General features: G+C 36.1%; 1 protein-coding gene and 2 long non-coding RNA genes across 3 annotated transcripts in view; 2 read left to right on the top strand and 1 right to left on the bottom strand.

The window, feature by feature from the left end:
- LOC115923152 overlaps positions 1-7,118 on the top strand; it is a 7,650-nt gene extending 532 nt beyond the window's left edge. Inside the window, exons 2-4 of the long non-coding RNA XR_004063823.1 lie at positions 2,346-2,519; positions 4,944-5,009; positions 6,479-7,118. This is a non-coding gene — a long non-coding RNA (uncharacterized LOC115923152). The remainder of the gene's footprint in view (positions 1-2,345; positions 2,520-4,943; positions 5,010-6,478) is intronic.
- A 9,960-nt stretch (positions 7,119-17,078) lies between these two features.
- Positions 17,079-70,798, bottom strand: LOC100889941. The gene is made up of 28 exons (XM_030983432.1): positions 70,309-70,798; positions 65,304-65,385; positions 63,120-63,284; positions 58,766-58,878; positions 54,840-54,983; positions 52,523-52,711; positions 50,928-51,048; positions 49,915-50,033; positions 47,601-48,478; positions 46,111-46,681; positions 45,076-45,676; positions 39,096-39,204; positions 37,225-37,333; positions 35,993-36,178; positions 34,898-35,023; positions 33,888-34,057; positions 31,966-32,189; positions 30,672-30,875; positions 29,866-29,981; positions 28,846-28,914; positions 28,299-28,367; positions 26,819-26,944; positions 26,169-26,307; positions 25,349-25,462; positions 24,134-24,216; positions 21,633-21,700; positions 20,339-20,514; positions 17,079-17,564 (listed from the first exon to the last, which is right to left on the bottom strand). The coding sequence occupies exons 1-28, from the start codon at positions 70,681-70,683 to the stop codon at positions 17,446-17,448; spliced, it is 5,565 nt and encodes a 1,854-aa protein (XP_030839292.1). The 5' UTR covers positions 70,684-70,798; the 3' UTR covers positions 17,079-17,445.
- On the top strand, positions 39,641-42,456 carry LOC115923151. The gene is made up of 2 exons (XR_004063822.1): positions 39,641-40,239; positions 41,869-42,456. It is a non-coding gene; the product is annotated as an uncharacterized LOC115923151 (long non-coding RNA).
- Positions 70,799-72,089: the final 1,291 nt, after the last annotated feature.

The following is a 72,089-nucleotide window of genomic DNA, read 5'->3' as shown; positions in this document are numbered from 1 at the left end:
GCTTATCTGCAAGCAAGAATTTGATACAAGAAATAATCAGTTTGATGATTTTGTGGTAACCGAAAGACTTGGACAAATCTGAAACTCTTTTATTTTACTGGCATACAATTTGGGAAATCTTTTTTCAAAATGTATGTAATAAGTGTAACACGTTTTTTCACACTACAAATGTAAAACGACAACAAAATGAATATTTAGAATTGAGTTCCTGCATGAACATGTAACTTAGGAATGATGGCTCTAGTTGGAAAAATATTTTTAGTTATGAATTTATTGTGCTTTTATCTTTATTTGCCAGGATTTTATGTAGATCTTTTTTGTACTTGTACTGTTTGAAGTAAGTTACAAGTGATATTATTTGGAAAAATAGTAACATTACCTTTAACAAAATCCATTGTTTTATCGAGAATGGCAAGACGTCAGTTTATTGAAAATATATAATTTGATTTCATATTGCATTCGAAATGACTCTAGATTAATTAATAAAAAGGTGAACGCACAACATTTATTTGATGTCAAATATACTAAATTAAAGAGAGCATTTCCGCAATGTTGGTTAGATAGATTAAGTGATGTCAATGATTTTGAAGATGAATATGATATTTCGAATCTTATAGAAATAGAAACAGGGCATAAAGTAAATGTATTTGTTATGAAAGTGAAAGATTACTATCGTTTGCTAAAACGGAAAAAAATAAAAGAGCCAATTGTCATTTATTTTTAGAATTCCTTTCTAGCTTTAAGAATAATGACTTTATTTGAAAGTATGTATTTTCATTGAAAAAAACTTAAAGCAAATTCGAAATAATAAAACTAAACAGTTTTATTTCAAGATGATTCACAGGATTGTTGCCTCAGAAGAAAAATTATATAAATGACAAATTGTGAAAATATAATTGATGCAACACCTGTGGACACGTTGATTCAACGTTTCACTTCATGTCATATTGCAAGGATGTGATTATGTTTTGGAAAATAATATGTAATTTGATATTCCAGCTATTCCAATACTACAAATAAACCAAATGATATAAGTTGTATAGGTAAGAACATAGGAAACAAGAAATATACTCTCCTGAATAATTTTAGATTGTGTGCAATATGCAATTCAGAAATGTTACGTTAAAAAGATTATCAATGGTTATATTATTTTATACCCGCATGCTTTTTTTCCTGTCAAGTCGTTACTAAGATTGAATGTGTTAGCAAAGAAGATAATACTAAGCTGAAATAATTGTTAAATATACTTAAATATTCAGCCAATATCATTTTTCAATCAATGAGTAATTAAAGTAAATATCTTTTGAAATTATGGATATAAAGACCTCGCTTGAGCAAAGGGAAAGAATTCAAAAGCTAGTGAATGTAATAATAATAATCTTTTTAAGTCCACTCCAAATTTTATTAAACCGAAATGAAAATTCTTTTTGCCCAATTGATCGTGAGCCCGGCAGCCACTAAGCAGCGCCAGATCAACGTTGCTCTATCCCTTATTGTTGAACGCCAAACAAGGTAGCAGCAACTCCCGTCTTTTAACGTCTTTTGGTATGACGCGGCCGGGGTTCGAACCCACGACCTCCCGGTTGTGAGGCGGACGCTCTACTGACTGCGCCAACACACAAGTTCTTCCCTATTACTTCATTTATTGTTTTAGTTTTCTAACATATTTTTGTCGCTGGTGATGGTATTTTGGTTCTTGTAGTTTTTTTTTAAAGTCTTAATGTGTGATCACAATCATGTATATTACCAACCGTGTATAACACCCATACATTATCTAAATTCTTAGGACCCCACTTAAATTTGACAATTTTATCTCTGACATAATTTTTACCTCTTAAATTTCAGCATCAAACCAAATATCCCACCCCCTACCCATAATCAGTTATCAAGTCAAAAGTCAAATACTATAGAAGGTGGGTGGATATGAACATAAACGAGAGGAAACATAATGTTGAATTCACTTTTCTCCCGGGGATGACGTATAGACCCTCATTTTGGTTATAATGAATAAATTAAAGGCGTGGAGTGGCTCTGCTCAAACGATCGCTAAAACATATCAATTGATTTTGTCAAAAACCCTTTTCAGTTCCTTATTCATTAACCCTGTGTCCCCAGCATACTTAACATTTGCACGTTGACACGTATGACTGTACTTTTGAGCACATATTGAAATATCTTTAACAGAATAATGTCATTTACGTCAGGTTTTCGTGATTTTTCACTATAAAAAAATGACATGTTCTAAACATATAGAATGATCAAAGCCTGGAAAATGACAACTTTGAAGAATTATTCGTGAGGCTTACAGTTGGAGCTCATTACAATCATTTTCCCTTTCGTTTAAGCTGAGCTCATCATGGCATCGAAGACCATTACCGCCCTGCTCCTTCTCGTCGCTCTCATAGCCGCGGCGAGTGCGCAGGCTGTAAACTCTGAGAATGAAGGTGGCAACGCGTTAGGCATGGCCATGGAGGCTCTCACAAGTGATGATGATGTCATGGTGAATGAAGATGGTTCTGGTAAGCAATGACATTTGGAATTCACAATTCATTATAAATTCATAAGACTGGGTGAAAGAATGATTTGTTTTTAATGTGCGACGAAATGCTTTTATTGATTGTTCCTATTTCTTTCGGAGATAATAATTAGGGAAGACATTTCTGAACATTTTATTCGCTTTACACACTGCAAAAACAAGGGTGTTAATTTTAACACTTTCCCGGTATCAGCTGGTGTTATTTAACACCAGGGTTCGGAATTAAACAATTCAATTCCACTCTTGGTGTTAATATTTGACAACTCCTACTGGTGTAGATTAACATCAATATCTGGAATCATAACAAATTCAGTTCCACTTTTGGTGTTTATATTCTTGTTGATCCTTAGGTATTTTTCTATGGGTTTCTAATGGTCCCACATTCCATATTCCCTATTATCGACCATTGTCGACCAGGGTAGAAGAACCAGTGATAAACTGATAATTCATAAGGCCCAAAATAAAAACTTGTTGTATTGCCCTTTGGGTGCCAAAACATGGGTCGGTCGGTCGGATTATTTTTTTTTTGTCGCCCTCTTTGGGCCGATATTTTCAGATTTGATTTTCTTTTTCTTTTTCCCGCCCTCTTTTGGCTGATATTTCTCAGTTTTTAATGCTTTAATACATGTGCTTCAGCATCATCATTCCATTGATATTTTCACCTCATAATTATCCATGGTTTACACAAGTGAGAATTTTGGAATAATTTGATTTTATGCATTTCAATCCCATTTAAACAAACAAAATACATGTACATAATTATATTTGTATTCATTAACTTAAAAAAGAAATCTAAAAAACGGTTTAATTTTTTTTTTTTTTTTAAATGCCGACCGTAGATTTTCAGATTTTTGGGTCGGTCGCAAAGGGCAATACAACAAGTTTTTATTCTAGGCCTAATCGATGTTGGCAACTGTCCACCAATAGGTAATTCTAATCTCCATTGCATTAACTCCATCACACATATCATTTGAAGTAAATTCAAGATTAACATTTAAGTGATACAGGCTGGTAAACGAATATGTAATAAACATGCATGTTGTTTCTTGGTTAGTAATCATATAATCAATATATCTATTGCTAAAACGTTCATGTAATTGTAACAAGATCGGACAAAATCTATTGGTCAATAATTGTCAAAGGAAAATACAAATCACAAAATTGATATGTAGGGCCTCCACGGAAAACAGTATTTAACTACTGATGGAGCCACCCTACTAAATAAAAACTAATAAATAAATAAATAAATTGTAATAATTTGCTTAACAAATCGTGATAAATGTATTTTTTCTGTGAACACGTGTAAAGTAATCATTAAGCGCGCGTACACTTTGTGAAAACTTATTCGACCAATCAACCGCCTTAAACGAAATCACGTGATGATACTTTCAACACTGAGCATAAAACTACACAATGTTACTTACCACCCAGTAATTATTATTGCATGCTTAAATCTGACCGGTGTTAAACATAACACCACCGTAGACAACACACCTTTATAATCAACACCATACTGGTGTAAGAATTTCTACACCCTGGTTTTTACAGTGCAATTTTAATACTCTCACTTCTGATACTTTATTCCCGTTCAGCCATAATCGACTACAACAATTCCTTTTTCATTCATGCTTATATACGGAATGAATTCTATTTAATTTAATTGTGTATAGGATGGTGATTGGCACTTCCCCATGTCCGCTATGAATTGAGAGCATATTACAATGTGATTCAGTTATTTTCTACAATTGGATTTAGCAATCTTTTTACAACCCTTATTTGGACTTCTTTCTATGTCGTGGCCTCGTGCCACTAGGGGCGGATCCAGCCGGCAGGGAGGGAGGCATAATGGTTCCAGTACTGTTTTCTTATTTTCACTCGCATGGACCACTACCAGCACGATCGTAGCACGTTCGACGTCACTACCAAACTACCAAACTTATTTGGCCGGGCTCCTCCTCCTCCCCCCCCCCCCCCCCCTCCCAACCCCTCCGCCACTACGTGGCACAAAGGTTTGAGATCAATTGCAAATTTGAAATAACGATTCTGATTGGTCGGTAGTCAGCCTTGTTGGTCAACAATGCATGCAACGTTGATCTTGATTGGCTATTACCATTTTGCAATTGATTGCATACAATTTGTGTCACGGGACCCACATCTTAACTACATGTCATCTTTAATGTAACAACTCATTTTGTCCCATGATTTCACAACTGGTATAAAGATATCATGACATCAAATCATTAATTAAACCAATAGCATCCGTGAAATTTAGTCAGTGAAAGGCATGATTAAAAATGATTGAATTACCAAAGAGAATGTTTGCATTTGCTGTAAGTTATCATTCTTTTTTAAAGGTGAAAACACATTTGTATCACATTTCGACTTTGTCTTCAATTATTTTCAACAGATGAATGCAAAACTGGGCAGCAGGGCTGCGGCTCCCTCCATCGCGGCCCCCAATTGGCTAAATAATGTAAGTTTTAAAGATACATATGTCCCTTTTGCAGCCAACCTCAAATTATGTAGAACTTTGCAGGAATTATGAATATATCATGTATGTCCTATCTGTGAAATTTAAACGTTAGCAGTGTCCTAATATTCAAATTATGCAAGGAAACCCGTTTACTTGCTAGACTTCACTGTCAGACACTATTGTCAGTATTGAGTGACTGACTGGCTTTTTTCTTCTTTGGTAATAACATACATAAAATGAGCTGTAAAAGATTTGTCTACATCAATAACCCACTTCTTGTAATGGCCAAAATCAAACTGATTGAATCTTTGCGCAGCATAAAACGTACGACCATGCGGTACAATGGTCTGAAAATCAAGAATATTACTTATATTGGCTCTATAGCTCCTAAGTCGACTTGACAACTAATAGTCGTTATTTTCCCACTTAAAGACATTTTCAAGCCCCCTTTTTTTAAGGGGAGTTCTAAATTAGTATTATCTTTCAAATGCCATTGGAATTTAACCTTTTCATTTTTTGGGGGCCTGCAAATGGGACATAGTACCTTTGACACTCATGATGTTCTTGTAATGACTCCAAGTACTCACGAGCGATAGAAATCAATAAAAAAATTGCAATGAGACAAAAGTTGTGTTGGTATTATGGCGATGCTAGTTTTTAATGTGAATCTCATTGATGGAGTTATCATTTTGAAGCCGTGTACGTTTTATTTTTATAAGGCCCAACAAATTTGCTAGATTTTTTTCGTGATTAGTTGATAAAGAAATATAAAGTTTTTATGATATTTTGCTCTTTGTTTATATTGAACAAGTGGGAGATGTTAAATAGTTTACATTCTATAGGCCCTGGCAATTGTCTCGTGCGACAACCATGCACGTGTAAACCATAATGGTCGCTGTGCATGGACCCATTGGTATTCGTAGGTAATGTTGGTGTGTTGGACTCTGTCAGGCATACTGTGTCTCGTATCATTCAATTGACGTTCTTTCAAACAATAAATTATATACTAAAAAATGATCGAGAAGCATGGTCGGAACCACTAGCATGGGCATATGGTGGGAGTATGGAAGCTAGTGCCCCTGTGGCATAAATGTCGAGGGATTTTAGCAATTACACCCCCCCCCCCCCTCTTGCCAAAACATATACAATGATTAAGAAAGTAATTCCTTTTGTTTTTTCGAGCGTTAAAGCATGAATTTTCTTTCCCAATTCGCTCACTCAGTTCGCTCGAAGTGTAATTTACACTTAATGTTTCACTAAAAAAAAAACAATCACAAAATAATGTTAAGTAGGCCTACTTCGAGACCTAATGATGAATGCTTCTTCAAAAAAAAAGGAAAATGGTTATTTTAAATAATGTTATCAATGAATCACTACGATGTGAATAATTTCTCGATTACCAATGAGTATGGAGTGGAGACATGAATGCCGTGACACGATAACCAATAAACATTTTCCTAATCTTACAGGACCGGGTCCGTGGCGGCATCACTATTGGAGATCCAAAGCAAACACTTGCACACGCACCTGGGACTAAATGGACGTAACTCAACTTCATCTGACATTGCAATTCAAATTCATAATTCTTCTTTTTGTCATTAATAGATGACAACTTGTTTGATTACGTTTATTATCATTGTTCACAATCTCTTATCTCTCATACATATTGCTCTAGGGTATGACTATTCGAATTCCAACAAATGTAATCGTTGTGTCACCATTATGCTTTTTTTTAATCTTGTGAAAATAGAGATACAAACTGTCATAATATCATGCGACTATAATTATACTGAAACCTAACATTAATATTGTTTGTATCTTATTGGAGGTATTTACTGAGGAGACATGATATTATTTTGTAGTTTTCGACCCACAAAGGAAGGGCTATAAAGAGTCAATACATCATACGTTCAATGTAGATCTGTTAACTGCACCAGGCCTTGCTGGGTGGGGGGGGGGGGCGTCTAACTTCATCAAATCTATCTATATTTGTGGGATAAAAGCTAATCAATGAATTTCATTCGTTAAAAGGCATTTATATGAGAAATATTATCCAGTGTCATGCAATGCCTAATTCTCCCTGAATAAAATCAAGTAATATGACATCTATCAGCTGAAATGTCCCGTGTCTATATTGACATTGTTCCGTCTGATTCCTCTCTATCTTTCTATCTCTTTAGATTGAACTTCATAGCTTTCTCTCTAATATTTCTCTCTCCTTCCCTAAGGCTTCTCCTCTTTCTCTTTCTCTCACGTTCGCCTATATTTTTTTTTACATACTATTGTTTTAATTTTACATGTATATCGATTATTTACATTTTTATTTGCATTTCTTCATCCATCCAGGAAGTCGAAATAGAAGGAGAGAGAAAGAGAGGAAGGGAGAAAGAAGGGAGGGAGAAAGAAGAGAGAGGGAGAAAGAGAGAGATAAAGAAAGAAACTTAATAACTTAAAAAAATAAAAACTTAAAAAATAGAATGTGGAGAAGGTGAAGAGGAAAAATATATAAGAGAGCGAGGGAAAAATACAGAGATCGGTTAAACGAGGGGAAGTGGAAGCAGAAATTAATTTTACATGTATATCGATTATCTACATTTTTATTTCTATTTCTTCATCCATCCAGGAGGTCAAAATAGACGAAGAGAGAAAGAGAGGAGGAAGAAAGAAGAGAGAGGATGAAAGAGAGAGATAAAGAAAGAAACTTAAGAACTCAAATCTAAAACTTAAAAAATAGAATGTGGAGAAGATGAAGAGGAAAAATATATGAGAGAGCGAGGGGAAATACAGAGATCGGTTAAACGAGGGGAAGTGGAAGCAGAGAGAGAGAGAGAGAGAGAGAGAGAGAGAGAGAGAGAGAGAGACTGAGAAGAAAAAGACAAAGAGCAAGTGTGCGGATGAGTGTACTTCTGACTTAGAGTTGGGGGAGCAATGTAAGATTGAGCGGGGAGATTAATAGAGAGAGAGAGAGAGAGAGAGAGAGAGAGAGAGAGAGAGAGAGAGAGAGAGAGAGAGAGAGAGAGAGAAAAGAGAAAAAATGCATGTTAATGTACATAGCCTACAATATGTAAAACAATATTGAAATATGATGCAATAATTTATCAAATAATGAAATTTCATACAAAAATTACAAGTGCAAATAAAAGGGATAGTTGAGTTCTTGTTTCAGACCGCAAATGCTTCAAAGTGCATGGTTATTGCTCTTATTCTTATTTATGATTCTTATTCAAGATAATTTTAGACCCCAAAATGTGTGAAATGTTTCAACGCGCGATTAGGCCTGTTGTATTGCCCTATAGGTGCCAAAACATGGGTCGGTCGGCCGGAATTTTTTTTTTTTTACTCCCTCCTTGGGTTGATATTTTTTAGTTTTGAAAAAAAAAACGGTTAAAAAAAATGCCGACCGTAGATTTCAAGATTTTTGGGTCGGTCGCAAAGGGCAATGCAACCTGAAAAGAGCGAGACCCGTAGAATTGTATATATTTGTGGAATGGTGAGGAGAGATGTTTGGGAAGATCTGAGGATTCTGTTTGGAACATATAGGGTAAGTAATTCCGTTAAATAAGTAGGAGCTAATACTTTGAGGCACTTAAAGGTTAAAACAAGGATCTTCAACTCAATTCTAGCGCGGAAAGGTAACCCAGTGTAGTTTTTCAGAATAGGCAAGATATGTTCACTTGAACGAGATCTCACGTTAACAAGCCGTGCTGCAGAATTTCGGATTCGATTCAGCTGATTTTCAGGTAGATTGTAGAAAAGAGCATTACAATTATCGATAGGACACATTACGAGACAATAGTCGTTCTGTCGGTTTCTCATCTAAGTAACACCTAATTTGTCCTATTTTATATCAGGAAGGAGGCTGCACCGCAACCTTACATACTTGATCAGTCAGAAATAAATGTTTTTCACATATAACACCTAAATTTTGAACGGTTTCTGACAGGCGCGGATCCAGGGTTTCTTAGTGGGGTTAGTGAGCACTAATTATTTATTTTTTTGCCCCCGGAAATTTGGAAATCGCGCCCGCCGATATTTCGGTCAACACCCCCCCCCCCCCCCCCCCCCATGAGCAAAAAAAAGAGAGATAAATTTCGGTCATATTTTTTTTTGGGGGGGGATGCCCCGTCTTTTTTCTTCTTTTGGTGGCCAGGGAGGGGGCCAAGGCCCGCTCGCCCCCTGGATCCGCGCCTGGTTTGTTATGGTTGTAAAAACTTGTCTCAGGTTCTAAACAAAATCCTGAATTTAGCTAATGGAGACTTTGCGCTCTGTGTGGGGCTTAAGGGAGGGGAAATTAATGACTGAAGAAGAACAAATTATGTAAAAATGGACATAGTAGCTGAACTAGTCTCCTATGAGCATTCTGCATACACACATTGACCGGTTTATGGTCAAGTTTCAAGATCATACTGCATATACTACCTCTGAAAAAACATAAAACGAAGAAATAATCAAAATGTCAGGAAACTGTGAGAACATTTTATTTTCAGTAAACATACGTAAAAATAGAGAATACATGTATTCAAGTAAAAGTAATAGTTAATAAAAGACATTATTGTGATGTAAACGTTTTGTATGCACATCATACCAAACAGAAGTTATGTGCCAGTATTATGTATATTGCTCTTCCATTCTTAAATCATTGAGAATGGGTTGAGGTAGACTATCAGAGGAAAGACAATTTTTTTTGTTTTGATGTCGACTTTGGTAGGTAAAAGCTAATCTTGAGCTCTGGTATGGGCATCTATGTCGAGAGAAAATGGCTATAATCCATTCTGGATCGTTTATACTGCAGTAGATTGATTTTTTTTTTAAACCAGTAAAATAAAAACAACTTCATAATAACTTGCTGCAAATCGTCTTCAATAAAAACCACAACTCTCATGTGCACATAGTGACCTGAAAATACATGGCGTCGGGCTGGTCGGGCTACTTACCTCGATTTCCTTATCTTTCAATGTTCATTACTCAGCCCATATAAATTTTCTACCAAAATCATTTGGCACATGTTATTTATTTGTAATCTTGAATATTCAGTGTAAGTTTGGTGGATTCTGTGAGAATTTTTGTCCTATCGTTACCAGAACTCAAGCCTATCTTTAACCTTTCAGAGTTCCATCTTGTTTTCAATATTTCATTGTAACCCTGAAACTTAACCTATACTTTATAGTATCTCCACCTTGAAAAGTATGGCTGATACTTCACTCAAAGATGTTGAACTTATTTCTCATCCGAGTCTATGTACTGCAGATAAATACACAAATACATGTACCGCATCATGTTACAAGTCTAGCCAATGTGGAAACAAAATAGTTAATTTCATTCCCATAATTACTTTTCAATATACTACTATCATATATTTCTTTAATTACAAAGCCTGCTTATCCACTTGTTCAAATCAATTGACTTGAATTTGTGTATGCATTAACCTGTCTAATAGTTTTATTACTTTTATTTGTCTTAAAATTAAAGCACCTCAAACAAAAGGAGTAAGACTAACTCTGACAACCACAATGGTTTTACATTCAGATTGATGTCCTTTCTTCTGCATTTTCTGGATAATGTTTATATTTTATTTGCTTTTGAAATGTATGTAATGAAAGAGATTTCTACTAGCACATTTCTTTCCTGCATGAGCCAGTACAAAAGTTTATTTACTTTCATCTCATGTATTTCAAATCGTTTTTCTTAAAAGCACCTCCAAAAATAGTAAGGCAACAAAGCAGGCCCTCTGACAACCACAATGGTTTTACATTCAGATTGATGTCCTTTTTTCTGCATTTTCTGGATAATATTTATATTTTATTTGCTTTTGAAATGTATGTAATTAAAGAGATTTCTACTAGCACATTTCTTTCCTGCATGAGCCAGTACAATAGTTTATTTACTTTCATCTCATGTATTTCAAATCGTTTTTCTTAAAAGCACCTCCAAAAATAGTAAGGCAACAAAGCCAGGCCCTCTACGACTTCAATGATCTTACAATCAGAATGCACTCATATGATACCTCATTAAATATATGCACATCCACAAGGCACACAGCAAAAATGTGTCCAACTCAAAAAATTACATTCATGTCAATCGTATTGATTATATGATATATGTCTTCATAAATAATTGTTAGAAATATATGTACAACAAAGTGCTAAACTAAGTGAGCAAACACAATTAAGAAATCAATAACCTCATTGTTGGATTATTTTACTTGAGTGCAAGGGGAAAACAGACAATATGAATTCCAGGGAACCTATGGCCTGAATGTGTATGCTAGGGACTGCATGGCTAATTGTATATGGGAAGTACCTCCTGATTTGTGATATAAAGTTATTTCTTTAAAAATGCAGTCTTGATCATAATCTGACAAATCTCTGTATAAGGAGTTTAAAAAGAAAATTGAAGAATATCTACTTTCATCCTATCAATACATAATACATTACATGAATGAAGTTTCACAAACGAATTTTTTTTATTTTATTTTATTCGTCCACAATGTGGAAATATGCTTTCCACCAGCATTACAATAATACGATAAATACAATAATACAAAATTGTTTAAGCCATCCAAAATTGTTAAACTTGATTAGATGATTAAAAATATCTTTGAAATAGCTTTATGATAACAGTTTATAAATTCAAATAATTATGATCATCATTGCTATTGTTATTATTATTAATATTATTATTATTATTATTATTATTATTAATATTATTATTAAAACATATCTCTTAACAAGTTGGTTGAACATGTGGATAGAGTTTGGTACGAAGGCGGAAGCGTGCTCGGTTTGTGCGTGGGACGTTTAATCGAATTCCAGAACGGTTGAAAGAATACTGGGTGTTGAGAGGGTGACTTTGATCTTTGATGATTACATACATGCACACATGTGAAGAAAATATATAAATATAAATAATTGTAGCTGCAAACACATAACAGCAATATGAGAGTAGGAACGTGAACAACATGCTTATCATGTTACACATTGTATACCATTGAAAAACATTGAGAAATGAATTAAAAGATGTCCATGATTGAAAAACTGTGTCAAAATTTAAGGTTTCCATATTTTCTTCCATCACAAATTTGAATAAATGAATGAATGAATACAATTTACACGTCCAGTAAAGAATTTAAAAAAAAGGGAAATTCATAAATTGAAAACAAGCTTGCAACATGATTCAAAATAGACAAGTTTGTTTCTTGTACAAACAAAAACGCTTTAATTTGGGAAGAAGATTGTATGACTAGACAATTCTCGCTACCCTAAATAGGTACGAAAATCTCGAAATTCGCGAGACGAGGTAATTTTCACTCTCTCGGGTCGTCACTACAACTTCCGGTATAGAGTCCCATCCCGCTGGCGCTAGCGCCTGTGTTCGCTGTGCAGAGTTTTCACGCACTCTAAAATCGATGCCAATCAGTGTAATTTGTACAGATTATAATATGCAATGGAAAGCTTCGGGCAGAATTAGTGACTTTAGCACAAAAGGCCGTTAAACTCTACCGTGAAAGAGAGGGTTGTGATCACGAACGCCTGCACAGGAAGCTGTAATGTCGAAAAGCTATCCCATAATGCAATGCGCGTTTTCAGGATTTTCCCCGGATCTCGGCAGAATCGCTATTTGGGGTAGCGAGAATTGCAGCAGATTTGTTCAGTACAAATATATATATATATATATATATATATACGAAATGAAATAAACAGTAGTAAACAGAAGTAAAAAGCAATAATAACATCATTCAACCCGTTTAAATTTCTTCAAAAGTTCTTATAAAGGTATACTTGTTTGAAATAAAGTGCTTTAAATAAAACAGTCATGTACTGCATCTTGCATCATCAGCTGCACAACTTCCTAATATAAACAGAAGAAAGTACTATGAATACGATAATACTACAACAAAGATAGTAAGCAAATAATTACCGGTGGTGAAGGTGATGGGACAAACCATCACTTCCGAGGCGATCTGGATGTAGCTATCTTTCTTAAGCCAAGCTGAGGATAGATAGCGTATATATTCAGATCGCCAAGGAAGGGATAGTTTTCCACCACCTTAAACCAAAAGGTGATTATTTGCTTTAAATTCCACATCTGAAACAATTTAACTACGGTACAGAAAGAAATTAAGGACGTGTATTCATCTACATGAATGACACCTCGGCCCAAATTCACACAAAAAAAGTTTAAGTTTTAACCCAACCCCTCCTGGGTGCGTGCATGTGTGTTCTTAATTTTTGTTTTTGTTTAGTGCGCTATACTATACTATAAGATAGTACACAGTGCAACACACTTTTATTCAAGATAGTACACAGTGCAACGCACTTTTATCAATGATAGTACACAGTGCAACACACTTTCATTTCACATATACTCCAAATAGTGAATATGCGCCTTGTTTAACTCTATGGATCAAAGCTATTAAATTGAGAGATCAGCGAAACACAAAATACCGCAGGGTGATTGATGGGCTAAACTATTTTTCATCACATGATTTACTTTTGACGAATCGTAAGAAGGAGATAACAAAGAAGATAGTACTTTAAGATAGTACTATAACAAAGAGATTACCAGGGATATACAAAAAAATGAATGTTTATGAGTTCAATAGTGCATATATTTTAATGAGTTGAAAGATTAACATCCTATTCAACGCGGCGTCAGCCAAGTTGAATAGAAAATTAATATTTCAACAAATGAAAAACATTCATTATTTGTTTTAACATCCAAGTGGAATGTTAACCTTTTAACGAATTATGCTTTCCTCCTTCAATTAATAATAAATTAAATGTGGAGTCAGGTCTTCTTGATTACATTCAGATTGCCTTCGCATCAGATGCGCGCAGCTAAGACAATGAAAACAATTGGATAAGCGCAGGGCAAAACCAAAAATGCAGGCTGAATAGTACAATAACTGCACTGCGATTATAGCCCAAAATGTACGCTCGTTCAATAGATTATCTATTGAATGTCATGTGACCAACAATCCTCCAATCAAAAGACAAGGATCTACATAGGTGTTATATAAAGTTTTATAACAAAGACGATAGTACTATAACAGAGAAGATAGTACTTTAAGTAGGAAGTAGTATTATAACAAAGATAGTACTAACTACTATCACAAGAAATATAGAACTATAGAGAAGAAAACACTATAAAATCTATTGAATACTGAAATATGGTGCAAGAATATTGTTTCACACAATAGAACATGGTAAAGAAGATTATTGCCAAATTGTTTCATACCCCGAGAAGAAAACCATATTGCTATCAATCTACTCCACCCCTAAAATATAGGAAATTGATAATTACAAATCTGTAATATTCTAGTCTTGACACATGCAAGTGCAAAATAAGCTGCCATAAGCGTGAAACATGTTATGAATATCAGAGGTATAAATATAAAGTTGTTATAAATGTTTTAGTCTATGTTTTCACTAATAATATAATATAGCTTTTTGTTGGTGAGTGAGAATTTACTTTTTGAAAATTAAAACCTTTTTCTTGTTTTCACCTGTAATTCATTATATTATTGCTTTTGAAATCAATAAACTACATCATGACAGGACCTTTTGTAATATGTGATATATAATAGCTGTAAATTATTACCATCACACGTCAAGATTCAGAAACAGAATCAAAACTATCAATGAAAAAATCATTTATAATGTATGAATTTTTTACAAAAAATCTTCAGTATTGCTATGATACCTTGACCTTCTACAATGGAGGAGGCTTTCTCTCATTATCATTCATGTTGGTGTTAAATAATACACTGTGAACAGTGATATACAGCAGCACTGTAAAGAATATATAGTAGACTTAGTAAAATAGAAGCTGCATAGACATTGCTAAATTGTATCAATACAATGATAATATAGAAATATACAAAAACATACTATGAAAATAGGTACACCCAGTACCATAGCGCTTGCGTAAGTCATCCAGTCAGTATTTTTATATGAAGAATAATTTGTTAAAAGTACAAATACCTGAGAAATATAATATACATACCGGTACACATAGAAGGCTGTATAGATAGCCTCATGGTATAAGTAAGAAAATACAATTTCATAGTTCACCAGCTTTCAAATAAACTATATAAAATATGTAGGCTGGTTTCGTCCCTGGATTATTCTGTTGAGGCACATTTTCATATACCGGTAAGTAGGAATGTAGGGAGGCTGGTTGTGCCTTATTTTATATTTCTTTCTTTGTTTGTTTTACCTGACTGCTAAGAAAGCATGTATATGCTTGTAAGTAATCAACCAGGGGAGCAACGGTTTGAAGTCCTCTCTGAGGACCTGGTAATGATGATTAATGCCTTACCAAAGGGCACTATAGCTCATCGACTTGGTTTCAAACCTGGGACCTCCCAGTTTTGAGACCACTAAGCCATAGTGCCTCCTCTTGATAGCTAGTTCAGTTTGTACATTTTATACGGTTATTCAGCCTCACCTCACTGAAACAAAAGGCCATTTTCGTAATGTAATCAAACTAAATGCACAAATCTTTGTTAAGTGCCCCGTTACAAATTAGGTCATTCTCCTCTTACAAATAATTGTATTTCAATTTGTCAGAATGTGAATTGCATACATGTATTGCAAATACTTAGATAGGACAAGCCATAATGTTTGTCTTACTTAGCAACAATTAATGTATGCAATTTGCATTCTGACTATTGAAACATATTATCCGTAACAGGTGAATGACAACATTTGTAATGAGGTACTTAAAGGGATCCGGTAACTTTGTCTCAGATTCTGAAAAAAAATCCAGGATTTAGCTTGTGCTGCAATGAGAATTATAAACCACTAGGTCAGTCAGGAACCCCATGACTTTTACAAGCTGATCGCCTGTCTGATTATCAAGATATTTATAATTGGAAATCAAAATTTGAAAACCGTTTACTAAACGGTTTTCATAACACTACAGTCTATTGGGGAAAACGAGTATGGTAAAACCGGTCACTCAAAGATTTTTACTTTTTTGAGGCACTTCTTGATCATTTTGAAGCGCAATTTTTTTAAGGCTTCAATATTACACCATATCACAGACACTGATAACACGTAGGGCCGTGCATCTCAGATTTAACATTGTTAAACGATCCCTTTAACCCTTTGCCTACTGGAACCGGGCGGTCTCTGTATTAAGCCTATGGGAATAAGATAATCCAGTAGTCAACAGGTTAACAAAGATTTGTGCATTAAATGTGATTACATTATGAAAATGGCCTATTCTGTGGGACTACATGTATAGAGACATTCCCTTCTCCTTTAAAATATCCTAGCACCTCATTTGAGAATCGCAATTTTGGAAATTATTTCATCCATAAGATATCAAGTACTGAATAAATCCGCCATAACAAAAGAAATGTACCTGCATAGATAAAGAGTTAATTAGTAAGAATGGTCACAAAATTCTCAAAGATGTGAACATTCCATAGCAAGCTGTTCAAAGCTTTTCATAGTACATGATTCAAAGAAAACGTTTACTTTTTAACCTCTTCAAAACTTTCTGATTATTGTGCATTTATTAGCTTGAACATACATCTAGCTTTGCAAGTTGGCACCACATAATCATAAATTAGGCTACTATTAATTATAAATTAAACCCTACATGTAGATAAAATAATTTTAGCCAATCATGGGCACTGATCACTCCAAACTGAAAAACTAGAATTTGTAAAAATATATTACTCAGAGTGATGAAGAACATAAATCCTGAAGAATCCAATACCAATACTTCACTTATCATACAACACCCGTCAACTGACATCAAATAAATTTAGTAGAATAGTACAAAAATAAATCCTATAAATTTGATTTTCAATATGTAAAATCCTCCTAATTCCTCTATTCCTCATGAACATGAAAGGAATTGAAATAATTTGAAATTTCATCAGACATTTCAAGTATTTCCATCATCAAACTTGAAAGGCACCATTGGTAGTTTCTCTGATGAACTTCAAAATAATTGACACACTCACACCATTCTTCACTTTAAGTATAATATATTGACATGCAATGTACCAAACAAACCTATCAACTTCAATAGACTGGTGATCATATACTCCAATAGGACAGTATCCTCCCAGGCCCTAATGTTTATTTAGAATATGGTTCCAGTCTCTCCCCATGGTAGACTGGTGATCATCTCTAACAAAAAGCACCATCCTACCTGTCCTGTAGTGTCGTCAAAAATATGGTTCCATTCTCTCCCCATCTAAGACTGGTGATCATCTATTCAATAAATATCACGCCCTTGCGACCCATAGTTTGGTTAAAAAGATGGTTCCTGTGTCTCCTATGCAGACCGGTAATTATCTCTTTAAAAAAAAAACATCCCTTCTACATGTCGCCAACTGCTAATTAAGAGATGATTCCAGTCTCTCCCCTATAGCAGACTGGTGATCATCTCTTATCTTAGGAATCCATCCGTCATGCTACCTCTGTCCTTTAAAAGATAGTTCCAGTCTTTCCTCTGTCTCAATGTTTTCTTGATAAGATGCAGTCTTCTGATCTAGTAATACTTTGCTCAATGAATGGCTCTGTGCAGAACCTCCTAGAAAAGAAAAAGAAAAAATAATATATTACATCTTTTGGCAAATAATATAACTTCTTGTGTGAACCAAATGCAATTTTAAAACATACCAAATTCAATATTTTAAATTGCATAATTATAGAAAAAAATAATTCAATTTGGATAGTCATCCATCACAGTAATATACGATTAATAATAGTTAAACAATTGAAATAATTATCCTTCAAAGTTCACTTCTTCACTATATGACCAGTTTCAATTTTATTTTGACAATTTGAAGAAATAACAATTAAACCTGCATAGTGAAGAAGTGAACGCTCAAGGATTTTTGTTTCAATTGTTTTAATCGTTATATCAAAATATATCTACCGGTATATTATATACATATATATATATATATATAATGAATAAAATTGCATTTGGTACTAAGTTAAACTATTTTGGAAAGAAATATTTGAAAATAAATCTGGATTTACAGCTGTATAGTGCTTTACAGATTTCATAATTCTGTTGCAATGCTTAATGGAAGATAATCTTGCGAATAAATGTAGAAACTGCAATATTTTGGCTCCTAAGTAAAAAAAAAAAAAAAAAAATGCTTTTGTGTTCAGGGACTTCTCTTTTAGGATTTAGTGTTGTATATTAAAGGTGAAATTCAAAGAAAATCACAAATATGTCAACTAATGTATCACTAGAAACTGGTAAGCTAACAGATGGCCACCGTACAACTTTTAGGTCAACTACATATCCAGTGATTTATAAAAATACAAATACAACCACCTCCATAGCAGCTGGGATATACGAGAGATTCGCCGGAAAATAACAATGTTTTAATGACGTCACTATATGGACCATTACTGCCCAAGCAGACGACATCCCATCAAGAATGAACATAATTGCAAAGCTATTATTTGTCAAATTATAATGAGTTTAGTGTATATAAATGTAATGACATGTCAAACCATTCAAAAGGGGATATGACCCGATTCTGATAACTAAAATCTTTTGCTTGTAAATACACAGGATAGGGGTTAATTAACAATCAAAGAAACCAGACTTTCTAATTGAAAACCCCCCAGAATGATATTAAGGACGGCATTTGTTCCCTCTTGAAATGCCGAACATACCGCGGTGTGTGCAGCTGAATATACAATGGCGTCTTATTTTGTTTACAAGCGACAGATTCCTTTATTTTTGTATCGCTGCATTTGTCATCAAAATAAAACCATGCAAGGGGTTTAGAGTGAGGCAATGTATTATACATTTAGCCTGAGGGTAGTGAAGTAAGAGAAAGAACTCAAGAGAAGATGAAAACACAGGCACTGAAAATGTGTGAGATGTCATGGGACATCGTCTGCTTGTGCAAATCATGTCCATACTGTGATCTCACACATCTCAGCAGCGTTCGGAGAGCTCTTCAGGTGGTATGCCGGGGCTGTATTTAAGCGTTTTGTAATTTATAATAATCATTACTTTGAATGTTTCCAAGCATTGAATTTTGATAACCTTGTCGAATCAAAGTTTCAACTTTGCAATAATGAAAATAAAGTTAGTTTTTAAAATCAATGAATATCTACTTTAAAGATAAAGTTGAGTTTTGGTCATGCGATTGCATTGTGAAAGAAAAGGTGTGGAATGGATCAGGAAAAGTTGATCATGTAGCATGTAAGTATTGGTGTGTACTGCAAGGTTTCTGGAGTCATCAAAATCAAAATAAATTTGGCCCAATCTTGGTTAAGTAACAAGCACTGTACACAGAAAGATGTATATGTGACTACACAAATGGTGTCGGGCCTACTTATGTTGATTTCCTTATCTTTCTATGCTCATTACTCAGCCAGTATACATGTTCTACCAAAATTGTTTGGCACATGTCATTCATTTGTAATCTTGAACATTCAGTGTAAGTTTTGTTTGATTCTGTGAGAATTCATTTTCTTTTTTTTACCAGAGCTCAAGTTTATCTTTAAAGTTTGATTAGTTTAAACAGTGGTATCTACCGGTATTAGTGGTTTGGGTTTTTTTACCAGAGGTTTTTTCTTCAATTTACCAAAGCTTCTTATTTGAGATTTTCAGAGCTCGATCACTCACCGCTTCTGTTATCGGTAGCCTATCAGAGCGGGGGTAATATTGGAGTGCCTTGAGCACCCTGTGTGGTGGATATGTGCACTATGAAAATATCCACTATTATTATCATTATTATTATAACCAACTGGGCCTGTGAAGCTAAGATGCGCATGAACATTACTGCAACATCCTTAGTTATGTAAACTTTTTCTACCATTCCTGTACATTTGAGGGTTCCCAAAATGGCATAACCAGTTCATTGCATCATTTTAAAGGGATTGTTTAACAATGTTAAATCTGAGATGCACGGCCCTATGTGTTATCAGTGTCTGTGATATGGTGTAATATTGAAGCCCTAACAAATCGTAACAAATCTGCGCTTCAAAATGATCAAGAAGTGCCTTAAAAAGTAAAAATATTTGAGTGACCGGTTTTACCATACTCGTTTTCCCCATAGACTGTAGTGTTATGAAAACCGTTAGGCAAGCACAAAATTTGGTTTTGATTTCCAATCATAAATATCTTGATAATCAGACAGGCAATCGGCCTGTAAAGGTCATAGGGTTCCTGACTGACCTAAAGGTTTATAACTATCATTGCAGCATGAGCTAAATCCTGGGTTTTGTTTCAGAATCTGAGACAAAGTTACCGGATCCCTTTAATACAAGGAGATAAGTAACTATCCATGTGAACAACCCCACACTGACTGGACAGGTACATGTACTTACCCACTGCCTTGACTCCACTGTGTTTCTGCTCAATCTCACTAAGGGCTCTCAGACACTCAATGTAGTTACCACGACAGGTCTGGTCAGCGCAGGCTACAGGGAAGCGTTCATCCGTGCACGGTGTTTCGTAGCTATTCCCAACACAGTGAGAAACTAGGTCAAAACCATATGGGTTCCTGATGAGAAAGGGAGAGAAAGTTGTATAATGATAATGACCAGACTGCCAACGAGGGGGTGTTTCACAAAGATCCGTAGTTGAACTAATCTCTAAGTTGGACTGAACAATTATGGAAAGCTGTTAGCATCTCTACAAATATTTCTTATAAGTTATTTTAAAAGGCATAAAATGTTGATTCAAATCAATGATGTGGAATTCATAAAAAGTCTAAAATACTTGATTTTTCGCTACAAATGGCTCTTCATAATTTATACCGGTAAGTCCAACTTAGAGTCAAGTTCGACTTAGGATCTTTGTACGGTGAAACACCCCCTCGTTGGCAGTGTGGCGCAATCAGATCGTCGGTCCGACTATGATGACTTTTGTCATGCGCGTGGATTTGAATCATTATGAATCATTAAATTGTTCATAACCACAATGTTTTGACTCTTCGACATCAAAATACATCTGCTTTTACCAAGGAAATGACATTGCCATGATGAATACATTTCACTTCAACAGTGCTCATAAAATTGTTTGGAGTGAAAATTGATGATGGTTGAATTGCATTTTTGAATCTGCTTGAAAAATATAGGCCTACTAGAAGTTTCCAGGACACCATCTTTCTAAAGATTGTTAGATATCCACTAGTAATGACAAATTCACCTGGTCATTCGCCTTCTGTAGAGGTTAGTAGAAAAAAAAAAAGAAGGTTATCGCCATAATATTCATCCATGAAAGATATCGTCGCCTGGCTGGCAGAAGGGCGTTAGCTCGAATTTCAGGTCAAAAATGAAACGTTAAGCAGAAGGGCATTAGCACTAAATCATCTCAAACTTTTATAAAACCGACTTATTTCCACACAAAAAATGTGGCTGTGTTCTACTAAAACATTTCTATTAGTCTTTTAAGTTTTAAACCAATTTTCGGGACGGAAAGCAGTTTAAATATAAAACAAATCTTTAAAAGCGAGTAATTTGAAAAATAGTTTTTGAGTCGCTTGCGCGCTAACGCACTTCTGCCAGCCGGCCGACGATATATGTAATTCTGTGATTGTGCCTAATCTTGATAACCTAAACATAGAATTTGAAATATCTTTGGCGGAATTTTCCCCCCTAAAAAACATTATCTTCTCACCTTCCATTAAAATTACAGTGTCCAAAGTCATCTACAGTCCTTCTGTAGTTCAGCAGCATGGCCATTATCTACAATACATCACAAAATAGAATTACAAGAAAAATGTTCTTTAAATTATGCCGAGTATACGGCATCTGCAAGAATCTTCAGTATTGAAGGAGGCAGATTATCTTGAAGAAGAAGAAGAAGAAGTGAATTATTCTTACTTCAAAAAAATATCTAGACTGATATTATACTGGTAGTTGCCTTGATCCCTGACAGGTGGTGGGGAGGGGGGGGGGGGGTAATATCACTGAGGGAGAAGCAGCTCTCACCATATATATTTTTTTTTTTTTTTTTTGGGGGGGAGGTCTTAGACCTCCCTGTAAGGTCACTGACAGGTGGTTATCTCATTAAATCAGCTCTCATAACAAAAACATAAGAAAAAGGGGATCATGGGGGACCAACAGGCATCGATTATGCATTGTTTGCTATATAGAGGGCGCAAGTAGCTATACGTAGTACAGTGGGGCTTTAATACCAAGCATTAAAATATTTATGATCAATATATGTGTAAAGGAAGATGTATATCAGCATATTACATACATGGTTCTATGTTTATCACCCATTACCACTCCCATGTCTCAGTGAAAATGAAAACACACTCTAGACATGTATAGTGTCTTAAATATCAAGACTCAAAGGGAGGGTTTCTCAGTCTACATTTTGATTGGGTGCGATTCTTAAAGTGGTATTCAAGAAAGCGGACTACCTTTAGTCCATGGTTCAATCCATCGACTAAGTATGGAATGCAAAGTGTCCATATGAATATGTTTTTGAATAATTTAATCTGTCACTAAATTAAAATAAAATTTAATAACATAAATAATAAACAACAATATAACTAAGAAATAATTATGTTATCATGGTAATTTAGGAACATATAAAATTATTCAAAAATATATCTATATGGACACTTGGCATACTTAGTCGGAGGATTAAACCATGGACTAAATTTAGTCTGCTTTCGAGAATACCACCCATTATGTTTATTTCAGGTTTTCCTTTTCTTGACCCGATTCCCTGAAGAGTACAGGTATAGTGTGTGTGGTCATGTATGTACAAGTGAATAACAATACATGAGAGCTAGGAATGAATGAACACAAAGCTGCATGGTGTCATGTGACTCCTATTGTTTGAGTATTACTAGGAGAGACACAAAAGACTGGCTTAAGTAACTCCCTGGATGAGGAAGCTTGGGCATTGACAGTAAGAAAGTCAATCACTTTCCCATACTGTATACATGATGAAAAACACAACCTAAGCTCAAGCCTTAAGTAGATCAAGGGATTAGGTCTTAGCAAAATTTGAAGCACTGACCACAATTGGTAAGATCTGAGTTTGAATGTAATTTATGCACATAATACCCTCAAGATAGTACAGAGCTATAATGGCAGCTCATTTATAAGAACTTGTTAAGTTATAGGATTAAGTGACCTTTAAACCTCCATGTTGTCAACAAAGAACAATGGAGGCCAGTTTAGCACGCCCCTTGGACTTGACTTAGAATGGACACTCTTTATTAAAAGCTGGATTATACAGAGGGTATCACAAAGAACACATCCCTACTTTGCGTGCTCATGATTAAGAAGAGTGCCTGAGTGTATATTACTAGTTATTTTACTTCAGTGAAAGTTCATGGTGATAATGTATAATGTAAGAGGATTATAGAGCAGAGAAGGGCTTTGGAAGTACATGGAACTGTTCTTGCGCATACGATGCACTTCTCTTACACCCATTCCTAAAAATAGTGCATCATATAATATGCAAAATAGTACCCTTTGATAAATCCTGTCCCAGCTATAGTGACAAAATCAGGATAGAAATTATATACACGTCGACATGCAATCGCAAACTTACTACCGGTAAATCACTAACTGGCAGTACTGATCAAACTGACATAAGTACATTTTTAAGTACAGGGCAAATGGGAGGGGAGCATGCAAAATACGTCATAGAGCTGCCAATTTGTGTTTGATTGATTGTTGTATGCTCAAGACCTGTTCCTTTCAATTTCTGCTTCTACCAAAACAAACTCAATAGAGTGGTGAAGTGTCACGTCATCAAAAATCTATTTTTAGAATTTCTCAATTTTGTCTTCATTTTCCGAAAGAGCATCAAAAATAATGTCTAAATGTCAAAAACCAATTGAATATGTTATGTATTACTATCGGCTGAGATATGACCATCTGAATAAATAAGTTTCCTGTAGGAACTCAGTGTTATTTGCTTTGGTTCATAACATTACGAGCCAGAGCATTTGGACATGATTTTTTATCCTCTTTCGGAAAATGAAGACAAGATCGAGAAATTCCAAAATAGATTTTTATGATGTCTCAGTTTCGGTACTCTATATGAGGGTGAACTTCCCCTTTAAGTGTGAAAAATGTCCTTTAAACTGAGCTGCATCATGATAGGTCCGTTCATACATGGAATTAGATAACATTTGTTTCACTTATTACCTGATAGGCTGCAGGAGCTACTTTATCAAGAGTCATCTGTTTGGTGTCATAGTCAATGTACTCCAACTGTCCTCCTGCAAATACTACATATCATAAGAGAGAGATAGAGAGGGAAGGAGGGAGGGAGGGAGGGAGGGAGAGAGAGAGAGAGAGAGAGAGAGAGAGAGAGGGGAGAGATAGAGAGAGGGAGGGATAGAAAGAGAGAGAAAGAGTAGAGAGAGAGAGAGAGAGAGACAGACAGAGATAGAGACAAAGAGAGAAAGAGACAGAGATAGAGACAAAGAGAGAGAGAGACAGAGATACAGTGTAGAGTAGAGAAAGAAATAGAGGGAGAGGGGAGAGATAGAGGGAGAGAGGGAGAGATAGAGGGAGAGAGGGAGAGATGAAAATTGCATACATTAATTGTTGCTAGGGAGGACAAGCATTATGGCTTGTCCTATAATGACTATTGAAATAAAATTATACATAACAGGTGAATTTAACAATTTGTAACAAGACACTTAACAAATATTTGTGCATTAAAATTGATTACATTACGTCTATCAAAGGCATCATTTAACAATGTTAAGTCTTATATTGCATGGCCCTACGTGTTATCAGTGTTTTGGTGTAATATTGAAGCCCTACAAAAATTGCGCTCCCAAATAGACTGTAGTGTTATAACAATCGTTCGGAAAACAGTTTTTGAAATCTCGATTTCCAATCATAAACATCTTGATAATCAGACAGGCAATCGGTTTGTAAAAGTCATGGGATTCCTGACTGACCTAAAGGTTTATAATTATGATTGCAGCATGAGCTAAATCCATGATTTTGTTTAGAATCTGAGACAAAGATACCCAATCTGAATCACAGTCCTACTACGGTATAGTAATGAAAACAGATCCCACAAATCACAGTATAAATTCATTTGCAAGTACAAGGTATTTTTATTACAAAACTTTGAACATCCATGTAACTTGACATAAAACCAATTTTCTATCACATGTCTCGTCGGTTTGAAGTTCTAATAGGGCATAGCTATCAGCTCGAGACAGTCTTCAGATATACTGAAATCTAGGAAGTGGTCAGCGCCAGGAGCATCACGATGTGGCGGACATGTGCGCTATACATGTAAAAGAAGCCACCATTATTATTATGATTAATATTCATGTGGGGGCTATATAGCTTGGACTTTGAAATTTGAAATATCAGCAATGAAAAAAAAAAACTTACATATGTTCCATGGAGCCATATCACTGTATAGTGGTAGTCTCAAGAACTGATTGTAGAAGTTTTCTTTGATTTGTGGGAGGAGTCCCAGCCTCAACAGAGCTATCAAGGAGATACCTGTAATATAGATACAAAGACATTTCATAATAATAATTATCAAGGAGATACCTGTAATACAGGTTCCATAGTACATTTGTGCCTAATTATCAAACATTTAGATACAAACAGAGTATATTTATCTGTATATTAAAAACATTAATAACTTTTTTTTAAAAACATGTTTCATGATATGAACATTTAGCAAATATACTCAATAATGGAGTGGAACATCGAATTGTCTGTTACACTGGTAGGTAAGCTCCAATTAGTCTCAACTTAGTACTGGAAGCTCCAGTACCAAGGGGTAAATGATTGTCACAAAATAAAGCTATAAAATGTTCAGGGAAATGGTTTAGGTTATACAATATTATAAAGTTACATTGACCCGAATATAATAATAATAATAATAATAATAGGCATTTCTATAGCGATGTCTATCTAGAAATTTTATTCTGAGGCGCATTAATTATTACCCTGGCTTAAGCCTAGCTGCCATTACAGCGCGCCGGCGTTTCAAGGCATTAATTCCTGCCAGGTATCCATTTACATCACCTGGGTCGTGTGTGGCAAATGAAGATTGATGCCTTGCCAAAGGATATTAGTGCCATATCGGGGATCTAACCAGGACCTTTGAATTTCAAGTCAAGTGCTTAAACCACTCGACTACGACGCATAGTGATGTACAGTGGATTATAATGAATGGATTTGAATGAAGGGGACTCACCTTTAACCTCTTGGTAAGGAATCTTGAAACCATCGTGAGCTCTGACAAGATAGACCTCATAGTGCGTAGCATTGGATTCACAATGAAGGGAGTACTTGCGCTTGTGTCCATCCAAAACGTACATGAAATGATGATCCACCTTCAATGACAACATCAAACATTTATCATGAAAATACAGATTAAAAGCACAAAATATAGTATTGTTCCTCAATGAAATGATAATCTACCCTCAAATAACATTTATCATGAAAATACAGATTAACAAACCAAGAGCCACTTTGAATATCAAAACCTCAAATATATACATTACTTAACGAGAATTAATTCAAAGATCGAACAAATAAACAGGTTCTCTCTGTGATAGCTAGGCACATGTTTTTTGCATTGCTGTATAATAAATACCTTTTTTTGACTAAAACACAAAGGCCTGCTTTATCATCTCTTATAACTTACAGTAACAAAGAGGAGAAAGGGAATAACTGAATAAGTGAAATTAAATGGCCTAACTTGTATAAATGGTAGCTTACTTCCTTAGCTTTCTGGGGCTAATGTGATTGTTCTGTAGGTAATTGTCAAGGATTGGGGGTGGGGGAGTGGGGTGGGAGTAGGGGTGGGGGAGTGGGGGAGGGGGGTTATGTCCAATCTCTTACCATGACATTTAGCTGTCTGACGTCCATCCTAACCATGCTCCATCCCCGCTGAGATCCGTCTGGGTTGGGTTGAGGGTGGATCACACTAGCTGATAAATTCACCTTTCCGGCTTGCAATTCAATGTTCTATGGAAATTAAAGATCACAGAAAGGTTGTAATAATAATAATAATATTCCACTTTTAAATAGCGCTTAGTACAATGGGTGGTAATCCGGTAACACGTACTAAGTTAAGCCTGGCTTAACTCAGTCCACACTTTTATGGAGTGCCTGTTGCCAACTCATTTATCCTGTACAGATTATTTTATTCCTGCAATGAAAACAAATTATTTCTGCAATGTAATGGGAAGAAAAATTTAATATGAGTATGAAGTGAATTTCAACAAAGTCTTTGGTAGATTATCTTTGTCATGAATATTGAAGGAGGAAGATGATACCTAGCATTCCATAGAAGTGTGAACTAAAATTCTTGTTTAGTCTGGACTTAGTCCCGGCTTAACTTATGAGAATACCACCCAAAGTCTCTAAGCGCTTTACAGATATACTATAGATATACTACAGATAGCCTATTGCTTCATAAATTTACTTTATGTACATGCACATTTACAATGTAAGGGTAATAATAATTACAAATGTAAAGCACGTAGAAACATAGTATCTAGTACTACACAAACAGGACTATTATCCTTTTTACAGTTCTCAGGCATATTGATACACTTCTACAATTGGAGGTAATCTTGCTACACATACTTATCGCAGGCAAATGTACTGCAAGTTGGTTGGTTGATTTCTTTGTTTTTCCTGACTGATAAAAAGCATGTATATACTTGTAAGTAAGAAACCAGGGGACCGACGGCTTTAAGGATTAAGGATTAAGGATTAATGCCTTACCAAAGGGAACTAGCGCATCAAATTGGTTTTGAACCCAGGACCTCCTGGTGACGAGACCACCCGGTGCTCTAGCAACTAGCCATTGCCCCTCACTCCAAGTGAAGTCAATTGTCTATCATAAAATATGGAGGTTGCAACTGTTGCCTCCAAATTGAATTATTGTAGCACCGTGTACGTGGGTAATCTATTGCATGAAAACATTTGCAACTTGACTTTGCTCTCAAAAGAAGCCCCAAAATCAGAATAATGCTCATTATGGAAATGTGGTACACTAGCTGTACACAGAAGAAGTATAATAACATTTGGCATGAAAGTTACATGCAAATTCAGTTACATTCAATTACATTCAATTACATTCAAATACATCCAATTACATTCAAATACATCCAATTACATTCAAATACATCCAATTACATTCAAATACATCCAATTACATTCAAATACATCCAATTACATTCAAATACATCCAATTACATTCAAATACATCCAATTACATTCAAATACATCCAATTACATTCAAATACATCCAATTACATTCAAATACATTCAATTAATTTCAACCAATGATATATAAACTTTACTTAATTACCTCTTTCAAAAGCCTGAGCTCAAAATTTTTGAATAAAGGTAGAGGATGGCTGCTGGCTTGGAAACTGTCCTGTATTAATCAAAGTAAGAAAGAGAGAAACAAAAGATATAACTCATAACCATGAATGTAATCTTACTAACTATGCTACATTCACATGAACATATCAACTACATGTAAATGTAAAAGGTTCTAAAATAGTTCTCCTTTATACCATCTAGTATGTCCCCAGGGTGGTCAACAACCAGCCAGTCAAACAAGTCAAATTACACCTTGGAAGGACTATGAATTGATATATTTCAATCATAAATATCTTGATAATCAGACAGGCGATCGGTTTGTAAAAGTCATGGTGTTCCTGACTGACCTAAAGGTATATATATCATTGCAGCATGAGCTAAATCCAGGATGTTTTTTCAGAATCTGAGACAAAGTTACTGGATTCCTTTAAACCTGATGTATCCCAAGTGTACCAGTATTCCTCAAATGTCATCAATATTACAGCATATATGAAGTAAGAAGTATGGATGTAATGCAACAATATACTAACCATACTTTCGGTTTCCTTGAAATTACAGAGGATCTCTGGGTAGAGGGTAGATATTGCCAAGGAGAACATCTGTGCAAATAGGAATAAAAGGAAACATTTAAAGGACAATCGAACCATTATAATAAGTTCATTCTTTTATATGAAATCAGAAATATAAGACACATATAATGGCGAAAGTTTCGTAGGACCAATAACAAGAACGTTATGAATGTTTGAAATATGAGATCGCTACAGCTATGTGAATCTCAAATTGGCAATTTTGTCAGTGGAATGTGACTTTAGAGACGGTTTACTCTCCCGTTTGATATGATATCACTAATTTCAGTTTTTCTCTCAAGTGACTTCACCTTCAGTCACCACTCAAAATATATCATGGAGATCATATTACTACAGGTCCTCTAAACGGAAAAGACCATCCTGAGTCATACATTTTTGACAAATTGAAATTTTTAGTAATTTTGTGTGTTGGAACAATGGGGAAGTTGTCACAGAGACATTACCGATTCAGCCACTTTGAAGAGCCCATATACCCATAGTGATTGCAAATTTCAAAAATTAACAAAATTCTTATTTTTTGTCCAATTTCATTCAAACTTACACTAGTCTACTTCACTGATTTTTCTCCTTTCTTCTAGAGAAGTTTGCTATCAAGGTTTGATTTTGCTTTAATAGCTTGAACTTGGCCCAAGGAAAATCTGGAGGCAATTTAAATATTACTAGCTTCCTTCTCAGAATACATTTGCTCAACAATCATTTGGAAAAATCCATTTATTCATTCCTTATTTCCACTGCAAAACTTGGCTGCTTATATGGATAGATCTCGCAAATGCACTTCAATAATGAACATTTGGGCATATATTTCTGCTTTTTTGTGAATTTAGGTTGAAGATTTGCCATCTTGACCTCTGAAGGCAATATTTAAACAATACTGAATGGATATTTTGCACCTAAAACACTTGAAACGCAATTTTACCACTACCGGTCTATATCTTTAAGAAATAGGGACAAACCACAACACACCTGAGCAGAAGGCATCTGGAAGAAGGTCGTAACTCCAGTCGATACGATATCACCAAACATGAATTTCAGTACAGACGGCTTGTTCATAGTCATTAGTGTAAACAGCTGATCCATACCTGCATGCATACAACATTTATAAAAGTTCACATTCATCTGAGCAGAGCAGTTATTTTGTTCTTACATGAAATGGGCAATTGGATATACACGTAGTAGGTGAAAATAGGTAAATAGGTGAAATACATACATGTATAAAACCTCAATTTGCAAAGCAAAAATTTCTTGTAACTGGTACAATATTAAGAGAGAGTTCATCAGGATGGTTGTAATATTGATTTTAGAGTTCTTTTGTCACATCCAAAAAACGACAACCGCTGGTGATCGGAATATTTGCAGCTTAGTTCAGTCTGCCAATTCGTGTCAAATTTGCGTCAATTAGCGTAAAAGGAGACAGAGGGTGACAGAGGAAGAAGGACAATAGAACAAAGTGGGGAGAGAAGGGAACAAGTCAGAAAAAGGGGATATACATTATATATATAGAAAAGGAGAATTACTATAGAGTGGTGAAGTGTGTCGTCATCATAACATTACGAGCCAGAGCAATAAACACTGAGTTCCTATAGGACATCTTTTTATTCATATGGTCATAAGTCAGCCAATATTCAATATATTCAATTGGTTTTCGACATTCGGACATTATTTTTTATGCTCTTTTGGAAAATGAAGAAAAAATTGAGAAATTCTAAAAATAGATTTTTATGATGTCACAGCTTCGGTACTCTATTATTATCATTTTTAAAGAGGCTTACCAATATACTGATAGCGCATGAAATCCGGACTTGATACCAGATTGCTGGTAAAGGACATCTCAACGCCCATCCTGGTAACGACAGCATTACTGATGTGCCTCGTATCCAAATCATCTTGCCGTCTCTCAGCCTCTCTCTGTGACCCCGCTACCAGGATGAAAGTACTATTGGGATACTTGGTTGCTAAGGATACGCTCAGTCCATCTGGAAGTGAAGAAAAGAATGGCAATTTTTTCAGTAAGAACATGTATATACTTCTGGGGCCCGTTTCACAAAGCCGTTTTTCAATGACAAATGACTAAAATCATTGACAAATCTGCTGATAACCTATCAGAAGCAAGTATTTCAGTACAAAAACTGTCATTTGTCACTGATGACAAGTTTTGTGAAACACCCCCCTGGAGTGCAAAGATTGATAGCTACTCAGATAAATGTGTCCTAGCACGCCATAATAATAACATCCCACATTTATATAGCGCTCCGCTCAATACATCAATGATGTCTCAAAGCATATACATAATTATATACAGGGATGCCAGTTAGAATTGATGAGAGGGCCTGAAAATCACCTAGGTCATTGGATTCAGGCTTGCCCACACACAATGTTATGCACATTCTTTACTCCCTGAGGAGCATTCCAGCCCGGGGGCCATTCTACATACGCCCACAATGCTGAGCAAACTAAAGTTCCCATCCTACTAGGTACCCATCTAACACCTGGGTGGAGGGTGGCAAATGTAGATTAATGTCTTGCCAAAGAACATTAATGCTGGGCTGGGACTTGAACCCCATACCTTGTGATCTACAGTCGGGTGACTTATCCACTAGACCACAACACCTCTACCATGTGATAAATCAGATAGTAGTGAGCAACAAATAAACCTCAGGAATCAGTTATTTTTGGACTGTACCTTATTGGGCACTGACTAATCTAATAATTGGTTATTCAACTATTTCTTTAAGTTTCAGATAATATAAATATTTCTGCTGAAATAACTGACAACATGTAACTGTTGAACAAATTACCTGTAAGTAGATATACCATAGTGTGTACAAAACTACAACATACATGTATCAAGCCTTATATATCAATCATCATAAACATAAAACACTAACTGCATAAACAAAATTAATACAAAGGGCAAAGAGAATATTAAAAGACACTAAAATTCCTTCATTCCTTCATGCACAAAAATTCAGGTATATTGTTTGCACAGAACCCTTTCTTTCATTTATCGCTCTTTCTTTCTTGACCTTTTCCTCTAAACGAGAGTCATCCAAAATTATATGTCACCTTGTCCTGTCCCATATTCCATGAAAGAGAATGGTCTCATATCCAGCTGTTCCATCGTGGTCTCCACAAGGGCCCTCCTATCATCAGCACGAGGTATATGCTGGTCTGGGTTGGTGCTATCGATGATGGGGCTGTACAGGAGTCTACCTCTCTGCCATAGGATGGTTAAGGGACACATGTTACTGTAAACAGCCAACTGCAGGTACTCTCTAAATAAGAGTTTTCTGGAAGAAGAAGAATCAAATGATAACATAATAAATCATTTATTAACTATCAATGGAATTCAATTCTGCATGTTTTACAGTGATTTGAACATGAATGTTGTTTTCTGGAGGGAACTAAAATCTTAAAAGAGTTCCATCATCTCAATCGCACAAGAAATACCGGGGTCGCCAGGTTCCTTTGTGGGCTCTAGGCAATGAGGTAACTCGCTGACTTCTCAAATTCTCCAATGCCCATAGACTTATAAAGGTACTATATGTCCCTTTTGCAGCCAACATCAAATTCTGTAGAACTTTGCAGGAATTATGAATATGCCATGTATGTCCTATCTGTCAAATTTAAACGTTAGCAGTGTCTTAATATTCCAATTATGAAAGGAAACCTGTTCACTTTCTAGACTTCCCTGTCAGACACTGTTAAGTGACTGACTGACATATTTTTTCTTTGGTAATAACATGTACATAAAATGAGCTGTAACAGGTACATGAGCATTTGCCTACATCAATAACCCACTACTTGTAATGGCCAAATTTGAATGATTGAATCTTTGTGCAGCACAAAAAGTACAACCATTCAATACAAGGGTCTGAAAATCAGACTATTACTTAGGTGATTGCAATCACTTATGTTGATTTGATGACTAATAGTCATTATTTTCCCACAAAAAAAATTGTCAAACCCTTTCGTTTTGAGGGAAGTTCTGTATATTATTGTCTTTCACATGCTGTTGGAATTTAACCTTTTCATTTTTTTGACCTGCAAGTGGGACATAGTACCTTTAATACATGTACATGGACCACCTGGTTCCGGTTGGTAATGGGTTAAGATCTTAGTAATATGCTCATGGAATGGAAATATAAATATATGTAAACTCAGTTTGAAATCCATCTCATGTTTCTTGGGATGATGTGATGAGTATTACAGTAGCTATAATAGTATAGTATCCTAAAAAAGAATCAACATTTTTAGGATCATCTACCTATAAGTTTCTGTAACTTTTTTGATGATCGAACCACTTCGTAATTTCCTTAAGTGTATTTTCCATTTTATTTGTTTATGTATGTCAATTTGCAAGAAATATTTTATTGTATTCTTTGCCTTTATATGTTTTTATGAAAGTGGTGAATAAATTCAATTCAATTCAATTCAATTCAATTCAATTCAATTCAATTCAATTCAATTCAACACTCCCAAGGATCATAGTACAGACACCAAACTCACATTCTGTCCAGCAGTTAAATGTAAATCCTAGACAGTGTATCCTCGATGAGAACATCCCCCCCAAACACACCCTTTATCCCTACCCATCATAATATCTTGAGTACACCTACTCTGAGCAAGTTAATACTTCATCTCTATGTGCCATATCCTGAGACGTTGGACCATGGAGTGCCACAACTCTCTATCCCATATTCTATGAAGTAATTCATTCTCCCCGAGATCAATTCCACATTCAGAAATCCCACTCATTAAGCTGCTGATCAACAGAATCCTCCTTCTATCCCTACTCCTCCTCCACTCGATTCTTCCAGTCAGTGCAAGATTTTCCAAACCATTCTTCATATAACATGGCCCAAGAAGCTCAGCTGTCGACCTCTTATATTATTCAGAAGCTTTCGTCTTGTTCCTGCCATGGCAAATACCTCATTATTACAAACTCTTTCTGTCCATGAAATTCTTAGCATAGTTAACACTATTACCTTTCATTAGGGTGGAGTCCAAGAGATAACAGTGACTGGAGTCTGATGGCCCTGCCCACTTTCTGAATGGGGAAATCCCCTGCAGCAGCTGAACTGAGAGGAGCTAAGCTGATTGGTTTAGAGGCATCTTGTTTGAACCATGCGGTAAATCCACTGCAATCCATCGTCACCTGATGGACAGAGAATGAGATGAAGAGGTTGTTTGGTGGGCGTGGTTTCAGGGGGGTGTTTCATAAAGCTGTGCGTAAAGTTACGCATGACTAATTTACGAACGACTTGAATATGAAGAGCTTAATGAGATTCTCAAATCATTTCAATTGCATAAGCTAAAGTTGAAATATGCAGATGTAGATTAACCTCATCATTATTAACAAAACATTTTAATGCAAAGTGTATTTTTGGCTACAATTTAATTGAAAATATAAGAAATACAGTCACACTTTGTTAAAATGTCAGGAAAGACTTTAGGCATCCCATTTGGCTCTTCATATTCAAATCATTTGTAAAGGCATTTGTAACTTTACGCACAGCTTTATGAACCCTCCCCCCAGGTGCATTGCTTTGCACCGATAGGACAAATGGTTTTTACAAGCTCCTACGTACATGACAGAGCAGACACTTCTGTGACATACGCACATGTATAAAGATATGGACTAGTGACAAAATCATCATCACCATAATTGCCATCACCTGTCGTCATCATCACTGTCATCATCAACATGTCTTATCATCGCCATAATCAATATAATCATTATCAACATCTTCATCCTCAACATAATCAACGTAGCAAAAGGGAGCGTTTTGGTTAAACAATTAGTCGCTGTTTTCATGAAGTGACGGTAGTGAAAAAAAATTGCATTCACTTTGCGTTACGATTTTCCTCACTACCGTCACTTCGTGAAAACAAGGACGAATTGTCAGAATTAAATAAATGTTGCAAACAATGTAACCCTTTCTTGGGGTGGGAAAACCTATCTTCTGTAAAGAAAAAAATAAGAAAAAATTGTTACCTGTCTATAAAAAGCATGTATGTCGACTCTGACTAGTCTAGCATGGTTTTGGAGGTAGACTTTGTTGAGTACTGTAATGCTGTAGTCTAAGATACCAGCTTCTTCTAAAGATGCACTCAAGAAGCCCTGTACACAACAAACAAACATGGAGAAAAGACAAGAAAATGCTTATTCACAATTGAGTTTCAACAGCCCCTTGCTTTGTAACAAACCAAGTAAATGGATAAAAAAGACATATTATTATTATTTTGTTTTTATTTTACTATCAATATCATTACTATTATTATTATCATTATTAATATTATTACTACATTACTATATTACATTATTTTATATTCCACATACTAAGAATCTTGCTCTACGATTGGTCAAAAGTAAATCACGTGATGAAAGATAGTTCGCCCCAAAAGCAAAAAGTTTGTTACACTGTGTAGATAGTACTACTATCTACACAGTGCAACGCACTTTCACTGAAGATAGAGGTACTATCTACACTACATTCTTAAACTTATATTCATTCAACTAACCCATTGCCTACTTGAACTGGGTTGCTCCTGTATTAAGTCTATTAGAATGAGAGAATACAGTAGCCAACAGGTTAACATCCTAAATTCTAGAACCCAAGATACAGTACAGTATAAGCAGACATTTTCTTGTACATATATTTTCGTGAATGACAGGCTAAGCGACATTTTTTAGAGTCGTTACTTTAGCGAATAGCACACAGCATAATTAATGAATGGGCATGACGTATACACAAACTTTTGCCACGCCAACACACACACACATACACACACAGACTCGGCCCATGTAAGTACACACACGTTTGTTCAGTACAAGGATTACGTGAGTGCGTTGAGCATTCTGGGCAATGTACGCGTGGGGTGGGAAGCGACAGAATTAAGAACATCGTTAAGGCAATTAGCTAGCTAGGCAAATCAAGATTCAAGAGGTTCAATTATGCTGATATTTTCGCGCTCCGGAATGATGAGGTGGCAATATTTTCGTGTGTTCATAAATTCACGATAAAATGCAATTCGCGAAATTTGCAAAAAATAAAACCACCGCGAAAATAACCGCTTATTCCAAAGTCACCTTGTATAGAGGTACTGTAGATGTGCCCTTGCCAGTGGAATGCAGTAAGACTTGAAGAGAGGCTAAGGTAACGGGATGAGGCACTTCAATGAATGTCGTTTGAGAGAGGGCGAGCATGTGACCAAGGTATGATGGGAAGGAACGCCCGTACGTGAAGAGCTTCTGGAATGTTGCTAGGCCAAGAACCTAGAGAGGAAGATATACAGACAGACAGAGGCAGAGGCAGAGAGAGAGCGAGATTGAGTGAGTGAGTGAGTTAAAAAAAAAATAATAATAATGTCTCGGTTATCTATTTACGTAGTATGAAACCAAATCTTACATTTCCACAAAAATTTATCTAGAAGTCTATGAACTCAACAATGTTGGAAATTCTCTCTGGGAAATTCTCCCTTCCATGACAAAACAGCATAACTGTTGGCTCAGTGAGTAGAGCATCCGCCTCACAACCGGGAGGTCGTGGGTTCGAACCCCGGCCGCATCATACGTTAAAAGACGGGAGTTGCTGCTACCTTGTTTGGCGTTCAACAATAAGGGGATAGAGCAACGTCGATCTGGCGCTGCTCAGTTGCTGCCGGGCTCACGATCACTTGGGCAAAAAGAATTTCCATTTTCGGTTTAATAAAATTTGGAGTGGACTAAAAGATTATTATTATTTTTATTTTTTGGAAAATTGACTTATTTAGTGTGGGTGAAGCATAACATCAAGTTACACATTTGAAACTAAAATTTAAGGTTGAAAAAACACTTTAATTACCTATTTTGATAAGTCAACACTGGATAAAAAACATTAAAACACTTTTAATAGTAAAATGAATTGCATGTTTCTTCCTATATCTCAGAAACACTAAAATGTCAGTTATGCTGTTTTGATGTGGAAAGGCAGAACTGCTTGCGTTGTGTCCCGTAAGGCATGTCTTTTGTTTATTCTTACATTTTTAGTGTTGAATTTTATGTATTTTTAAAACTTGCTTGAAAAATGTGACAATGCAGCCATTGGCTGCTAATCATATTTTGTTTTATACCATGAATGAATAAAAAAATATATAAATTTGCATTATTTCATCCAAGAATAAAAAAAATATCTTGATACAAGTTTGTATATATTACATGTTTTACAATATGAACAATTCTTTGATTTTAAAGTGACTCAAATTAATTTCAATGCAAGAACTGGGAGTACAGACTGAGCTTCAATAATGAAATAGGGATTATGGAATATTTGACGCTCTTACTTGGAATCTGAAGTACTCCATCTGTTGGTAGAGATTAAATACAATCCTGTCTGTGAGCTCAGTCTGTGTAATTATGTTGTTTGTCAGCTGAAGGGACTCTTGAAGCTTTCTGTTCAAATAAGTATAAAAAAAATAGAAATAAAAAACAAGCACTCACTCGCTATCCCCCTCTCACTCACTCACTCACTCACTCAGTCACTCACTCACTAACTCACTTCATCAGTCAGTCAGTCACTCACTCACTCACTCACTCACTCAGTCACTCATTCACTAACTCACTCACTCACTAACTCACTTCATCAGTCAGTCAGTCAGTCACTCACTCACTCACTAACTCACTTCATCAGTCACTCACTCACTCACTCACTCACTAACTCACTTCATCAGTCAGTCAGTCAGTCACTCACTCACTCACTAACTCACTTCATCAGTCACTCACTCACTCACTCACTCACTAACTCACTTCATCAGTCAGTCAGTCACTCACTCACTCACTCACTCACTCAGTCACTCATTCACTAACTCACTCACTCACTAACTCACTTCATCAGTCAGTCACTCACTCACTCACTCACTCACTAACTCACTTCATCAGTCACTCACTCACTCACTCACTCACTAACTCACTTCATCAGTCAGTCAGTCACTCACTCACTCACTCACTTCATCAGTCAGTCACTCACTCACTCACTCACTCACTAACTCACTTCATCAGTCAGTCAGTCAGTCACTCACTCACTAACTCACTTCATCAGTCACTCACTCACTCACTCACTCACTAACTCACTTCATCAGTCAGTCAGTCACTCACTCACTCACTCACTAACTCACTTCATCAGTCAGTCAGTCACTCAGTCACTCACTCACTCACTCAGTCACTCATTCACTAACTCACTAACTCACTTCATCAGTCAGTCACTCACTCACTCACTCACTCACTAACTCACTTCATCAGTCACTCACTCACTCACTCACTCACTAACTCACTTCATCAGTCAGTCAGTCACTCACTCACTCACTCACTTCATCAGTCAGTCACTCACTCACTCACTCACTCACTAACTCACTTCATCAGTCAGTCAGTCACTCACTCACTCACTAACTCACTTCATCAGTCAGTCAGTCACTCACTCACTCACTCACTAACTCACTTCATCAGTCACTCAGTCACTCACTCACTCACTAACTCACTTCATCAGTCAGTCAGTCACTCACTCACTCACTCACTAACTCACTTCATCAGTCACTCACTCACTCACTCACTCACTAACTCACTTCATCAGTCAGTCAGTCACTCACTCACTCACTCACTTCATCAGTCAGTCACTCACTCACTATCACTCACTAACTAACTCACTCACTCACTTACTCACTTCTGTCTCAGTCTCTGTCTCTGCATGTCTTTGTCTCTCTGTCGATCTCTCTCTCTCTCTCTCTCCCTCTCTCTCTCTCTTTCTCCATCAAAAACATTAAATTCTGTAGTCTTTACTTTAATAATTAAGCAAAGGCACTTGTGTTGCTTGAATGAATAATGGTCAAAATGAGGAGAGGTTAGGGTTTTATACCAAATTTGCAAACAATTAATACCACAAATCCTCCAACTAATGTAACAAAAAAGATGAAGAAAAAAGATGGCATGTCTAAAGAGGTCCAAAAAAGTATAAATTTTTCTGAGAGCAGTTATGGACTTTATATCCTTCGACTGCCATAGTGAAACCACAGACATCAATTGACCAACAACAACAAATCATTTGGTATCTAAAAGAAGAGTAATTACGTTTCTTTTTAAACAGTATCAAAATTACAGAGGGAAAGAAGGGTCTGTTTCTGAAATGCTAATGTGAATGTCAACAAAGAGAATGAAACCGAACCTGTGGCTTTTCATGAGGTGATCATCCTCAGCAGGTATAACGGTCAAGATGCTTGCATTGCGGAATGAACGGGAAACTTTGGCACTCAGCAAACTTAGCTCCTCACCTCCTATATACATGCACAGTCAAGGAAGTAGGCCAGTTGGTTTAAGGTAACAGACTACTGGTACCGTACATTTGCATATATTTTATGAGCAATGGTAGAAACACAGTACATCACAGTTTAATCATGAAAGAGTAGTAGGAGTACTAGGAGTAAAATGAATACAAAGATGTTGATAAATCTTCTCAATAAATACTGGTCTTTGAATCAATGTATGCAGATACCTCACAAGAATACTTTCAATGTACATGTATGAACGTGTATACACAGTGTACGTAAAAATGTAGCTAGATTACTTCTAGATGAGTTATCCCAAAAGATATGTATTCTCATGCAAATATCTGCATGTAAGAATGTAATACCTTGCCTGATAACAATTGCAATATTACTGTAATAATTTTCTTAGCATATTAACAACACTTTCAAACAAGATACATTGCTTTAAAGGACAAGTCCACTCGAATTTTCAAAAATCATAGCATGTTGTAAATAAATCAAAGGTTAAAACTGCCAAATATCACTGCTGTACTTCAATCGGTTGATTTTTAAGAGCGATTTCTATTTCGGTTATTTCTAGCAAAACATTTAAATTTGCCGCACCGATGTCAGATTGTTGATCACGTGATGTGACGTATGGTCCTCACAACTAAGCGCATGTCTTACATTCTGACTAGTCAAGATGCCGCTGTGCCAGGCGTAAGGGTGTTCCAATCGGCCAGGGTATGGGAGTAAAAACAGTTTCTTTAGCATCCCAAACCCATTGAAAGACAGGGAGAGATGTTCTCAGTGGTTGAATAATATTGGGACGAACAAGTTTAATATACGGACATATCAATTTAGCAAAAATAGAGTCGTTTGCGAGGACCACTTCGAGGCTGATTGTTTTCAGGAATTCGGGCGAAGGTGATGAAGTACGAGGCCCGAATGAAACTACTACTAAAACCCGATGCCATCTTTCCTACCATCTTCTTCCACCGTCCTCAACCACCATCCAAGAGGAAATCAACAACACGACGTCGGGAAGAGTCTGAGCGTCAAAAGGTAATGTTCTTACAAAAATATGATGAAGTAAACAATTAAAAAGTACATCCACAACCGTAGATCTTGGCTTCATTCAGTAACCGTATCGTACGCGATGCCTGCGTGCCCGGGCCGCTCAGGCGTAGATCTACAGCGTCGTAGGTCTATGCGTGCGGCCGTGCCATGTGCATATGCATGTTGCTGCTAGTCAATACAAACAATGCGCCAGAAATGATCATTTACACTCGTCTAAATTATAGGTTGACCTTAGTAGCGCTGTGGTAAATATGACAAAACAGATGACAGATGACAAAATACTAGCTTTCCTGAGATACATTGTAGATGTTTTCCAGACTAAAGCGCAAATTATTTGTGAGGGTGTACTTACTTCTGTGGAATACTGTAGATGTAATAATAACCTGAAACATTAATGATATTATTAGTAATAAATAAGGATCGTGTTAATGATGACAAAGATGATGAAAATATTTGGTTTGGATGTATGTCTGATCTTTGGAAGACAAGCTTTAAGTCAATTAGTCATCTATTTTTGGCGACGAGTGTTTATTTTATTTGCATGCATTATTAATTATTTCACCTCCAGTTTAAATGATTCCATTTCACATAATATCACATTCACTAATCACTATGAACATGACACAAGAATCAACAATATTTGTGTTCAGTGTTCTTCAAAGAAGCTAATCCCTAAATGCACAACAGCACAAGTTTATGTACTGTTCAGCTCAGTACACTACAGTTAGGGATGAACTTATTTGAAAAACATTAAACACAAATAATGTCTTTCAGAATCTATATTTAAAAATAATAATGTACTTCATAGACATTTTGCCCAAATTATTGGGCTATATTTTTGAAATCTACCGGAAGTAGACGGAAAATGATTCGAAACCGCGGGAAATTGCTATGGCTACGGCCTTTTAGTCAGCCTCAGGAATGGCGGGGTTTCTTGTGTGTCGCTGTTCCATTGTGTGGCGCATACAGTAGTCCCAAGTGTATATATTTGTGTCAGCTTTTTAGTTTTTGTTGTCGCAAATCGACAGCAATGTAAATAAATCGACTGCTGACACTGACTGCTCATTAGTCATTGCTATTTATTAGAAATCTAGAACAAATGATATGTTTGAAATGTATATTTACAAGGGTTTAAACATGTTAAGACAAGTAATGAAGGGGTTTGATAACTGGTCGAATTGTAAAGAACTGGAATCCTTAGCTGAGCTGAGCTGGATATTAGAATGACAAATTACAGGATAATTAATTTTATTATTTTGGTATTCTCAAACTTTGGTTCTGCCTTCTGGTCAACTCAAACCTTACAGCCAGCCACAGAAATAAGCAACAATTCCTTGTGCGAGTAGTATATATTATGATTATGAACAGAGCAGAATTAAAACAAAAAGCAAAAGTTAAACACTTACATTTTAGAACTTGTGCACATCTTGAAAAATGAAGGGAAAACTTCATGAATCTGACACCTGTAACTTGTTTTCATTTAAAAAATAAATTTGAAAGCAAGCCAGTTTTGGCTACCATAAATGGCTAGCTACTTTGATAAGTTCTTTTCAAATCCCCATACATTGAACTAAGCCATTTTATTCTTCTTATCATTTGTTGTTTTTCTGACAGACGCACTTGACCATCGAAGCTTGCCGGACTTTGACAGACATCACACATCAGTCTCCATTGCATTCCTGGATCAACATTTGCTGGACTGAGTGGACTCCAGGCCTTTGTTCGTTTTAATGGTTATTAATTTGAAGACTCATCAGCAGTTATGCTTCACTTTGCAACACACAATCTTGAACGGGGAGTTTGGGAGAAGGACGAAAAGGATTTTGTTCAGCTTAATCCTTTCAATAAAACAAAAATCTCTGATACTCCCAAAGTTCCAAGGTGGGATTCCAGAGCTTCACACGAACAAAGCATTTATTATATTAATAGAAAACTGACTGAACAACAATCATTTGTTGTTGTTTTTCTGACAGACGCACTCAACCATCGAAGCTTGCGGGACATTGACAGACATCAATCTTCGTTGTATGAAGTAGCATTTACCGAGGAAGAAGAAAGAAGAACTGTCACCTTTATACAATTTAACAATATTGAACTCTAATAATACTTTTATTCTCAGCGACACATTTTATGCCTGTGATGGTCCCAATATAAATGTCAAAGTCAGTTCATAAATAAAATATAAATATTAGAAAATGCAAATTTTATTCCTAGTCCTATCGCATTTATTATTAGAAGTAGTGTTAAATAATACATTTTTTGTTTAACCGTTGTCTGTTTACTAGGCTATTCAGAAGAAACCAGAGCTGGTTTTCTTCTGGGTTAGTTAGCATGAATTTTGATTAAAGAATGTAAATTACACAGACCTGTTAAATAATAGCCCCCCACAAAAGAAAAACAATTTTTTTTTTAAAGATATTTTTCGCAGATTTGTATTTCATCCAGAAATAGTACCTACACAGGGTAAACATAATATAAATAGTCAAGCATTGACATATTTTGATACGTTGGTGATGATGATTGTGATGGTGGTGATGGAGACGGTGGAGATGATGGTGATGATGTCAGTGGTGAAGGTGATTGATCATGATGGCTATGGTGATGATGATAATGATGATGGCAACGGTGATGACGTCAGTGGTAATGGCGATCATGATGACGATGATTATAGTGATGATGGCGAAGATGATCTTGATGGCAATGCTGATGGTGGTGATGATGAGGGTGATTATGATGGCAATGCTGGTCGTTAACGGTTGGTGGTGATGATGGCAATTAATGGTGATGTCGGTGGTGGTGATGATCGTGATACGTGATGGCAATGATGACGTTGATTATTATGGCGATAATGATCATGGTTATGATAATGGCGATGATGATGACGGTGATTATGATGATGGAGATGATGATCATGATGATGACGATGATGGTTGTGATTGCAATGCTTATGGTGGTGATGATGATGTAGGTGGTGACGGCGATGATGGCTATGGTGATGATGATAATGATTGTGATGGCGATGACGATTGTGATAATGATGTTGAAGATGAAAATTAGAATTCTTCAAGTTATATTTGAGCCCTTCAGCCCACCGCACACTAATATTTCTATCCGAGGGTCAAACAAACCCCGAAAATAAATTTTCAGAAATATATATTCCGCGGGTCATTTTAAAACAAAATCAAACAGAAAAAAGAATAAGGGAAAGAATTTTGTAATATTTTATTTCCAGGAATACACATGAACTGGAGTAACACAATTGACAAAAGAACTATGAAATAAAATATTACCATCCTCAAATGTCTGGGAATTACCAAAAGAAATTCCTGTTTAAGGCTCTTCTCATGAACTTATGGTTTACAAATATAAAAACACATTTCAGAACTTTCACAACCATGAAATTATTAGCAGGGATGGGAACAATCATATTTTCAATTTTAAATCACATTGCCCCCCCCCCCCAAAAAAAAAGAAGTTTGTATTTACACAAACATACATTTCATACAAATAATGTGTCTTCTTTGTTAAAATGATATCAAAGCCTGGCCAAAAATAGCCTATATAGACACTTAAATCCCCTCTTCTGTCCCTAGAGCTGGTATTCTATATTGTACTTGATTGTACTTGTGTGCGTATCTGTGTCCAACTTTGTACTTTCCGTTCACTTCTATAAGTATGTAGCGCATGAATATCGTACACAATAATAAGTATGTGGGGCAATGCAAAGCCTCTACGACCGGGGGTTACGCACACGAGAGTAATTCATGAATATCCTTAATCTCCGTCTATCTTCCGTGCGTGTTCACGTATAGCGCGCAGACTGGTTGGACCGCGAATCGACGCAGAGTTATATATAACGTGGTATCCCCCGGTTGATCTCGATGCGAAACGCTCGTCGATCGGCCATGTCGTATTTTCCGCCGAAGTCTATTATGCATCAGCTACTACTTTGCTAGTTCCTGACTGGTATTGAGACAAACATTGACAGGAAGTATAATATTATGTTAGGAAAATATCTACATTATGTGGTAAGCCAAAATTCAGCGAGACGCACCCCCGATAAAAATGGTTGTTTAACATGTATATCCGACTCTTCAAATATTTTTTTTTGCAAGTTTTATTTGGTGTTTTTTTTCACATTTTCAAACTTCACTCACTATTTATTGAATAGTACATTATAATGTTTATAGTTCTGGCTCAATATTCATGACGAATTCAATGTCATTAAATGAATCCTGAGCATAACAGAAAGATGAGAACTGTGCCATGTTTTTGCTTATTACGTATTCATGAGGAGCAAAAACGTGCATACGACTTGAGTAAATACGTGCGATTTGGCGAGCGCTGCTGCGGTCTGACTGGTTCGCGAATGGGCATCGTCTCTAGCTAGCTAGCTAGCTCTGTGTTGTGAGGACCCTACGTCACAAAAAATGTCGCGCGATGCATTGTGGGGGTGAACCGGCTCGATCACTAACTTGTTCTTTGCTCATTAAAACAATTAATTAAAAATAAGTCCGAGCTCCATTTTCCAAGACCAAGTTATATTTGGGCTTTTTAGATTTTTGTCTATCTAATCATTAAACCTTTTTAGCCGAGTGGACTTGTCCTTTAAAGCCTATCTGCACTAGTTTGGCCAGGAGAGATTAGAACTCCCTGCAAGGTCACTGACAGGTGATTATCTCATCAAATCAGCTCTCAATTAACATAAGAAAAAGGGTATCATGGGGACCAACAGGCACCGCTAAGGCATTGTTTGCTATAAAGAGGGCGCAAGTAGCTACAAGTAGTGCAGTCCCCCTTTAAATACTGATATTCACTTACCATAGGTCATCAAGCTGAATTCTTGGTTGCTCGCCTCCAAGAAGACAGTTTCAAGAACTTGCCACATAGAGTCAAAGATCTTTTCTCCTTCCGTCTCCTTCATCTTCAGCATCTCTTCCATCGTTCTTTCAATCTCTTCCTCTCCATCCTCCGCATCATCTCCTCCATAGGCTCCTCCTACCCGTCTGCTTTTGAATGCATCTTCTCTCCAATTATCATCCCCCTCTTCCCCCTCCTTCTTCCCGTCATCACGGGTGTCTGGTTTTCGTCCCTCATCCTTGTTGCCATAGTAACCCTCATCATCTCCACTTCTGGGTTTCTCCTTACCCTCCTCTTCTATTTTCACCCCGTCGTAATAGTAATCACCCCCCTCATCCACCTCATTGATCTCCTCCTCCTTGTTGTTACTCTCGAGCTCCTCCCACCTGGGTTCTCCTCCGTGCTCTTGTTGCCTAACAACCGATCCCATCATCTTCCTCCAAGCTACAATCTCTTGTTGGACCTCGATCGGTCCCTTGGCGGCGTTTGACCGCACCTCTCCTCCAGCTCCTCCATCATTGTAGGCCATGTCATTTCCGTAGTACTGCTGTAAAAGTTGTCTCTGAACAAAAAAACAAAAGAGAGGCAGAGAAGGAAAGATGGCATGGTGATGATGCCGTTTAGAGAGATCATTATAGATGTGTGCATGGTTCAACATGTAATGATTTCTTTTTTACAGGCTGCATTCATTTCAAAATTAGGGATAACAAGTTTGTTTTTAATAATTCAAATCCTGAAAACTATAAACCAATGAAAGTAATTAAGCAATGATCAGGAAATTTATAGAGTCCCAAAACCAATATCATAGATGACAACATAAATGTAAAATTTTAATGTTGATTAACCTATGAATTAATAGTGCTACTTCAAAACGTTTTCTTTATCTTGAACGTATTATAATACTGCATCATGATGCCAGATATCTTTATCCTATATCATATACTAAGCGGGCAAAACTTATTACAAACCATTCTCTAAATCAACAAATTTATTTACCTGTCGATAACGCGGCTCCTCCATTACCTTGCCCTTCTCATCTCTATTTCCGTCTCCTCTCTCTGTTGCTCTTCTTGCAGTAATCGGCACGGATGGTGTCAAAGGTTGTTTATTATCTAGTGTTTCATCCACACTTTTTGTGTCAACCCCTTTGGCAACTCCCTGCAAGCTCCCTGCTACTTGTCTGAACTGTTTCCTTCTTTGCTTTGGAAACCTTCCATCTCTTTGGGTATTTGATTTGTCCTTGAATGGCACGCCGTTGGTCCTGATGCTCTCATCTCCTGGTGGTTCCATACGTTGTTGTTTGTCTCGGGCACTGGACATCACTTCAAGAGGTCTCCCCTCCGCTTCGTATCTTGATCCTCCCGTCTTTTCACTCTCTTTTCTACCTTGACCTTCTTGTTTCTTTTCTCCTTTCCCTGTTTCCCAACTTTTCTCATGAACAGGGGGATTTTCTTCATCTCGAGTGAGGAGGAGGTTACCCACGGCAACAAGCTTGGATGCGTTCTGATCATTGGACGATCGACCATTCGTCTCTCTGTCCCAATTGCTTCCTTGGACTTCTGCATTTCTGTAGAATGAGAAAATATTTTGGATACAATGTACAGATACATGAACATGTTTGCGTAGTCCATCAAATATTTGTCTTCCACATCGAAAAAAAAAACTTAAGGGGCTAAAAAAAAATTATTAAAAATTTGGGGGGCTACTTTTCAAGCTTGCCTGCATGAAAATAACACTCTTTAATTTGTTTTGCATTGAACTCTATGCAAATTTACGGGGGCTCTTTTCTGAATTTCGGGGGCTCTTTTGGGCATTTTGGGGGCAACTTCGCCCTGAGCCCCCTTGTATTTTTTCCCTGGTCTTCCACTATGCACTGGTCTTGCAAATGCAAACAAGTGAATGAATTACTCAAAGGTACTTTGCCAATATTTGTACAAATTTGCTTCAGGAAACCATACTGATAGTCAAGTTTCATGCCTTTACAAAGTTTTATTTGAAAAGAATAACACCCCTATCATAAGATGTACATGTACAGATATTGTACATCTACATTTTAAATAAAAAAAGGGCACATCTTACATACAGTAAATAGCCTGACATGTATAATGTCACATGCATATCTCACACAATTCTTATTTTCACAAAGGCAGTGATCCAACTTCCAAGTCAGACTGCTGAAAATATTACCTTTCATAGATTTTGTACCCATGACTCAATTTGAGGCCAAGGCCATAAACCTATGGACTCGCATGAGGCCATTACATCACTGACTTATATATTCTGCATATTTCTTATAAATTATGTCACCCATACCTGCCAAGGAATGTTTAGCATGGTATGCCTGGCCCTTCGAAAATAAGAAATTGCAGCACATGATAAAACAAGCTTAATTTGGCTTTAGCACAAACAAACAAAAACACATTTTTAAAAAATTGAAAAATCTGAATATTACTGATTATTTGGAAGGGTTGGTAGGTATGTCTAACCTGTTAGCATCCCAGTCATCCTCATTCTCCCGCTGCCATAGATCAGCCACCATATCAACCTGACTCTTCATCATGACCTGCTGCCCCGCCCCTCGGTAACCATCCAGCTCCTCCCTGGCTCTCTCCCATTCCAGCGGTCTTTCATGCAGTCTCTGCTCCGCCTCCTCGTCTCCATCCCAACCAACATTATCACGCTTCCTAAGGTGCATCGTCTGCACTCCCGCGTGTAGTCCCATGTTATTCATATTGGTGTCTGCAAGGTCCAGCCCATTCGGCAGTCCCACGTTATTCACATTTGTGTTTGCTTTCTCCATCTCCTTGTCCAGTCCCACATTATTTACATCTGTGTCTGCAAAGTGTACCTTCCCGTCACTAACCTGTGGTGATTCCCATGCACTCTTGAAAGTTCTTTGGTTGTTTTTTATTGCACTTTTACTCTTCCCAACCCCACCCACTACTTGCCTCTTTTCTTCTCCCTGAAGAGTAAGCTTTTCACTCTCCTTCCTCTGTATAATCTTTCCTCCGTCCCCATCTGCATATTCATTATGCATATTCAAACCATCATTTGCATGCAAGGCACGCATATTCTGATTTGCGCTGTCTTTATTTGCATACTTGGTATGCATATTCATGACCAAGCTCTGATCATTATTCTGATGTGATAGTAGTACTGTTGATTTATCACTTTTTACCCTGCTTGTTTCTTTCACGACATTATTATTCTTGTTCTCCTTGTACTGGTTATCTGGCAGAGATAGCTTTTTGTTTCTGTCAAAGGTTTCTGCAGGCTTCTCCTCGACTCCTATCACGATGTCAAAGATGAGTTTTTCTTGCTGAATTTTGTGATTCTCATAGATTATGCTCTGGCACCTGGGTAGCTGTGGATGTGAAAGCAACGATTAAAGATTAAAAGTTAAAGATATAATTAATATATACAGTAGGCTTGCGGTTGCACCATGTGAGAGAGAGGGAGGATTGGGGAGTCCTGAAAAGGATTCTCGGTAATCTTTCTTGAGGGTGTGTAGTCCTGAAAAGGACTGTTGGTTATCTTTCTTAGCTTTTAGTTATAAGGAGGACTATAGCGCCGGTTGGAGAGGATGGTTGGTATTATTAATATAATAATAACAATCAAGAAAATATTGATTCACTTTACTGGTGATAACTTTGCAATTTCTTCAAACAACCCCCTGTATTTATGTAAATGTGAAAAGCATCATAATGCAACTGCTAACATTTGACATTAGTAATGAGAGTAACATGGCCATTACAAGCACGCCAAGTAAAGTATGAAGCCCTTGTGGCAGGGGTACAGGACAAGCCCCCTCCCAAACACATACACAAAATAAATCTGAGAAGTTTGCCATTGCGCCATGTATTATGTGTGTACTCAATACATTGCATGTATATTCACGCTTATATTCGTAATTCTTAATGGTGCAATCGTAATAATCATTTATTTTTTTCGGTAATATTTGGCAGCTTTGATGCAGGTAAACTCACTGCTCTGTACACTGTATATAATGCCTCATGTTCTGATTTGTACAAAAACAGAGAACACAATAAAAACAGAGACAAACATACACTATGAACATGACTGACAAAGAAAGCGGACAAAATATACAGTTCCTCAGGTAGACAAAGGAACATCCCTTCACTGCTATTATGTTCAAATGTGTAGAACAGGTGTCACAATCATATTCACCTTTTTACATAATAGCAGTGAAGGGATGTTCCTTTGTCTAACTGAGGAACTGTATATTTTGTGCGCTTTCTTTGTCAGTCATGTTCATAGTGATAGTGAGACACAGAGAGAGGAAGTGGGGGGTAAAGCAGACGGACAGAGGAAAAGACATAAACATGCACAGAAAGAGAATGATAAATATATATAATATGCCTAAAAAGGCATTGGTAGGGGGAAAGAGAGAAAAAGACAAAGAACAAGAATGAAAGAGGAAGAGAGAGAGAAAGATAAAGAGAGAGAGAGAGAAAGAGGAAGAGAGAGAAAGGGGAAGAGAGAGATAAAGAGAAAGAGAGAAAGAGAGAGAGTGAAAAAGAGAGAGAGTGAAAAAGAGAGAGAGTGAAAAAGAGAGAGAGTGAAAAAGAGAGAGAGTGAAAAAGAGAGAGAGTGAAAAAGAGAGAGAGTGAAAAAGAGGGGAGGATTAAAACGAAAATAGCTATTGAGTGCTGTTCACCATTCTTCAAGATTCATTATACTGAATTTCAGATGCCCACATTAAATATACAACTGACGATGCAAAATTGAGCAGCAATTTTATAAACCATGTCAGTAAAAAGTAAACATAAGTGATCTTACCTCTGAGTGTATCATTAATTGTTCGTTAGTAACCAGGATATTCCTCGCCAGTCTCTCAGGACAATAGTCCATCTCTAAAAGAGGTACGACAAGTCTCTCAAGACTAGATCCAACAAGGTCTGTCAAGAAAAGAATATGAAAGACCGTCAATACTACTGGGCCAGAAGGGATTAGACCACACAGCGAGGTCACTGACAGGTGGCTATCTCATTAACTCAGCTCTCAACTAACATAAGAAAAAGAGGATCATGGGGGACCAACAGGGACCGATTTGGGAAGTTTTCTATATAGAGGGAGCAAGTAGCTACAAGTAGGACAGTGGGGCTTTAAAGGTATTATCTAATCCGTTCAGGACAGGATTTATTTTTAGAGCTAAATTGATCACATATCATTCTTCAAATTGGTAATAATATTACTGATATATTGTTAGAGTAAAATATTATGTCTCTGGAAAACAATACACATGGGCAGAAATGTTGTCGAAAAATTGAAAACAGTTTTAATCAAAAAAATATTGATTTTGAATCTCTCAACATGATGCCAATTTAGAGATTTTAAAGCTAGAATTTCCTTTCTAATTACTTGCATCAAATGCAATAAAGAAATGAAACAAAAAAGGATGTACTAAGTTTTGATTTGTTGCCAATTATATGATCTCAAATTCTCATTATCTTTCTTTAGACTGATTTCTCGATCTGCACTGTTAACCAAATTCTGACTTCAGCCCTGGACCCCAAACACTGGACCTATAAGTTTAATCTTATCCCTAAACATACCCTATACACTTAAAATATTGTATCAAACCATATTATATTCATGAAAATGTATGATAAAAAAAGAAAAAAGATGCAGAAACCAATAAATCAAATCAAATCAAATCAAATCAAACCCTTTAGCGTTGTTAAAATAAAGCATGGAGTAAACTTCACTGGTGTAAACGTCACCAAAGCAAAATAATGTCTTGTCATTAAAGCTGTGAAGTAACCTAGATAATTACAGAATAAGACACTCACTCAGTTTGAGCAATGTGCTGAGTAGGAGCCCTGTTCCTTGAAATCTCACTTCCCTGTGACGAGAAGCACCAATAATTATATCTTCAGTCCCATTCACCGTTCTGTATGTCATGCTGCAATCCTGAGAAGGGACAAACATACATTGTTAAACAGAACAGAAGCAAGAAGGAGGAACTGTACATGTATGTGAAGCAATCAATATTAAAAGGGTGTTTTTAATTATTTTTGCTTCTCAATGGTCAGAATTCAAATTGCATACTTTGGTTGTTGCTAGGGAGGGCAAACACTATGGCTCACCCTAGCTTCCTAACAACACATACTGTATGTAATTTGCATTCTATAACTACCGGGTATTGAAATAAAATTATTTATAACAGGTGCATGAAATAATTTGTATCAATTTGGCACTTTAGTATAAATTTGGTCAGACAATGGTGCGCTTAGAAACACCTGTATTAAAGCTAAAGATCAGTATTGGAAACGCCCCAATTTCAAAAAATGAAATGCAAGCTCTTATTACCAATCATGTGAAAGAATATGTTTTGAATAATACATGATGATAAAAGTGTTGACTGGAAACCGCCTACTAATTGATATATTTGGTAAATTAGTGTATCTCTCGCCTGTTGAGAGATAAAAATGCATGTGTCGCGCACGTGTGTGTAGTCCCATATACATCTTTCTGTGTACAGTGATTCTAACTTTATGAAGACTTGGCCAAATTTCTTATCATTTTGATGATTCCAGAACCTTGCAGTACATCTATGCTAGATGATCAACCTTTTCTGATCGATTTCACAATGTTTCTTCCACAATGCAATCGCATGACCATAACTGGTCTTTAGCTTTAAGCGCCTAATCAATGTTATGTATTATTATTATTATTATAAAAATGGCCTATTGGAGCAGCCATGCAAATAACCAATTAAATGGTAAGAGAGCATCTAGCTGTCCTAATCAAAACAAATTAATGACCCAATGAAATTTGACAAAACTGTAGAATAATCAAATTGAAATTGCCAATATTTCACCTGCCCTACTTCCATGACCAGCTGGGCCCTGTTTCACAAACAAGATACATGTTCAATCACTGTTATAAGCTACTGAAATCCTTACATCTGATTGGCTGAGATCAGATTTGTCATAGATATGTGGCAGTTGTTAATGATAACAAGTTTGATGAAACAGGGCCCAGGTTGACTCGGTCAATGGTCTGTCATACTGGTTTAATGGGAGTTGTAGTTTCATAAAAGATAATCAATCGTGTACAATCGTGTACTGATTGGTGATAGAAACTGATATAAGTGGGGTCTTCCCTTTTAAAATGCCGCTACATCAATTTTTAGGGGTGATTTAGAAGCGGGTCAATAAACCTACATTGTGTTCATGAAGTTGCAGATATGCATAAGTCACTGGGATATTCCAATACCAAAGTGTAAGTTAGTAGTTTTAGCTATATTTTCTCAGGTATTTTGACTAGATACTGCAAAATGGCATATTCTCTGATGCCGTTTTATGCACGTGTTTACACATCTGCATATGCATTTCCTGCGCCGTAACCCATATTAAACAATTTTAACATGATAAATTTTCACCTCTAGTGTTTCTTCACAGCAATACCGCCGGTTCAAAGGTCGTTGGCCTTCTATCAGTGTGACCTTTGTAAGGGTCGGGAGGTCCCAGGGTGCCATGGTGATGGCAGAGATTGCACAGGTCACATCCAAGGAGGAGCACGCCCTCGCAGCCAGCTCTTGAACACTTTTCCAAGAGTGCATGTATGATGTCTAGAGAGAGAGAAACAAAACATAATAAATAATAATACTAATAATAATAATAATAATAATAGGCATTTCCATAGCGCCGTCTATCTAGAAATTCTATTCCAGGGCGCTTTTATTATTACCCCGGCTTTAGCCTAGCTGCCCTTACAGTGCTCCAGCATTTCAAGGAATTTCGAGGGTACCCATTTACCTCACCTGGGTTGAGTGTTGCAGATGTAGATCAATGTCTTACCAAAGGACAATTAGTGCCGTGGCGGGACTCGAAATACTTGAATTTTTGCTTTTGAATATATTTTATTTTAAGGCCAGAAATGGCTCTCCATAATGTTTAAGTCTAACTTGGAGTTAAGTTTAACTTAGGATCTTTGTGAAACACCCCCCTTGAGCAATCTGGGGAAGCGGTCTAGTTGAAAAAGACTTTACTAATGGATTGTTATCATAATCATAACAAGATGTGTTACAGGACGGAGGTCAGAGCTGAAATGTATATTGATTTTACTGATAGGATATCAAGCGCGCTATGGGATGTGTTTGGATGTATACAAATAGATAGAGGGACAGATCTGGGATATATTTCAAAGGGGGAGTGTAAAATGTATGTACTCCAGCAAAAACATCTCTACGGGCACTATATACGCTAAGTACACTAACCAACAGATTCAATTCTAGACCAAACACCACATGTCTTCCAACCCTAACCCTAAACCTTACTTAACACCTAAAACCCTAATCCTAAACACTGTCTCTTTAACCAAACAGACCCACAGCAACTGCTGCTGGAGCACCTATATCAGAGCACCTGAATATCACTATCAAAACCCAAACATCATAATACAACCTTCAACATATGATCTGATTCTGACACTACATCTGCTGTCTAGACTTCTAAATGATTTTTAACACTCTTTTTCAAAACAATAACACCATATGTTGCATGATCTTGAACATAATTGATCGGAAAGTTTCGATTATTATGCACTTAATCAAGGAACTATAGCTACCTGTAATTCTATTCCATATAGTGTTTTTTTTTATTATTATCATGATCATAACGGTTTGATATCATTTTCCAAAGGTCTCTACCCAGTTAATGCTTTACTCTTTTAGACGTAATGGTCCCCGTATTTGGAATGATTTAACTGATAAGCTAACATTATGCACAACTATATCATCCTTTAAAGTTCTATTGAAGAGACAGTTGGTCTCTTCTTATTTCCCTTAACTCTTTCTTTTAAATTGTTCTACCTTGCAATGTACCATGCATGTGGGTGTGTGTGTGTGTGTTCATCGGTGTGTATATATAATGTGTAGTATCTTATTTATATATTGTTATTGTTGTAGTAACGTGTACAAACATGTAATCTCGTTATTTATTATTTATGTCAGGGGACTATTATACTTACAAGTTTTTCAAGCTTAGTCTCCAATTTCTTAATTCCAGAATTGTAAGATTATGAATGTTTCATGTTACTTTTGTATATATATATTATGTTATGGTTTTATGATTGAAATAAATGAAATTTTTAAAAAAATGAAAAAAATAAAAACAATTATTATGCAAATAATTCAATCAACTATAGCTGCCTGTAATTCTATTCCATATGGTTTTTTTTTATTATTATTATGATCATAAGTTCATAACGGTTTGATTATTATGCAAATAATCAATCAACTATAGCTGACTGTAATTTTATTCCATATGGTGTTTTTTTTTATTATTACTATCATGATCATAACGGTTTGATTATTATGCAAATAGTCAATCAACTATAGCTGCCTGTAATTCTATTCCATATGGTGTTTTTTATTATTATCATGATCAAAACAGTTTGATTATTATGCACTTAATCAAGGAATTATAGCTACCTGTAATTCTATTCCATATGGTGTTTTTATTATGGCTTATTTTATATGCTAAGATGTATGAACAAAACATCTGAGTGAAAATACAATTGGAAATACAATCCATGTAAATGTGTACCAGTAGATGAAATTCTGGCGTAGGCAACATTCTGTCAGATTTTAGTTTTGTATTTAACAAAATAATACAGTTACCTCTACTCCATAACACAGAGTTAACGCCCTTCTGTTATTGAACAGATGATATACTGAATGAAACCACTATACTCACAGTGTACTGATCTCCAGAAGGAGCAGCTATATAGGTCTCCTTGGCTAACAGGATGACTTGCCCGAGCAGCTTCTCAAACTCATGGGGCAAGTTATCCCCGATCAAGGCTGTCAGGTTACTCAGGAGAATGGAACCAAAAAATACCTTCAAAAGAAACGAGATGCAAAATACAGAACTTTGTTTAGTGAAAAGGCACAGTGGATAGTCATGTAGGCTTTGTAGCTAAAAGAACAGCATGAAAAACAAGGAAGAGAATCGCAGAGAAAGAATGAGTGAGAGAGAGAGAGGGAGAGGGGGGATTGTGTGTGAGAGAGAGAGTGAGAGAGAGAGAGAGGGGGATTGTGTGTGAGAGAGAGTGAGAGAGAGAGGGGGATTGTGTGTGAGAGAGAGTGAGAGAGAGAGAGGGGGGACTGTGTGTGAGAGAGAGTGAGAGCAAGGGGGAGAGACAAGTGAGACAGGGGAGAGAAAAGTAGAAAGAGAGAGAGAGACAGGTACAGACAGTCAGAATAAGAAAGAGGAGAAATGGCAAAATCAACATTCAAGATGAAGTGACCCCAACCCTCTCCCCTCTCTTAAAGAGACCTTGTTTTCAGTCATGTATTGTTATCCATTTGGTATTAATAAGTCTGCAAGAAACAAACGTGAACCAAGTTTGGTGGTAATCTAATTGGTGGTAATCTATTTTCTTGAGATAACGCGATCACAAGAACAGGACGGACGGACAGCAAGAAAACATAATGCCTCCGCCTAATAAAATTTATCTATCAAAATCTATAATATTAAATGAGTGAATGTCACTGCTGAAAATGTAAATATAATATTTGGTGATTAAAATATACAAAAGGGAAAATTATAACTCAATTATGTAAAAATACCCCTAAAGTAGGGATTGACACATCTATTTTATTTATGAGAAACCTTCAGCCTTGAAGAGCACCAACTTATTCATGCAGTTGGTGTTCTGCCAATAATAGCACAAAAGATAATAGCAGGTGAATGGAATATTTCACAGCCACACACATGTGGAAATGAAGCATCATACAGGACAAAATATTTGTGAACTAAAGTCCCTAAATCCCTTGGATCTACACTAAGATTGATCAGGGAGCACACACCGGGTTAAAAGTCCATTTATTCAGCAAACATTTATTATTAAACATGTGTTTACCATTACACTCAAACTTGTACAAGCAGATGCTTTGCAACTGAATGCAAGACATTACTGTGCGTCAACTTAGGGACAATAAATCTCTCTGCCAACATAATAAAATTTACCAGAGTCAAAAGAAGGCAAATTTACCTCACTTAATCCCCTCCTCCTTTTTTTTGTATATCTATGTGAGAGCACTTTACATGAACATGTACATACATGTACCTGGTAGATAACAATGGTTTAAAGCATAGCTCATGTTCCACTGATCAATTTTGTACATTACATTATTAGTTTTTATACTGTAAGACATTGTTGAGCATTCTTGTTTTTTAAAGTATCGATTGCAATAGTAAATTCATTGTTTTTTTGTTTTGTTACGTTTTCTAAACTGATTTGTACCAAAATACTTTGTTTAGCTGTTGAAGGGGTTAGGCTCGACTAGCACATGTGCTATTATCTGGCCCCTTTAACCAACCAATAGTTTCTCTTCTTGTATATATGTAAAATCATTGTACGATTATGGTTATTCCTACTCATTCCATGTCGGGCCCTACAAAGCATCAAGGGTAAATTGATGCTTAATCAATTTTCACTTAGCATAGTGGCATTAACTTGATATTGAAACTAATCCTATGCCAATTATGTATAATTGTATACCCCATGCAGCTACCGAGTATGCTCCACTTTATAGTAGAGAGCCGAAGAGTAGCGATGTTCATCAAATTGATGTATGAATAACATGTTCCCTTATTATTGATGTACTATTTTTGCAATTAAAAGTTATAGGGGGGTGCAATCTACAAGCCCAGCTTTTCAGCAGTCCCCTCCATGACCAACCTGTTTTATATGCCTGTTGTACACTGTGGACCAATTACAAATATATTGTTACATGTAAGTTTCATTGTTTTACTATGTACAATGCAATCCTATGTATTTCATTTTATTTTGTTGGGAAATGGAAATAAACAAAATTTAAAGAAAATAAAAATATATAATGCTGTTAAGTTATTTAGGAAAACAGGGGTAAACAAAGATATACATGAAATGAAAACTTCTCTAAATTAATTAAATAGCATCTAGTGGAGAAGAGAACAGGGTTCAACTAAAATCTTAATCAAGTTAACTACGTGTTATGTATGTATTCAGAATATTTTTACTCTCAATATCATGTGCATTTCTGTATTAAATATTCCATTAATTTTCTTTAAATTGCTACATATAATATTTCTTGCCAATATATTTTGAAATTCTTATTTATGAGTAGGAGGGGTCATATTGACCAAAAGATCTTTAAAGCTTATCTGCCATAGTTTACAGGAGGGATTAGAGCGCCCTGCAAGGTCACTGGACAGGTGGTTATCTCATCAACTCAGCTCTCAGTTAACATAAGAAAAAGAGGATCATGGGGGACCAATGGTCACCGATTAGGCATTGTTTGTTGTAAGAGGGCGCAAGTAGCTACAAGTAATGCAGTGGGCCTTTAAATCAGATTATTTATACCCCCTAAAATCTTGGAAATTAATATATGACCCAACATGATTCTACCAATAGAAAAATTATTGAATCAAGCCTTTGTCAGTTCACAGCAGGTAGTAGACATTAATTTTATTTCTAGAAAAGATGAGATATTTAAATACAATGAGCAAAATCAGAAGACAGACAAAAAGTAATTTTTAAATGCATATTTTTTTTGGGGGGGAATAAAAAAACCCATCCAGCAATTACTATGAAGAGTATTGCCATGTCCAGCCATGTGGAATAATTGGATTTTTGTTTAAGCCACTGCATAACATTGCCTTCAATGACGTATTCTCTGCTTCGTTTGTAACAATGATATACAGGAAATACAAGGGAAATTCAACAAGAAAAAACACTTCTTACAAGAGAAACTGATTCCTCCGAAAGCAGTCAATTATGGTTGGATCCTACTTATGCAACAGTTTGATTGCAAATCCTTTTTAACAAAGTAGTGTGACTATAGGTGAAGCCATGGGAGGGGGGTCGAGAGGTACACCCCTCCCCCCTCCCCCTCCCCCCTCCCCCCAACTAAAATGTCAAAAACGATGGAAAAAATGAAAGAGTGAGAAAACAAAGAAAGAGAGGGAAAAACACAAAAAGAAACCAGAACGACCACTTCACACACTCTCTTCCTATTCAAACACTTTCACATTTATTGTTAAATACAGAATTTTCTTTTTAGCCCAGTAATTCTAATATTCCAATGACTGCCCTCCCCTTTGTTTACAACATGATCATATAGTTATTATGGCATAAACCCCAACAAGCAACTTTTGCTAATATTTTCCCCCATCCACAAACTAGTTTATATAATTACTCATTATTTTGCACTCTTTTCAATTACTTATTTTGGGGATCTTTGTTTTCTTGTGTTGTCCTTTGTATTGTGCATGTTTTTACTTAAATCTGGAAACGAATAAATGAGATGAAATGGACATTATATGCACTAATCAGTATATTAAAGAGAAGTGCCCCAAAATCTCCCCCCCCCCTACCCATTCACGAGATACCACAGTGCCCCTTTAAAAACCTAGGTCCACACTACGCTACTGTTCACAGCAAGCTGTTAACAACTCACTAGATTTTCACAAATAGGTGATGTCACTTGAAAAACTGGTATGCTTTTATTGGCTATTTTGAGGGAAGTGAAACAGGCTCAACATTTAGGTAAAGACAAGAAAAGAAATTAGTAATTTACAAAAGTAAAACTTCATGCTCTATAAAATCAGAATAAGGCAAAAAATTAAGAAATTACCTCTGGATCCTGTACCAATGACTTCACCAATGTCTTGATGTTTTTAGGGGATACACTTCCAATAAAAGCATCACAGGATTTAGACCATAGCACCAACTTCTCATGTTTCGGTTCTGAAAAGAAATTACAAAAAGGAAACTCTGCTAATCAATTCTATATGACACAATAGACATTTAGATATATTAAGCATGTACTTGAATTAATGTATTTCCTAATCTCTCTATCCCATTAAATGAAAGACTTGTGATTTATTATCTCTTAAGGTTGTGGAAATGTTTCACTATTGAAGCAAGGGCAAATCTATTGCAGCTTTAATCAGTAACTAATCTATTAAACACGTTGTTGAAGTATCTCAGTCTTGCAGTGAAGTCTTTTTGTATTTCCTTGTGTGTTAATGATGTTGTTCTTCCTCAAGTGCATACTTTCTAAACTACAAATATGTGATGAGTGCTTAATTCTGTCCTTCCTTACAAGATTAATCTATATTGACAAATTATATTTGAAATACTCTTTATACTGAATCAATATTTGGATCACCTACTACATGTAAATGTTTAACATATTACCTCCACTTCCTTTTACAGATACAGTGTATTACCTTCTTCTATTTCTCTCATTTTTCTTTCTCTCTTTCTCCCACCCCCTCCAACCCCTTCTCTATCTTTCTCTCTCACTTTTTATATTTCTCTCTCTCTCTCTCTCCCTCTCTATCTTTCTCTCTCTCTCTCTCTCTCTCTCTCTCTTCTCCTCTGTACTAGCCTACATGTATCAAGTATCTCCTCCCTTTCTAATTATTGTTCTCTCATTCAGACTTGTTAAATTCATCTACAGAATACTTCCATTTCTAATCTTGAACCATAAAATTACTTTTCACAAGGTAGCCTAAATACATAAAAAAAAAAAAAAAAATTGGATTACCACTGCCAGCATAATAAAGAAGTCACATAAATTACTATGTGTACATATACATCACTTGGTACCCCTCAAATTCATACTTCCATGAAATTGGAAGCTTTAGAATTGAATTCAAGCATTTTGTATTTCTGATGAGATACTGTACTAGACCAATGGAACACAAATAACTTTACAATTCTGCTGAAATCATAAAAACCTTAAAAAGACCTAATCAAGGGTATGGTTATGCATGAATAATATCAATGCCCGGTATCTATGGGAACCTGAATCCCTGATCCTACTACCAGGCACTTTTGGCACGATAATGTGAATCATGCCTCCATTTTTCATGACTATTCAAGCTGGTCAATAGCACTTAACTTGACAGCCTGATTGATGCATGTTGAATAGAGTTTTACAAAGTCCAAATGCTGTATGCCATATGGTGTCTCTTCAAATTCCAAAACAGATTTATTTTTTATTTTTTAATAAATGATACGGAGCATAAAACTGATAATACCAAGAGAAAACTAGAAATGCAATCGTGTCACAACGATGTGCGTGCAATGACGCCATGTTTCTACGTGTCAAACGAAAGAGCTTCTCTCGGACTATCCAGAGCAATTCGTACGAAGTCTGTAGCTTATGTGATATTGGAGATAGGTAGGGCGAAAGAAACGCCTTAACAGTGACCTTGATGGGATGGTAGTGGCTATGCCTACGAAGTTTGAAAGAAATTGGGATAGGGAAAGAACCTAGAAAGGGCTCGCAAGCAATGCGTGCAAAAACCAACGGGATTTGGTGCATGTTCGTCATTGCAATAAAGATCGTTCTGGGAGCCAAAAGCGTGAACCCGATATGTCCCATAGACAATGCGTGTAATGCATGGGCGGAAAACGTACAGGATCTGTATTATGACCGGAGTTAAATTGTTTTTTCTCTCTCTCTTGATGTCTCTTAATGGGCCGTATTTGGTATCATTGGAAAGAGAATTTCATGGTTGTTATTGTAAACCACTCTCTTTTTTTCTATGAGAAACCAATCGAAACACGTGATGTAAAATAGATTTATAGTACAAAATGGCGTCTTTAATGACCCCCTCGACCAATTTCAAAAATCCGGCCACGAGGTGCCCTGCGTACTGCAACTCTAAATGTCACTGCAAAATTTTAAGAAAAAAAAAGGATGTTTAGGGGGCGAAAAAAAGTCTGAGAAATGCCGTCTTAGCCGATACGTGTTATAATATTGGGCGGAAAGCGTATAGTGACCCTTATTCAAATGTGATTTACTCAAAATTTTCTATGTGAACATATACCATACTTGGGATCATTCGAAAGGGCACTTCATTGTGGTCAGTTTAACACCATTGTCATCTGCGCGCAATGTACTGCACGCATTATAGGCGCTATTACGTAATGCATAGCAAATTCATCATTTTTGGCGATAACTTTGTGCTGACATATTAAAATTTTACTAAACTTGGCAGACAGTTGTCACTTATATGGATACATATATCTGCCAAGTTTCATTGATATAGGTATAAAGATCGCTATTTTAGAGCAAGTTGAAGTTATTTTGGAATTTTCTCGAAAATGGCGAATTTGGAGGGCATTTTTCTCAAATTTGGTCAGTGTTAGGGTATATAATTTTGTATATGGCTGGAAAGGGCATATCTTCAAGTATCTAAATCCAAAAAAGGGTACGGGTTTGCCAAGCCATTATGGAGATACGGCCACAGAAAGAAAGCCAATTCCCAGAAATTTAGAGGGCGCTATTTATGTTTTGCATAGACATTGGAGCATGAAATTTGGCATGGCTATGTGCAATTATGAGATAAGGATAATGTAAGATTTAAACACAAAACGGAGTTTATATGAGAAAGTTAGGGCAGTTTTAGATTTTTAGGGGTCCATTTTTCAAGAATTTGAGATATTTTTGACGGAGTCAGTTTCAGATTTAAATTTTGAGTACGAAGATGGCATTTTAAAGGTCAAGTCATATGTCGCAGATGAAAGAACATCTCTCAGACTATCTAGAGGAATTTGTTAGAAGTTTGTAGGATCTAGGATAGTGGAGATGAGAAGGAAGAAAGAAAGGCCTTAAAATGGACCAGAAACGGACAAAATGGCGTCTGGACGGTTATGCATGAGTGATTTCAAAAATCGAAAAAGTAGGTGACCTTGATGAGATGCTAGAGACTATGTCTATGAAATTTGAAATGAAAAGGACATGAGGAAAGCACCTAACTAGGAATAACAAACACTACGTGCAAAACGAATGTGATTTTTGGACGATAAGAATATTAATGGGGCAGAATGTGAACGAAAACAAGGCAATGACGAAGGTTCGTCATTGCAAAAACTTTGGCATGGTATTGAATTATGATTTTGTTAATCAAAGACAGGAATGTTTTTGACACAATGGAAGTGGTTGTATTGTGTATAGAAAAAAATCATTCCTGAGTTTCTGTAATAAAATGCAAGGAAGAAAAGGTACTGTACATTTGAATTGGAAAGATTTGAGCTACCGGTACATGAAAATGTGTAAAAACTGAATTGTTACACTTTCCACAATTCGAAAATAATATGAAAATTGTCAAACCCAAAACCTACACAATTTTCTCTAAGATTGAAAAATTATATATACTTCTTTTGACACAGTAATCAGACTCTCAATATACCTGTTAATTTATTCACAGAGAGACCAAAAAAGAGAGTTACTAGACAAAACTACAGCGCTATAACGTTTTACTAGTATGTGAAACTAGATTGTAAAACTATGAAGACTGTAAAAATAAACATAAAATTCTAATGATATCAAACATGATGTTTCACTTCTATTGTTCTATAAAAGGCTATAAAGTCTTGTTCAAATATGAGAGCCTGATTACCATAACTATATCAAATTTTCGGTCTAATTTTTTTTCAAAGACGATGTAGGTGTAATACCCTTCACCTTTATATTACACAGAGCTGTAGAAGTTAATGTGTAGGACCTTTGTTGGCTGTATTTGCCATTCATTGACAAACAAAACAAAACGAGGAGGGGGGGCGGGGAGGTTTTGAATGCGCCTATTGAAAAGTTGAAGGTACATTGTAGGTATATTCTTTAGCACTTTACAATTACAAGATTCTGCTTACACACACATTAATATTACCAAGGTTTGGATGCTCTTTGCATCATAAGGCCCTAACAAAAAAATATGATGTATTGCCCTTTAGGTGCCAAAACATGGATCGGTCGGTAAGAAATCTTTTCTTCTTTTTTTGTTTACTCCCTCTTTAGGCTGATATTTTTCAGTTTTGAATGCTTCAATACTTTTTTCTCTAAAAAACAGTAAAAAAAAAACTTTAAAAAAAAGCCGACCGTAGATTTCAAGATTTTGGGGTCAGTCGCACAGGGCAATCCACATGTTTTTGTTTAGGCCTAATCGTTGATCTAAAGTAGGGTTGATTCTTACCTGGTATGATGAGTGTAGTAACCAAACTCTTCATCTTTTGACTGCCAGACATGTAGAGACTGGTGACCCCAGTTCCTATCTCTAGGAATGCACCATGCCTGGTCACTGATGCTAGGGTATGCATGAAGTTGTGGCCAGCCACCATTCCTGGATTCATTTTATTTTCTGAAAGGAGACAGTTTTTTTATTGTTTTTTTAAATCAATTTTTTGGGTTGTTGCATATTTTCCCTTCCTTTCCAATCTTGGCATGGATAACGTTTTATTTATTTGCTGTCACATTCCTTTCTCATTCATTCATTTATTTATTTTTGTTCATTAATTGAGTCATTAAAGATAAACTTGAGTTCTGGTAAAAAAAAGAAAATGAATTCTCACAGAATTTAACAAAATTTACACTGAATGTTCAAGATTACAAATAAATGTCATGTGCCAAACAATTTTGGAAGAAAATGTATACTGGCTGAGTAATGAGCATAGAAAGATACGGAAATCTGGGTAGTACTAGCCCCGACACCATGTGTGTTGTCCCATATACATCTTTCTGTGTAAGTGATTGTTACTTTACCAAGACTCTGCCAAATTTATGATGATTTTGACGACTCCAGAACCTTGCATTACACACCATTACTTACATGCTATATGATCAACTTTTCTGATCCATTCCACACCTTGTCTTTCACAATGCAATCGCATTACCAGAACTCAAGTTTATCTTTAAACAAACTGTTCCTCATTTATTCTTGTATTCTATTGACCCAGCCATTCATTCAGAACTCATACAGTTTATTTATTCACATTCCTTTCTCATTCATTCATTTATTTATTTTTTGTTCATTAATTGAGTCATTAAACAAACTGTTCCTCATTTATTCTTGTATTCTATTGACCCAGCCATTCATTCAGAACTCATACAGTTTATTTATTCACATTCCTTTCTCATTCATTCATTTATTTATTTTTGTTCATTAATTGAGTCATTAAACAAACTGTTCCTCATTTATTCTTGTATTCTATTCACCCAGCCATTCATTAAAAACTCATTTATTCATTCATCAATTGCATGATTCTTTGGACCATTTTTCTTTTTCATATATCAATAAGTTCCTTCCTTGCTTCATTAACAGTTTGAAGAAAAGTGGTTGACTGCGTTATACATGACATGCCTTATTATACATGCCAATTGTCTCTGCTCCTCATCTACTGTTTTTTGCCATATGGTCTACACCCAGCCCGTCTAATAGCCATATATGGTTAAAAAATCACTTTTCATTTGGTCTAATGACCATTTAGGCTAATAATCATATGGTCCAATCTGTAATAAGTCTACTACCCATTTGGTCTATGACTCATTTAGTCTTATTTCTAATCGGTCTAATTCCCAGTTTGTCTAATGCCTATTTTGTCTACTATCCATATGGTATAATAGTCATTTAATCATAAATAATAATAATAATCAAATTATTATTAGAGTTAGACCTTATGGATAGTAGGATTTTGTCTACTATCCATATGGTATAACGGTCATTTAATCATAAACAATAATCATCATCAAATTATTATTAGACCTTATGGATAGTAGAAGAAATGGGCATTGGACCAACTGAGAATTAGACTAACTGGTTATTATACTAGATGAACAATAGACCAATCTGGTAGTAGACTTATTGGAGATCAGACCAAATGGAAATTAGAACAAATGATAAATAGACAAAATGATTATTGAACCATCTGGATTGTAGAAGGGCTGGGTATAGACCATATGGGTGTAGACCATATCGTTCCTATTTTCACAAAGTGACGGTAGTGAATGAAAATCGCATACAATGTGCGTGCAGATTTCCCTCACTACCGTCACTTCATGACAATAGGAACGATATGGTTGTAGACCCTATAGTTGTAGACCATATGGGTGTAGAAATGTTTTATCTTATTCTTTTAATGAAACCTTCCTTAAAATTGTGATGATTGTTAAATGTTATGTTGAAATGTAATTATTTTGTCTCTATTTATATATTTATGTACATGTATAGCACCTTTAAATGTCCGAAGGCAAATTTTATGTATCTTTTACATGACAATAAATTATCTTGAATCTTGAATCTTGAAAAGAATTAGAAATGAAACGGCAATTCGCCCTCATCTACATGTAGTAGTATTACTGCGATGATTGCCTATAAACTTACCATGGTTTTGACCTATTTCGCCAGTCAATAGGATGCCAATTAGATGCTCCATCAAGTCACTATCTACTGACCAGTCTTCAGTCTGTACATAAAAATACAAATATTGTTAATGGTGTTTGTTTAACTAATAAAAAAGCTTTTTAAAAAAGAAATCATTTTAAAACTGAAAAACAGAACCAACCCCCCCCCCCCCCCCCCCAAAAAAAAAAATGCTTCATAACTTTTAGAACTGTATTTTAACGTAAGGCATAATACAAAGAGATACGGTAATAGGGACAAATATATTAAGAGAGATATAGACATAGATATACATGTAGATGGAGAAAGAGAAAGGGAGAACGAGAGAAAAGGGACACAGAGAGGGGAGGGCAAGAAAGAGAAAGTCAGAGAGAGAGAGAGAGAGAGAAAGATAAAGAGAAATTCAAAGAGAGGGGGAGAGATAGATAACGAGAGATATATATATATATAGAGAGAGAGAGAGAGAGAGAGAGAGAGAGAGAGGAGAGAGAGAGAGAGAGAGGGAGAGAGAGAGAGAGAGAGAGAGGGAGAGACAAAGAGACAGACAGGGAAGATCTAGAAAGAGCTCTTGAATACTATAAATGAGCTCAAGAGAATAAGTTAAAATATCAGAAATATTACTTTAAAATAATAATGAATAAGACTCCAGTGAATAAGAATTGTCTATTGACAAGTCAATACATGCACAATGAAAAAGCCACTTGGGTTTTAAAAAATCAGAAAATCAAAAATTAATCATGAGAAATGGCATGGTACATTCCAACTGACAGTCTGTTTCTATAGAGGGTCTTACCAGTCAAAAAGTTGAATGCAGACAATCGTTCAATTTTTCAAATGCAAATACACTCTGTAAGACAGGCAGTGAACAATCTATTTGCCTTTCAAAAATAAATATGATCATATTTATCTTTCAAAAGTGAATGAGTGAAAGCTTTGAAATATAAAACCAATGTCCCACATGACCATAAAAACTGCAAACACAGGATTTTTTGTCTAAAATTCAATAGGGCCTAAATTTCTTAACAAAATGTACAGTAATATCAACTGGGTGCTGATGAAAAAATACTGGTAGATCTTAATTTGTTTACACAGGTTGTGTACATGCATGTTAAAACAACTGTCCAATTTCTTCTGGAAAAAAAAAGAAGAAACTTTTAATAAACAACAAATCAGAGATATGCTCAAGAAGAGTTGATAATTATACTTCGTCTTTTTTTCAAAAGCACAACCTTTTCTATCAGATCAAACCGTCACTGATCTCTTGAATTCGTATTTTCATAAAAGCTAACTTGATGCCAGTGTGCAGTCTGAAATTCCTCTTTTAAATGTCTTTCAATGCTCAATAACTTTTCGCCGACTCATTTTTCTTTTCTGAGGACTGAGGCTATCAAAAGTGAGGTTCTCATGAACGTCCATTCTTTTTAAGTTTAGCTAGTGGTTTAAAGTTAAACTTTGAATTTATATCATTTTTAGGGACCATGCTGAGATTGCTGACACACTCATGGTTAGAAACCTAGATTAGTTAAAGGTAAAGACCAGTATTGGTAACGCCCCAATTTCAAAAAATGAAATGGAAGCTCTCATTACCAATCATGTGAAAGAATATGTTTTGACCAATACATGATGATAAAAAATTTGCCGGAAACCCCCTACTAATTCATATATTTGGTAAATTTGTTTCTCTCATGGTCTGTGAGAGATATAAGGTAGTCCCATATACATCTTTCTGTGTATAGTGCTTGTAACTTTACAAAGAATGGGCCAAATTTCTTATCATTTTGATGATTCCAGAACCTTGCAGATGCTAGATGCTAGATGATCAACCTTTTCTGATCGATTCCACAACGTTTCTTTCACAATGCAATCGCATGACCATAACTGGTCTTTACCTTTAACTTGAAATTACCCAACACCATGTGCTTAAAGCTTATCTGCCGTAGTTTACAGGAGGGATTAGACTGCCCTGCAAGGTCACTGGACAGGTGGTTATCTCATCAACTCAGCTCTCAGTTAACATAAGAAAAAGAGGATCATGGGGGACCAATGGTCACCGATTAGGCATTGTTTGTTATATAGAGGTAGTGAAGAAGTAGTGCAGTGGACCTTTAACACAGGTCACTATGAGCAAATGAGAATTGTGGTTTTCATTGAACATGATTTGATTGATTTCCAGCTTTTTGTGAGTCTGTTTTTATTTTACTAGTAGTTCAAATAATCAATCTACTGCATCATAAACAATTCAGAATGAATTATAGACATGTTCTCTTGAAATACTATGCAATACAGAGCTGAGGATTGAAATGGGTGATACAAAATTGTAATGTTGACAAATTGTTTATGAGTTTCTAATGGTACAACTCTATTAATAAAAATTTACTTTACTTGTATCAAAGAGAACTAATGCTGAGCTAGCGCCATGAGCGTCCCTTGACGATGTGTGCGCTCTATAAGTTTACATTATTATTACACTATTATTATTATACCAAAGCTTAAGTTTAGCTAGTTTAAAGGTATCATTTAACGATGTTAAATCTGAGATGTATGGCCCTACTTCAACTTGATATATAGTGTAATATTCAAGCCCTAAAAAAATTGCGCTTCAAAATGATCAAGAAGTGCCTCGAAAAAGTAAAAAATTTTGAGTGACCAGTTTTACCATACTAATTTTGTTAGTGTTATAAAAGCCGTTAGGAAAACAAAAAATGAAATTTCAATTTCAATCAAAGTCATGGGATTCCTGACTGAGGTAAAGGTTTATAATTATGAGCTAAATCCAGGATTTTGTTTCAGAATCTGAGGCAATGTTTCCGAGTCACTTTAAGGCTAGCAGCGAAGGGGGGGGGGGGGGGGGGTCTCACTCAAGTTACATGTACGTGCAGTGCAGATGCAATTACATGTAACTTAGAGGTTATTTTATTTATAACTTATTTCTTCGGGTCCGTGTGTCATTGTTAGTGGATCGTTGTTTATGACTTCAAGGTTTGGCTAACTTAAAGGTACTATGTCCCTTTAACAGCCAACCTCAAATTCTGTAGAACTTTGCAGGAATTATGAATATGACATGTATGTCCTATCTGTGAAATTTAAACGTTAGCAGTGTCCTCATATTCAAATTATGCAAGGAAACCAGTTTACTTGCTAGACTTCACTGTCAGACACTATTGAGTGACTGACTGGCCTTTTTTCTTCTTTGGTAATAACATACATGAACAGAGTTGTAATGGGTACATGAGCATTTGTCTACATCAATAACCCACTTCTTGTGATGGCCAAGATTAAACTGATTGAATCTTTGCGCAGCATAAAACGTATTCGTTACAACTGTCTGAAAATCAAGACTATTACTTTTGGGCTCTATAGCCCTAAAGTCGATTTGACAGCTAATAGTCGTTATTTTCCCACTTGAACACATTTTTAAGCCCCACCTTTTTTAGGGAAGTTCTCAATTAGTATTATCTTTTAAATGCAGTTGGAATTTAACTTTTTTCATTTTTTGGGCCTGCAAATGGGACATAGTACCTTTAAAGTTTATTCACTCATGAGTCCCGTGTCAACATAATAAAATGGTATCCTTAACGCTCAAGATTGCAATTCAAACAATTCACATCTCAATGTACATTTCGAAAAACTGACATGATTAAATTGTCTAAAACACGGTAGAACCTACATATACATGTACAATGTGAATAAACCTACCATGAACATGTATATACCAGGTAAATTCTTATTTATGGTTATACCCCCAATTAAATCTATTTAAGTGTACATACATGAAGTTCCTAATGACCCTTACTGGAAGTGATGAAAAGGGGGCAAAATGGAATAGTTACTTACATTAAGTCATACTGGGTGGTTGAAATGTGAAAGGCTTGGAAAGGGTAAAGTTATTATTTCTTTGTTTCTACATTTATAAAAGTAGTTTCCCCCTGACCTCCTCCTTCACCCCCCCCCCCCCCCCCCCCCCCCCCCCCGTTTTCCGTTGAACCTCCCCCACAATAGAGTGGTGAAGTGTGACGTCATCAAAAATCTATTTTCAGAATTTCTCAATTTTTTTCTTCATATTCTGAAAGAACATCAAAAATAATGTCTAAATGTCGAAAAACAATTGAATATGTTAAGTATTGGCTGAGATATGACCATCTGAATGAATATGTCCTGTGGGACCGCAGTGTTATATGCTCTGGCTCATAACCATTAGGAGCCAGAGGATATATCACTGAGTTCCTATGGGGAGTATACTTATTCAGATGGTCATATGTCAACCAATACTTAACATATTCAATTGGTTTTCGACATTTGGACATTATTTTGTATGTTCTTTCGGAAAATGAAGAAAAAATTGAGAAATTCCAAAAATTGATTTTTATGACGTCACAGCTTTGGTACTCTATAGACCACTAAGTGAGAAAATAAATGTTTTCCTTTTACTTAACCTAGTAGATCATTAACTTAGTCTTGTAACAGACGTATCGATCGAGAGAACACTGAGCTGAGGAGATAATTTGTGTGTGAAACAGGCCTGTGACAAATAACAACAACAACTTTGCAGCAAAAATGAACCCACATAAAATTGTACTTTGCAGCTTATGAATTCTATATAATAATGATTACATCAGGCTAGAACCTACCAATGTACAGGGTAAAAAGTTGAGTTTGTACTTCAACACAATAACAACAATAGCTTGGTATGAAGGGAAAAGGGCAACATCGTCAATGAACCAACCAATGTAAAATGTTGTAAGTTTTAAAAAAACTTAAAAGACCCCCAAAAAGCCAAACAAGAAACTACTGTTTTGGAAAGCTCAGAAAGTGCTCTGGAGGAGAGAAATGACACAGATAAAATCACATGATATAATTAGCACTTTTGCAAATCCAAACCCCCAAAGCTAAAAAACTAGACTTTAAGTTTGAGTTTATGAACAGATGAAGTTTATTCTTGACTTAACAGTTAAAAGTTTATATTTTAAGTATTTAAAAATCTACTCACATATTGTGAACATCGATCGTCATCCACATCATCCATGTTATCATCATGACGATATGATGCAGGTTTAACATTTTTAGCTCCGTAGAAATCAACAAAAATATCACGTCGAGATGCACGTCTTCCAGATTTCTTCCGCCCGACGCCGAGACCTCGAGCAGCGGAGCGTATAGACCCTTGCGACGGCACAGTTCGGCTTGGGTTTCCGTCCAGCTTCCGCTCGCTCGCTCTACCTCTACCAGGCGAAACGTCCTTGAAACTCCTCTCAGTTTTAGCTCCATCATCCCTTTTTGTCTTTGAATAAGGCAGTGACACGCTAGAAATATGAGTCAAACATGTCAAAATGACAACAACTGTTAATGCTCCCTTCACGAACATGCTTGTAGAAACTGTTTCCTGAAGTATTTCGAAGAAATCATTTTCCTCTATAGCATTTATCTCGTGATGTCGTGATGTTTATAGGTAAGTGGATGTGGAATCGTAAGGTAGTGGTATTGCTGAGCTAGCGGTGCACTGCTGGTACTGGTGCATTGTTTACGTGCGGTGACTGGCGTCTAAAGATGCTCTGCATGAAAGCACATACGGTTACCAAATCCTCTTCCGCTATCATTAGTTTTCACGTATTGATGATTTTCCTGAAAGGGTGCATGCATTACACGGCTTCGAAGCGGAGTCATCTCTTATCGGAGATGGATTATGATGGGGGTCACTAAAGACATGAATGGTAATTGTGAGGCGCGAGGCCAACATTTCCTTTCATGAACTGATGCTTAAAGGTAAAGACCAGTATTGGCAACGCCCCAATTTCAAAAAATGAAATGGAAGCTCTCATTACCAATCATGTGAAAGAATATGTTTTGACTAATACATGATGATAAAAAATTTGCCGGGAAACCGCCTACTAATTCATATATTTGGTAAACTTATTTCTCTCATGGTCTGGTGAGAGAGATAGGGTAGTCCCATATACATCTTTCTGTGTATAGTGCTTGTAACTTTACGAAGAATTGGCCAAATTTCTTATAATTTTGATGATTCCAGAACCTTGCAGATGCTAGATGCTAGATGATCAACCTTTTCTGATCGATTCCACAACGTTTCTTTCACAATGCAATCGCATGACCATTACTGGTCTTTACCTTTAATATAGGGGAGGGCTTGGATGGTTGGCGGATGCCGCATTATCTCACATCAAGTCAACAACAAAAATCAACAAAATCGTTAATACAAATCGCCTTAATTAGTTTTAAAATCATTTCAATCAATAATATCTTAGACTCAAAACCGTCGCCAGACCGAACGATTCTTTGCCATAGGAAGAAACGTCATTTTTTTAGCATCGGTCGTGTGACTGGGGTAGGGTATACAATACTACCTCCATGTGGTCAAGACAGATCTATTGTGGCTTCAACATCTATAATAGTGGTTTCAAAACCATTTGTGTGGTTGAAATGAACAGGCGCGGATCCAGGATTTCTTAGGGGGGGGCCCAAATTTGAAATTATGCGAGCCAAATATTGGTACGTAATGGTGACCAGCAGTGACATAATGCAGGGGGATGTAGGGAGGGGCGAGTTTCCCCCTCCCTACTCCGCAAAGCGCGGAAGCTATATATATATGACGTTTCATTAAATAGTCCAGTAGACGGTACCATAGACCATGTACATGACCTGGAAAAGTTTATAAGTACTAGGTTTTTTTGTTGATTCGTGTTCTAGATGGGTATTGAAGTAAATTCAGCTTGGTTGCCAGCTTGGCAACCTTGGGCAACCTTGAGCAACTTT

This window comes from Strongylocentrotus purpuratus, unplaced genomic scaffold (assembly GCF_000002235.5).
Source record: "Strongylocentrotus purpuratus isolate Spur 01 unplaced genomic scaffold, Spur_5.0 spur5_scaffold_13, whole genome shotgun sequence".
In the NCBI taxonomy this organism is placed as follows: Eukaryota; Metazoa; Echinodermata; class Echinoidea; order Camarodonta; family Strongylocentrotidae; genus Strongylocentrotus; species Strongylocentrotus purpuratus.
Note: the sequence above shows the minus strand (reverse complement) of the source record. Positions and strands in the feature narration are given on the sequence as shown.

Coding starts and splice junctions, on each gene's coding strand:
- LOC100889941 (XM_030983432.1), bottom strand. CDS start 70,683: ATGTTCGTGAAGGGAGCATTAACAGTTGTTGTCATTTTGACATGTTTG. Junction 30,876..31,965: donor GGAATATGGGACAGGACAAG/GTGACATATAAT, acceptor CTTCACTTCCAG/ATGGACTGAGCGTATCCTTA. Junction 26,945..28,298: donor AGCTCAGGCTTTTGAAAGAG/GTAATTAAGTAA, acceptor TAATTTCCATAG/AACATTGAATTGCAAGCCGG.